The sequence below is a fragment of the Marmota monax genome, unplaced genomic scaffold, assembly GCF_021218885.2.
Source record: "Marmota monax isolate L192 unplaced genomic scaffold, Marmota_monax_Labrador192_F-V1.1 WCK01_AAM20220418_F8-fsc00040, whole genome shotgun sequence".
NCBI classification, from domain to species: Eukaryota; Metazoa; Chordata; class Mammalia; order Rodentia; family Sciuridae; genus Marmota; species Marmota monax.
Window position 1 is genome coordinate 13,574,225 of NW_026692782.1, and position 72,089 is coordinate 13,646,313.

The following is a 72,089-nucleotide window of genomic DNA, read 5'->3' on the forward strand; positions in this document are numbered from 1 at the left end:
CCCTGGGCTCAGATCACCTGTGATCCACCCCAAACAGGTCTGGAGACCATACCTCCAGGTCCCATCTGTCACTAGGCTCCTGGGACAGTGTGTCCTGTTCACTTCCTCCCCTGAGCAAATCGCTATGGGCTGCTGCCCTTTAAGGAAACTGCAGCCATAACCTTCCCCCCCCCCCATCCCCCGGGGAGGCAGCAGACAAGCAGGAAGCTGGGAAGCACAGGACAGATTGCATTCAGAGGCAGAGGGAGGGGCAGCCACTCTGGGGTTTCAGCCCCTGAGATGCCAGCTCCTTGACCTTTCCCTCTGTCCTTTATTCTCTGCTGCCCCTGTTCAACCTGGTTCTTTTCATGCAGGAGGGTAGGATGTGTGTAGTATGTGCTAAACCAATGGATATGTAAAGTCTCCCCAAGCCCCATTAGAATTATTAAAAGGAAGGACACACAGGAGCAAGCCGGTCTTTGGTCACCTTTCTTATTCCCTTATGGAAAAGTCAAGTTCCTAACAGCTGCAGAGAGCTCCTTCAATGAATTGCACATATGCGCAGAGGGCATGTGGATGGGCCCTCTCCCTACAGGCCTGTCTGTTCACCTGGACCACCTGTCAGGAGGGCAGCAGGTGCACTTTCCAAGAACAGAAGATTCTTGCAGGAACAGCAAGGTGGCTTTGTCAAACCCTTATCTTGTAAACCACTCTGCTCCTGGTAGGGCTTCTCAATTTCTCATCCGGTCTCTGGTTTCAGGAAAAAGGAGAGGAGGGGATGTTATTTCTGCAAATCTAAAAGCTTTTAAAAACTTATTGTAGCACTGACTTCTAGTAGGGTGCTGGGAGTTTCTGATAAGTTGGTGGGGGGCACAGCGGCAGGTGGTTGGATGCTTAGAAAGACAGCCGACTCTGCCTCCTGACTCCCAACAGCAGCAGTCACCAACATTTTAGATTTAAAACTTCTGGAGGAGTTTATACTTCCTTTCAGCAGAAGAAATACCTCTGAGCACTCCACCCTGCCCATACACACAATGTGAAGACCATCCCCACCAGCACTCTGAGTAAGCCACAGGGGTGACGTTAGATGCGGTTCTGTTTCAATGAACCAGAGATGAATTTTGTGCCCATTCGAAAAATTAAATAAACTGCATGAATTATTCATTTTTCACCTCCTCTTAAAACTTACGGATGTGATAATATCTTAAGCATCATTCCTTCCTCAATCCAAAGCTCTTCAATCAGGACCTCTGTAGGAGGAATTTCTACTTATTTCTCTGGCCTCTGTGATGGGCCGCTGCCCTAGGTGTGGTCCCCGCTGTCTGCAGCCCCTATGAGCACAAACACCCTCAGGCAGTTGCGGTGCCTGATTACCCCTGGAAATGAGGATACAAACCCCAGGCCCAGAGTTCATTTATCTCTGAGTCAGACTCACACCAGGAGCCTGAACCCACTCAGCTCTTCTGCCCTGGGACTGAAAAGGCATAACTGGGAGACACTGAAAACCGGCTTTGCAAGCTGAGCTGCTCAATTCAAATCCCGTCTAAAAGCATCAGGGGCAGAAAGAGCATTTATCTTCATCAGTGCTAAAGGTTAATGCTCAGGCGTAGTGAGCCCCATGGACAGGAGAAAAGAAGTTCTCATTTCTTCCTGGCTCTTTGCTATGAAAAAATAATCCATCAGCAGAAGCCCAGAGAAGATAATTAAAAAGCGAATGTCGGTCTGTTTCCAAAGCATCTATTTTCTGTTCCCAGCCACATGCCATTGCCCTTCCTGCAGTGTCCTTGGTCAGAGGATCACCTGAGAGATGACAGGAAGGGACAATGCTGACTCAGAGCCCTGCAGTGGTGGCCTGAACTGCGGGCTGCCTTGTAGGTGGATCTTCCTGCGACCCATTTGCTCTATCAGACAATGGCAAGTTCCCTGGTGCTATCCACCCTGTGGATGCTGCACCCACCTCTGAGCAGCTAAAACTCTGCACCCAAGCCTCTGGGGGTGGGGGGTGGGGGCTGGACAGGGAGGGACCATCAGGCAGCTCTGCTGGGTGATTCTGGAGCCCAGAGCTGCCCAGCCCTTCTGCTGAGTCAAGTACAATGAACAGGAGCAGAGCCCCCGCCTCTCCGCGGAACAGGTAACCTGCATGTGTCAGCTCTGTAGAAATAACCAGGACCAGAGGGCCAAACGGCTGCTCTGCGGTACACACTCACAGGAGGAGGGCGTGTTTTTTTCCACCCTCCTGCAGGGGATATGCGTTGGAGACAGCAGACACAGTGGAAGGGAAGAGACAAGATGTTCCGATTGGTCCCAGGTGGGGCACGGAGCCAGCCTCGCAGGGCTGTGCCGGTCAGCAGCCTCCGGGCACCCAGCAGCAGCACCTGCAGAGCTGGGCGAGGAGAAGGAGGCCACTGTTTCTTTTTTCCCACAGGAAAGTGCTTCTGAAACAGACTTTCCTTTTGGATTATCAGTCAACACGTACCACCCTCCACTCACCACCTGAATCCTTTTTATAGAAGGTGCAGGAGGAAAATCACGATGCTGAGGGTGCAGGAGGCTAGAGTTCTAGATCTAACTGCCACTAACCTCCCCGTAATCAAAATAAACCAGGTTGCTTCTTGGTGGCTCTATTCTGAGGCAGGAATTATTGGTTGCCAAGAGCAGATCAGCTCTTCCACATCCATCTGGCTGGCAGAACCCCAAATTTGCTGGTTGGTCAACCTCCCCTGAGTTCAAGAAAGATGACTACTTCCACCCCTAGGGGATGAGTGTTGATTATGGTGCTTCCCTTGCCCCTCCTTGCCTTTGGATCTTCTCCATAAGGATAGAATTCATGTCTGGAGCTATGGCAGCCATGCTGTGACCATGTGGGGAAAGATCATCCATATACCAAAAATGGCAAGGCAGGACAGTGGAAAGCATGTTTGCTATGTGAGTTTCCAAACATGCATATTTGAATTCATGGTTATGCCACCAAATTTCCCTTAGGAAGGTCCAGTGATTAACCCTTCCTGACTCAGGCATTCTCAGTTGGGTATTGTGTAACACACACTAAAATAGCATTCTGAACCATGGCCCCTCCCTCCCTCCGTCCCTCCACATCCCTTTCTTACCCTCTCCTATTCTGACCATTTGGGCAGCAGCAGTGAAGCAAAGGAAGGAAGGACCCTGTCAATCAGTCAGTGTGCCTCATCCTGTGCTAGGTTATTGTCAGGGGCAAATCAGGGACTTTTGAAAAAAGGTAAGAAGGTCCGAGAAAAAGTCGCAAAATGTCACAAATCCTAAGAGGACAAAGAAACTTGGTGTATTATGTGAAAAAAGTTATCACAAATCCAAGGCTTCGTTGAAAGGAAATTAGGGTGCCATACAGAGTAAACACAGCACCTCTCTGGGTGCCGTGGACCTGAAGGTCAAGCAAGGTCTCGGGAAGAGAGAGCTCATATCACAGCAAGGGCCATGAGGAGCCACCAGCATCCTGACCCAACAAGGGACACACCGTTGTGCAAGGAGGATGCTGCAGGCAAGAGGGGCTTCCAGGAGGAGGTGCCTCCTCCGCGGCCTCCTCAACAGGCACGTCACTGACCACAGACACCAGGAAGAATAAACGGTGTTTGGCCTCCAGTTTTTATATTCCTCACCTGGGGGGAAGTAAAGAGAGTGGATGTGGGTTTGGAAGCTGTTTAGGGAACCAGTCTAGATCTCAGGACTCTGAACGACCCTTGGAGTGTTTACTTTCCCTCTTTCACCTGCTGGGAATGAATGTTCCAGAACAAACACATCTGTGACCCCCCTCAAAAGTTTTCCTGAATGCTCAGGGTTGTATTAGTTTTCAGTTGCTGTGTGACAATTGCCACAGACTCAGCAGAATAACATCCCATAGTTTTATTATATCACAGTGTCTGTGGTCAGGAGTCTCGATACAGCTCAGCTGTGTCCTCTGCACACGGTCTCACAAGCCTTCAGAGAATTCCCATCTGAAGGCTCTGCTAGGGAGACACCTGCTTCCCTGTTCTCATGGTTGTTTGCAGCAGTTGGGTTCCTGCAGGTGCAGAATTCATGGCATCTAGCTTCTTCAAAACTAGCAAGGGCCTGGTGTGGTGGAGCACACCTGTAATCCCAGCGGCTGGGGAGGCTGAGGCAGGAGGATCTAAAGTTCAAAGCCAGCCTCAGCAATTTAGTGAGGCCCTAAGCAACTCAGTAAGACCCTGTCTCTGAATAAAATAGAAAAAAAGGGCTGAGGATGTGGCTCAGTGGTTGACGCCCCTGAGTTCAATCCCAGGTACCAAAAAACAAAGCTAGCAAGGGTAGGGAGAGACTAGCTCAAATCTGCTAACCAGCCAAAGAATGATGTCAGGAAACAATCATGGAGGGTCATCCCAACCCTTAGCCATGCTCTCTTGGTTATAAGCTAGCTACGAGTCTGGCGCACACACAGAAATTGGTTACGCGGGCCAGGAACACGAGGAGGCCAGAATTGTGGGTGTCTTTGTAGAGTTTCTCTCTCTCAGGGACCCAGCCTGGTAAATCTGGTGAGTCAAACTGATCATGTTTTCAACTCCTCTTAGGACATAGACATTTGTGATATTTCCCTCCACTCCTGTTTTTCATTAGCTTAACAAGTGGAAGGGCTGTCAGGGAATGTCAAAAATAAGAGATTAAGCAGAATCAGGAGCAAATCACGAAGCAGAGTCCAATAGATCAAAGAGTAAAATTTAAATAATTCACAAAATTGGACTTAACCCAAGTGTCAAAAGGAAATGCTCCGCTTCTTTGACCCCAGGGGGTGGGGATTCCTACGAAAGATGGGATTCAGGATGTTTCTATTGACTGCAGCCTAGATTGTAGGTGAAAAAGGATTTTTGGTTGGTGTCATTATGCTTGGGTTTGTATTTTCCTCCCTGTTGTTCTAATAAAGTGAGACAATTCAAGGTGTATTCATAAGGAAAATGACCACATAGTCCCTCAGCCTCCCTCTGATGAACGTATTATGCTAGAGGCTCAAAATAAAAGTTTTTGTAGCTTATACATGATCCAGTCCAACTAAGGAACCATAAGGGAATCCGGATCCAAGACAGAAGTGCACATTTCCCCTCTGTCTTATCCTCCTGGTGCAACTGAGAACAACAGTAGAAGCTGAATCAATCACCATGGGACAACAGATGGCATCCTGACATAGAAAGGATGGCATCATTTCCCAGTAACTGCTCTTTCCCCTCCCAGAGCAGACCATGGAAGGGTCTTCCACCACCAAAGAGCATGGAATATTCTTCCACAGCAGGACAGCATTCCTGCACACTCTTGGCTTGGCAGAGGTCTTGTGACCACGTTTGAACTATGGGGGTCATTTCTCCTGGAAGCATTAGGAGCCCACACATGAGACACCACCGTGCTCTTGTCCCTGGGACACATGGAGCCTTATTCAAGATGTTGGCTGCAGGTCATTCTGGATCCCTGAAACACCACAAGGAGCCCAGCTGCTGACCTGAGGGCCATGCACCATCAACAAGAAACAAGCTGCATTATTGTATGCCGTGGACCTTCCTTTTTGTTCACACAGGATGACCTGGTGTATTCTAACCGATGCAGACCTCACGGCACATAGCCTCTAAGACTGTAAGTGGCAGAGTTTCAGAATCTTCATAAAAATCGTGACCCAGGGCTTCCATTTCCTGTCTGAAACTTGGCACATGCAAAGCTTTCACCCCATGAAAAAGAGGCTGTTGGCCAGTTTGGTGACACTGCAGGCTAATACAGGCAATAACCAATGACTACATGAAAAACTGGCCCCTGTTTATACATTGCTTACAGGAAAATTCCCCCAGATTTTCATTTTTTTAGCTAACATATGGAGAATGACTATTTAGAAGAGAAAAGAAAAAAAAAGTAGTGAGAGGGGAAGACAAAGAAGGGAGCTTTGGCAAAGATAATTTTTCAAAGGTTATAGATTATAGGCCAAGTATGAGGCAAAGTTTTGCTGATGTCCTGCATTAGTAAATCAGAAAACATTATGACATTTATATTAGAAATAAGGATAAGAAAAAAATATGCACCATCACGTCATATTTATTGCCTGAGGCAGTAAAAATATAAGCACTTTTGAAATTTTTGATTAAAGAGCATAACTGCTGGGAGCCATTAGCCAAGTAGGTATGACAATTTCCTTGCCAGCGTACCCCATGTTGCTTAGTGGAAGGACTCGTGGAAATAGGACATTTTGCAGTGACATTGCAGTTAGGTGACCTTGCTCAAGGACCAGGGCGGATCCGGGATTAGGGTGTTCCCGGTTTAGGATAATCGGGTTTAGGGCGTTCCAGGTTTAAGATTATTCCTGCTGGGAATAGGACGTATCCTGCTGCCTGAGTTCCCCTTGAGTTCTCACGGGATTCAGACAGTATTTTTAGGGAGAGAGAAGCCCAGTGGTGGTGGATTTGGGCAGAGAACGTGGATTTCCCCAGAACGTGTTTGTAGAGTGCCGGTGTGAGTTCGGGAATAAAGAGTTGCTGTTTGAATCTACAAGCTGTGTGGTGGCTCGTGATTGTGTGCCCAGCCAGACTGCGGCACATAACAAAATGATACAACGTATCAAAGGGAGATGTCCTTCATATCGCCATTAAATTAAATGTAGGATGAGAAAGAATCATAAGAATAAGAAGAACGTTCATAAAAAGAGCTGTGCATGGTATTGAGATGATAATGCCTGAATGGGAATATTACTCAAAGGACACTTTTAAATTAAGAGTAAGTAATGGCAAGATAAAATGCTCTTCTGAATGGGAATGTGGCTCGTAAAGGCAATTAAAAATAAAGGAAAACAGAGTTTCAGTTTTTGAATGGGTTGGATTTGGGACAGTCCAAAGAAAAATATAATAAATTACTAAAAGAAATAAAATACTAAGTACCAAAGAGGCACATGAAAACCCCGGGACCCTAACGCTGTGTGAAAGGTAGGAAGAGGTGACCTTCTAACTGCAGAGAGCTTTGAAACAAGTCCCACAGATCAGGAAGCAGGACCTCTGACCACGCAGAGAGAAGACCTCTCCTGGTCCACGTTCCGTGAGCACAGAAGTTCCAGGTGACTGAGTTAAAATCCGCTCACTGTCCACAGATGGAGACTTGGAAGACTCTATGCCCTTGACAATCAGGACAAAGGAAGATCACCAACACCAAAACTGATACAAGGAAATCCCGTCCACGGCAAACCCCTCTCCTCATCCTAGGTGAAGGGAGTGTGTTGCACAGGTTGAGGAACATTGAGAAACAGTGTCTGGGTCTCCCGAGAAATCTTGATTGAAAGCTGAAGGGGCTACAGAGATCTTCCTTAGCCGGGTGCTTAACCAGCATTTCAGGCAGAAGATGGATTAAGTTCTCCCAGAATTATTTTATATTCAGGCCTGTTAAAGGTACTGATATCAGTACCTGTTAAAGGTACTGATAGACCTAAGTTTCGGTCTGAGAGTGGCTGAACTCTTTTTGTGAAAAGAGGCCAGAAAAGAGGCCAAGTCAAAAGGAACTCACTCCACATTCCAGGAGGAAACACAGTACAGTGGTCATGAGCCTAGAGTTCAGCCACTCTCAGACCTAAACTCAGTCCTGCTCCTGACTTCTCATCGACCTTGCCTGACCCTATGCAATAGTGCCTCTTGATCTCAATTTTCTTATCTACAAAATAGAGATAATAATAGAGTTGACCTCCGAGGGACGAGTCTGAGGACTGATCGATATAATGCATGTAAAATGTTTAGTTCCTGGCATTCAGTACAAAATCAATACATACTTGCTATTGTCGGAGTTTCAAGTCCTCCCTTTAGGCCTGAGGAATGCCCCAACCCCTTTCCAACACCAGGTCAACCAACGACAGCATTTGCAGCATTTAGCCAGCTAGCATGGTTGACGTTGTGTCCAGAATGTGGAATCCAACCTAGAAGATCACTTCAAGGACCCAGCCCAGCTGTCAATGGCAATTAGGAATTACGAGAGGTAATGGCATGAAGCATAGGATCAAATCATTCAGACACAGTGGAGGTGGTAAAAAATTGAGACTCAGGACCGACTCCACGATATGTAGATTTCCTGATGAAATGTCTTGGCACACGTACAAATTTGATAAGCAATGAGATCTTCAAGACACTTTGAATTAAAAATCTTTAAAAATGGGGAAGTTTGGCCAGACCAAGTGCTCCCCAGAAGAAGTGCACTAAGAGTGTCATGGCACTGACCACCCAAAAACAAGCCCCATGCAAGCTCCTTCCCCCAAGTCTTATGGGAATTCAAGATGGCAAACTGTATCAGAGAAGCCAAATTTATTTTGTTTGTCTTTGAATTAAATCATCCTTTCATCTCATTGTCTGCCTGAAAGTCATTTATAACTGATACAATTCGCTTCATTAGCTTGAGGTACACGTATAGTACACATCTCTCCTAGAGTTCCAATTCACATTCTCTACATTGAAAATGACTTTATTAATATAAAGATCAGTGTTAACGGCTTGTCCTGAATGGTCTAAAGGAGATGTGTACTGAGCATACAAGATGTTGAGACGGATGATTTCTCTTGTCCTGAAATTATGACCAAGACCTAGAGTGGTTGGAAAAGTGTGGGAAGGACCCTACGTTTTAAAGTCCAGATCTGTCTGTGGTGGAACCCAGTCACTTCCCAGCAGAATTTACTGAAAGTCATCAATACGGAGAGGACTTCCCGTCACCAGTGGAAACAAGACAACTCAGGGGAAGGGACCGTTTGCCAGCCTCTTGGGGAGAACATTGTTCCTGGAGAGTTGCTATTCCCTTCTCTCCCTGTGATGGTCAAGGAAGGTGTCCTCCTGGGGAATTATTTGAGAAGGTAAGAGTGCCAAAAAGAACAGTATCCATGATAATTTAGATTTTAACCATCTTCCAAAAGCCCATGTGCCAAAGATTTGGTTCCCAGGTGGCGGCACTATTAAAAAGTGTCATTAAAAGGTAAGGCTTAGTGGGAGATCTTTAGGTCATTGGGGGTGTTCCCTGAAATGGATTGTGGGACCTTGGCCCTTTCCTCTTCTTTTTTTTCTTCCTGTCCATGATAAAATGAGTAGTTTAGGTCTGTGATGCACTCCCCTCTGCGGCCATCAAGTATCCCTCTCCAGAAGCTGAAAAGCAATGGATCTGCACAATCATGGACTGGAGCCTTTAAAAGAAACCTTTTTGTTTTTACAAGGTGACATTTCTCAAGTATTTTGTTACAGTAATGGAAAGCTGTTAAACACAATTACTTATATTTTGCTCCTTCTTTAGATTTTGAAGTATCTATAAATCCTTTCAATATGCTTCTGTATTACTTAAGCAGATGAATAGGGAATTGGAGAGAGAGTATGGGTGGCAGTAAGGATCAAAGTGAAGCATCCTTCAAGTCCTCTCTATAATGTGGAAATAACATTAGAGTTTCCTGGAGGAGAGGATACCCAGGAAAGTAGCTGGGCTTGAACCCTCTTGCTGATATTTCACTGGGTATTGAGTCTCCTCCAATAAGAGCCTCTTTTGGTGTGTGTGGGGGGGTGGGGATCATGAAGAGGTAGATCCAGAGCTAAATCTCTTGCATTACACAATTGTGCAAGGGAGAGATCAAATGTGTTCTCTGAAGAACCCCACATATGCCCCATGAAAGATCCAACATTTGGAAAATCTCTGACTGTTCGGTCATGTGTCCCACTGGTGATGTTTTTAGGCTTCCAATAGCACTGTTTGGATTTGGGGTGCATATATAGCACCATGTGAATATATCTCTGACTCCTTGATTGGGTGGCTTGGAGGTTTCAGGTTTTGAGAGAAGCTTAGCAAAGGAAGGTTTGCAGAACGTTCCTCACATCAGTCAGTGTGAGCAGACCCCGTGGTTAAAGAACTCGTGACTCTATGGAGTCTCTGACAGCTGGAGACACATGCACAGATGCCTAGCACCCTGCAGCACAGCAGAGACTACTTTCCCTCTGAAAATCAGGTCGGCCATGCTATTGACCCTAGTAGAGTCTACACATCTGACCATGAGGCACAAAATGATTTACCTATAGAAGCTGTCCACAATGGACATTCAATCTACCAAGTCCTACATGAAAGGACATAGAGCAGCAACCCACTATGGAATAAGGTAGTATTTCTGCATCAAGGCTCAGCAGACCCAGAAGACAAAAACAAATCATGAGAACAAGCAGCCTAGACTCCCAGGTCATGTTCTGATGTTGTACAAGTAGTGACCCCTCAACTCACCCCAGCTTCCTCGGGTTTCCTGTGACTAAGGGGTGATGGAGAAGAGACCAGAGGGCCTCGTCCACTGACGATTGTTGGAACTGTCCTTGTGCCAGCAGGAAATGAACTGCTACGACGTTTCCTCTCCAGCCAAGGGTGACTCGTAACTAGTACTGGTGAAGGGACTCATGCCATGCGTCAGAGTCACGATCAGTACACTTGGTAGGTCATTTTACATAGCAGCTCCTTTCACTAGTCTGACTGTGTCCTCCATGTCCCAGAAGCAGCATCCTGAGAACAGTGGAATGACCTGTTAGATGCTCAGCTAACATGTCTATTCAGAACAGCACTTATCAGGGCTGGGGACATCCAGATGCAGTATATGCATTGACCCAACAGCCAGTATGTTGAACTGTGCTCCTGAGATCTAGAGTACACCCAGAAACAAAGCGTGGGAATAAGATCCACCCTATCCCCGTCACTTAGGCTGTCACCAGAGGACACAGCAAGGGGTTCATTGATCTGGAAGACATAACCAACATACGGCCCCTTTGTGCTCCTCGTGACAACGGACCAGGAGGCAAAGAAAGAAACCACAACTGTTCTTCAGAAAATCCATCCTGATTACCATAAGGACCTAGGGATGCTACACAGGGAAGAAACACGGGTCCCTGGGACAACCTCAGTGCACCTGCACCCAACGTAGGTAAACAGCTGTGGAAGCCATTACTCAAGAAGGGCAAGACGAGGAAGGGGCAGAGTCTTCAGATCCTTCCAATTACCAGTTGAGAATAAGGTAAGTGTTAAGGAGGGTGGAGGAGGACAGTGACAAATATAAATGACATCTCAACAGCCACGTAGCCAAGTTGTCTGAGTTTCTTTAAACCTTTTCAAGACTTGGAAACTTGCCGTCACCTCAAAGAACTAAGCTTTCTTTTCGGGAATAATGGGCGGTATCCAGCCCCAGGTGAGACCTGCACATCATAAGGAAATGTGCATTATCCAAGTTGCCTAGGAGTGGTCTGCTCCGGGGAACCACGTGCCTCTCTGGCTTCCTGGCAGCGTGCAATAGCTTGGATCTGGGATGTCCCCTCCGAAGCTCCTGTGTCCAGCAATGCAGTGGAGTTCAGAGGTAAAAGATCAGACCTTGAGAACTGTGGCCTCGTCAGTGGATTCATCCATTTGATGGATTAAGAATTCGAATGGATTACGAGGTGGTGACTGTGGGCAGGTGGTGTGTGGACAGAGAAGCAGCTATCTGGAGGCCTTGGGGACTCTCTCTGACCCTGATACCTTCTTCTCTTCCTCACTCTCTCTTCTTGACTGTCATGAGCTGTGCATCTTCCCTCCACAGGCCCTTCAGCCATGATGTCTCCTCATTCGTGCCAACCAGTCATGGGTTGACACCTCCCAAACTGTGAGCCAAAGTGAACCTTTCCTCCTCTAAGTTATTCTCTCCAAGTGCTTTGATCACAGCAACACAAAGCTGATGGATGCTCTTGCAGTATGGCCAGTGTTGGGAGTCGACCAGGCTCCAAAAACTACTTCCCCCATCCCCCAGACAGCAGCAGGAGGAGTCATCCAATGGTGAGCCCTGCTGACTCTCATGATCCTTACCCACCAATCATACTAGCCCTGCTGACTCACATGATCCTTACCCACCAATCAGAAAGTGCCCAGTGCCAACTGTCAAACCGTTAAACTGTCATAACTGTCAAACCGTCCCCTGCTCTATAAATGTGCAGAGCTGTTCCTCAATAAACGGGCATTTCTCCGATGTCGAGCCTTGTTCATTCTTTCAGCCAGACAAGAAGTTAGATCTCTGCCACTACCACTGCTACCCCCAGATGCAGGAGCCCTGAGTGGAGTTCTAGCCACTGGAAAAGGTCCGTGTACCAGACTGAACAGGCCTGTGGGCCTCCTCAGTAATCAACTGGAGGAGGCCACTGGTGTAGTCTAGAAGCATGAGGAAGAGAGCAGGCTTTGATCAGTGAGAGATGGGCATGGAGGGGAGCTGGCAGACAAACTGTGACCCCTCTGGATGGACCATCCTGAGATACAGCTCACTTGTCCTTTCCTGAAAGCCAGCCAGGAGCGACACGTTTTGTAAAGCTGTAGTCAATTGGATCATGCCTCCCTTCCCCTTTGTTCTCTTTCTTCTCTGCATGATTCATCCTTTTCCCTCCTTTTCCTTCTCTGGCTCTTAACTCCCAATAAGCTGTTGGTACATAAGTTTTGCTCTCTTTTCTGGTAACTTGGACCAAGATAAGAATCAGCAAGAAATTTCTACCTCCCAATGCTTCTACATGGGCTCCAGAAATGGGGAAAAGAGGAGGGTGTGGATAGCGAAGACACCAGTTTGGGCACTTCAAGTCAGGGAGAGAGCGAGCCAGCCTGCCTTGGGTGCAGGGGGCAGGGGTAGAAAAAAACTGAGCTTTGAATCAAGTCTGTGGTTGCATTTTTTCGGGAGAACAGGAGCAAGTCATAAACACTGGCTTGAACGTGTCGGGAAAAATCTAGAATCTGGCTAAATGTTAATAAGGGACTTAGGTGAGAAAACTGATTCCACACAGCACAATGGAGTTTAGTGATCTGGAGACATACTCCATTTTTAAATGTGAGCAGCCTGGGGGCTTTCATCAAGGGTACTGCCTCCCGAAGCACCATTGGCTCACCTCTCCAGGTCCACTAGACATATTTACTCCTGTAGAGATAGCTTCATGTCAAGCTTGGGGGCTAGAGGCTGGGCTCCTAGGCTCATTGCGCTCCACAAATATTCCAAGTAAAATCTGTAGGAAAATAGGTTTTATTGACAGAAAAGAGGAGAAACTTTTTGTTTTAAATTTCCATCTTTGGGGGCTCTGGGGCAAGGAGAGTGCTTAGAGAGAAGAGGGGACAAATGGCGACAAAAGGCAGGAAGTCCCCCAGGCAGGTTTAGTGAACCTGTGCCGGACAGGCTGGGGCAGGGGCCGTCCCCATTCTCAGCTTCCTTGGCATCGTCCCCAGGCCACCGGGGTGGCCTCCAGCCTCCACCCTCAGTAGGAGCGAGCCTGGGGTGCAGAAAAAGAGTCATCAGAAAGTCCCTGTTCATCCCAACCTGTCTCACTTGTACATGTCTCACTTGTGCAGTCATGCTAGCTGCGTTCCTGGAATATTTCATTGATCCCTAAGGAAAGAGTTATCAGTGACAATTTAGCAAGTACACATTGAGCACCCACTATGTCCAGACAATATTCTAGACCCTAGTGATCTATTGTGGAACAGAAGTAGACAGAGTTTTTACTTTTAAAGAACTTACAGCACAGTGGAGGAGATAAATACTAATCAAATAGTCATGCTTTCACACACACACACACACGCACACACAATTCTAAGAAGTAAAGAGGGAAACGTAGGTGTAAATAGCAGAGGACCCGAAAGAATCAACGGAACTTTATAGGAAAGCCAACATCTTGATTGAGAACTGAGGGATACACGGACATTCGGTAAAAGGAGGAAAGAAACAGTCCCCAAGCTAAGGGAAGAATGTGTGCAAAAATCCTGTGGTTACTAAGAATTAGTTGGTACTCATAAGAGTAAGATCGACAGGAATGGAAGATATGAACATAGCCTAAAAACGGAGGGCTAGGAAGAGAAAATGTGTGGCATGTGGACATGCATAGAAGTCAGGCCTCCTCTGGGCTAGAGGAGAGTGGGATAAAGTCATAAGCTAGGCAAGGTGGTGCATGCCTGTAATCCCAGCTACCTGAGAGGCTGAGGGAGGAGGACAGCAAGTTGAAGGGCAGTCTCAGCAACTTAGCAAGGCCCTGAGCAACTTAGCAAGACTCTTGTCTCAAAATAAAAATAAAAAGGGTGAAGACATGGGTGGCTCAGTGATAAAGCACTTCTGGGTTCAATCCCCAGAACCAAAGTGAATAAGTAAGGACTTTGGTTTAGACATATTAAAGTTTACAAAACTTAGCTACATTTAGATGCAAAATAGACACAAAGCCATTTGTTTTTTTTTTAAACAATTTTGTTCATATAATTAATGTGTTTAATTCCGTGCTAAACATAGCATGAAAGAAATTAAGCACAGTTGGAAACTCTTGAGGAATGTACTTAAAGTCATCTTCTCTGAAAATTCAATTACTCCAGGCTTAATAACCTTGAATGCCACAAACTCACTTTTTTCCTCTTCTTTCTTCTTCTTCCAAAAAAAATATTTTTGAACACCTACTATGAGCATGCAACTATCCTAGGTGGTTACAAATGATCATAATGGCATCTTTCTTCAAGGAACACGTAGCTTTAGAAAGATATTGTGGAATATTAACAATTACAGTATAGAATTATAAGTAATTCATAGGGAGAAGTAGAGAGTTCTATGGCAGGACACAACAAGGACACATAAACCAGTGTGTTAATCAGCTTTCTGTGACTGTGACAAAATACCTAAGGCAAACAACTTAAAGAAGGAAAGGTTTACTGTGGTCCACAGTCTCAGGTTTTAGTCACAGTCTGTTCACTTGCTTCTGGGCCTGTGGCAGGCAGAACATCATAACTGCACATGGTGGAGCAAAGCTGCTGGCCTGTGGCATCCAGGAAGGGAAGGGGAGGTGGGGCAGGGGACCCAGGGTGCCTCCACTGGCACACCCCTCCTCCACTAGGGCCCACCTCCCAAAGGCTCCTCCGCCTCCCAACAGGCTGGGCAGCAAGCCTTCAACAGGGGGAGGCTTTGGGGAGCATCAAACTCCAAACCATAGGTCCAGTCTTGCGGGCAGGCCCAGGAAATGCTTCTCAGGAGGTCATAGTCTCTGAGCTAAACCAGGAGGGTAAGAAAGACTCAGCCCAGCAACTGAGAGCCCCAGAAGGGAAGAGAGGCCCAAAGATGAGGAGCTAATGGGAGAAGAACAAGGTGTCAGGGACTCCACCTAAGATCAGGGGCAGAGTTGGCCAAAAGTCACTGCAAGAGATAAGGCCACCGCATGCCATGTTCCAGAGTCTGGGCCTTTTCCTGGGAGGACAGTCACGAGCTGTTCAGACTGGACACCTCTGGGAAATGTGTCATCCATGTGGAAGCATCACAGCGCGGACTCACACAATTCTAAACAGTGTGGGAGGACTACTCCACGCGGCCTCTCCATGTGAGTGAGAAGTGAGATAAACAGAAAATGTGTGAGGCTGCTGCTACAAAACACTCCAATAGTTTTTTAGAGAAAGCTTTATTATAAGTGAGAGCAGCTTTGAAATAATGATAAAAATATAATAAATTCATAATACAGTCACATAGTTATTCATTAACATTATCGAGTGTTACGTACTGTATGTAATTGTGTTGCAATCCTCTCGGGACTGACAACACAATATGCTTATTTATACCAGCATCACCATCTGAGGGGTGCCTTGCTCTGTGGTGTTACCATGACTACAGCATCCTTAGGCCATAAGACTTTGACAGCTCCATGGGACCACTCTTGTGTATGTAGTGCATCGTTGACCAAAACATAGTCCCGCAGCACATGGCTCTTCTTGGAAGTGATAAAAGGTGTGGAAGTAGTGACTGGTGATAAAATAATTAGATTTGCATTTTAAGCAAAGCAATCCAGAGTTTGTACTAGAAGAAAGGTAGATGGGAATCAGACCAGATGAGGTACCGTTGAACGACACAGGTAAGAGATAAAGTTGACGGATGGGTGAAATCAGAGGTGGATGGTCCAAGAACAACATGGGAAGCTAGAAACAACTGGATTGGTTAATTCATTAAACAGATGGGGGGGAAAGTAGTCATAGATTTCCAAGATAAAAACAAGGGTTTAGGAGCGGAGTAAGTGGTAGGATTGGTTTCTTAGGAAAAGTTTATGGTTTTAGACGTCGAGTTTGGGACACCTGAGGAACATAAGGTGCAGAGCTTAGACCTTGTGAGTCTGGAGCGAGAAAGGGTGAGTAGGAGAAGGGGTAGAAATCAAGGGCACAGTAGGACGATAAGGCTGGAGAGCATAAGGTGGAGCAGGAAGCGTGGGGGGCATGTGGAGGGAGAGAGGAGAAGTAGGTGGAGGTGAAACCAGGAAAAGCAGAGGAGCCAAGAGAGCCCAGGAGTGACGCCTGCCAAGACTGAATGAATGAAATGTCTTACTTGGGATGTCACATACCTGCTCACCCATATTGGAGCAGGTAAGGAGGCACTGCCAGGCATCCAAAACCACGTATCGGGTGAGGACCTCCTCCGCTGGGCCACCAGGCTTTCCCTAGTCCTGCCGGCCTGGAGCCCAAACAAGGAACAAGGTTTCCACTCGTTCACATTTTCTAAGGAAATATTTTTATTTTTGTCAACCTCAACAGTGACATTAAAATCGTTACCGTTCCCAGGGAGTCCATCTAATCCCTTTTCTGAGCCATTTGTTAGGGCTCTGTAAAAGATTCAAACCTCCAAGATAACCTTTCTAAGGAAAAAAATCCTTCCCGTGTTTCTTGGGAGTATCCATTCAGGAAGTTTGGTTTAAGTGCTTTTCATTTTCTTCCTTGGTATTGATTGCTTTGCAGGCAGGAGCGGGATTTGGTTGATCTGTTCTCCATCAAGATCAGGCCACAAAGATTAAAATGTTTACCTTACCTCCAGAAATAATGCTGATGGTTTGCATGGGGCAGGGGGGCTCTCTAGAGAAAGCAATGATAAGGAAAACTGGGGTATCAGCCCGTCTACAAAGCAGTAATGTTTTTGCCAGCCCTTTAAGTATCTCCTGAATAATTAGGTCCTCATGCCACTTTTTGCAGCAATACACCTGCAATGGAAAATGAACAAATCCAAATAAAATGTCAGATTGGCCCGATTCTCATTTTCCAGCATGAGGAAATAAAAAGTAAACAAATTCATCGGTGGTCCTCCAATTTTACATCACTGTGTCAGGTCAGAGCTATTTTTGAAACACGAAATTGATCAGGTGTTGCCTTGCTTCAAATGCCTTAATGGTTCCTTTAAACCACAGGGTGGGGGCGTAGTCACTTGTTGAGATAATGACAGCAACAACACCAGCATCAGCAATCGCCAATGATGCACACCGAAGATGATTCTGAATTTGTAACCTGAACTGCCTCCTACTTAAACATTTCAAGGAGCTTGTGAGAATTTATACAGGAAGGATATAAGCTCACTGCTAGGCATATCCCAATAAGCTCAGGAAGGGATGTTCAACATCTCCAATCATGTTTGAGATGTACCTCAAAAACACTGTCATGCCATCTTACATCTCTCAGGATGGCTACTATAAGAAGAAAACTGCACGTCCTGGTGAAGATGGTGAGAAATCGGAACGCTGGTACACCATCGGTGGACAGGTACAATGGTCCTACGAGACAGTTGCTCAGTAACTTAACACTGGATTACCTTTAGATCCAACAAGCTCACTGCTGGGCATATCCACAAAAGAACTGAAGCCAGGGTCTCAAAGAGGACATTTGTGCACCCTTTGTTTGGAGCAGCCTTATTCACAGTAGCTAAAATGTGGATGCAACCACTTGCCACTAATGGAATGGCCAGACAAAACACAGTCTAAACATGCAATGGAAGATCACTCAGCCTTTAAAAAGAAGGAATCCTGACACGTGCTACCCTATGGGTAGACCTCGAGAGAAATAAGCTCTTCTTGTATGAGGTACTTAGAACAGTCATCCCAGAGAGAGAAAGAGAATGGTGGGTCCAGGGGCTATAGAGAGGGGAGAGGGAGGAGCTGTTGGCTCACAGGCAGGGAGTTTGAGTTTTACAGATGAAACAAGTTCTGGAGATGGATGGGAACACGGGTGGGAGCTGTGCTGGATGATCAATGTGTTTGATCCCACTGAGCTACACACCAAAAAGGGGTTAATATGGGACTAAAAAGGGTTAACAGGGGTTAATATAATTTTATGTTACTTAATCAAATTTTATTCTTTGATACCAAAGATTGAACCGAGGGGTTCAATCTTTAACCCCTGAGCCACATCCCCAGACCTTTTTTTTTTTAATATTTTATTTAGAAGCAGGGTCTTGCTGAGCTACTTAGGGTCTCACTGAGTTTCTGAGGCTGGATTTGAACTCGTGATCCTCTTGCCTCAGCATCTCAAGCCACTGGGATTATAGGGTGTAGCACCGCACCCGGCTCTAACCATGATTTTTAAAGTTGAACAGAAACATTCTATAGGGCTTATTAGGAACCCCATCCTAGGAGTCATGAGTCACTCCACCGTTCAGGCCAGAGCACAGAGGCCCACAGTCAGTCTGTCGGAATCTAAGGCTCTCGGATGCTCCAAGAATCCCTCCAGCATCTTCTCCCACTACTGCAGCTGCTGTATTTATAACTGTACCTACACTCCAGTGTGGCTGGGTTCTTCCCTAAAAATAATAATAAATAAAATCAACACCAACCAACCTTACCCTGCTTGCCCCTGTCTATGCCTTGCCCACGCTACCTTTTCTTATGCCAAGGGAGGATTCCCTTCTTCTTTACGTTCATGGAGCAGCCATGGAGACTCAAGCACTCTGATGGCCTTCTCCTCTACTTACCACCAGCCAGCCACCCAGAGTTCCCTCTGCACCCTTAGAACAATTGTCTTTGCAATGTAAGAACCTGCATTGACCTAACATGACAGGCAGAGCCACCGAGGCTTGGTCAAGTCAACTACTCACCTGAAAGGAACAATTGGTGCCTGAGTCCCTATTCTACGCCTGAATTTCCTAGCCTCTTTATCACTGTATTTTGCATAATTATTCTGTCAAAGATGGTGACAAGCATGTTAAAATCTCCAGCTACTCTCGTCTGCCACTTGATGTCTTGGCATATTTCTACATATAGAGGATTTACTTCATATATATCCTGATTATATATTTTTGAAATACACTATTTGACATATTTGTGGATTATATTTATTTTTAAAAAAAAAAGATTTTTTAATATCCAATTTAATGGCCTTTCTTTGGAAATTGTGATGTTGGTATAGCAACCATTGCATTTTTATTACATTGGGTTGATACATTTTTCTATAATCTTTTTACCTTCAGTCCCTGAGTCAATAAATTTTGTCTATATCTGATAAATAATGTACTTGTGTTTTATTTCTGACCTCGTCTAAGGATCTATGAGCTATCTTTCCTTTTCTTTCCTCGCATATGCATCACATATAATTTTGTTAGCATAATATACTAATACTTTTTAAATATAAGCATCTACTTTTGTCTTTGAATGAGGTCAGGTCTAGCCTGTCTGGTGTTTACCCGCAAAGGAACAGGAGAAGTTTCTCTAGTTCTCCATGCTATCCCTTCAGCTGTACTGGAATTCTGCATGCGGTGCCTGGACAGCGGGTGATGTCCACCTGCTTAAATGTTTCTGATCCACGACGGAGCCGTGTGAAAGAGAGAACGGATGCCAGGGACAGTCCCAGCAATTTTGTCTTGTAAGGCTGCTTCTCCATCTTCACTTAAAATACTGTAGCAGGAAGGTTTCGATGTCTTGTTTCTCTTCAACCAAGCCTCCCCCAGAAAGGGATGGAGAGAGACGGGGCGGGGCGGTGATGGGGGGGTGGGGGGTGGCGGGGGAGCGACAGTCAAGTTACTTTCTGTGACTTGACTGGTCCCATCAGCAGGGAGCACTGCAGTGCCCGAAAAGGGTCCCTCCAGCTAGAGCCTGAGCTCTGGAATATTCTGGAAGGAGCTGAGTCAGAAGAAATCCCAGAAGTCCTGTGTAGTTTGGCAGCCTCGCCTAGAACCTGGAAGTGCAGCCCCGCTGGGTAGGAAAGCTGCTGCACCCGGATCAGCTCTTCTCCTCTCTCCCCACCCATCGCCCCCAGCCTTTTCTCTTTCTCCCACGCTCTACCCACAACTCCTCATTTGGAGTCTGTTTTGACTCCAGGCGACTTTCCAGGGCTTCCCATGGAAGGGAGTGTGAGTTTGACCTCCGGCTGCCTTCACCGGGGTCCCACTGGCTGAGAACCTGCAGTCTCTTTTGCACCTTGAGGCAATGAACTGCACCCCTTCTTACTGCATCCCAGGTTCTGGTTGTCTTGCATTTTTACATTTCTTTCCTCATTTCAGACAATTCTGGCAGGAGGAGGGGGAGAGGGTGCTGAGTCTTGTGCTCCCACGGCCAGCCTTTCTGGAACCTGCCAGCATGTCCCTTTGACTTAGAGAGCCAATGCCATATTGAGTAAATCTGAGCTGACCATTCTGCTGAGGGAGACGCTGGTCTTCCTGGCCATTGTGAGGAGGGTGTTATGCTGAAAGACAGGGCTGCTGACATGTATTTTTATTTAATAAGTATTTTTGAACTTGATTTAATTGCCCGCAGCATCACCCCCTCAGAGAGGCAGGGATCAGAGGCCCCTGAGACGGAACATTTATCAAAAGATGTCGGAAATTTGATTAGAATAGAACATAGATTTTTCTCTGGAAACTCTTTTCTGCTTCCCTGGAAGTGGACATCTGTCAGTCTCTTCTGAGGCTTCCTTTTTCTAAGAGCTGTTTATTTTATAGTTTCTTCTGTTTTTCACTTATTAGGATGATCACAACTTCTGAGCTCTTCATGTGCCAAACCAGAAACTAGAAATGTAAACTCACCTTGTGCTAATATCTGCCTCAGAGCTACCTGACATGTGGAAAGTGGGGGCAGGGTAGAATGGAACCACCTCCCAGACCAGCGCTTCTCAAGCTGTGGGTGCTGCGGGACTGTCCCCCGAGTCCACCACAGGGGAAGAATTCTGCAAAACACAATAACATGAAGGATCAGAAAAATTTAGGAACAGATCTGTAAAATGCAACCTCATTCTTTATTAGTACTACATTCAATAGATGTAATATCTACCCTATAATATCTAAAAGTTTCCAAAAGCTTATTTTCAATTTCTGTAATCATCTCCTTGCTTTTTTCAAATCTGTGTCAATTGTGGGATAATAAGATTTTTAAATGTGAGTAGATACAGATGACCTCTCATCTAGTACTTATATCTTCCTGAGCTCAAAAATTCCAAAATATAGGGGGCTGGGGTTGTGGCTCAGTGGAAGAGCACTTGCCTAGCATGTGTGAGGCACTGGGTTCGATTCTCAGCATCACATAAAAATAAATAAATTACAGCAGAATAAAATAGACATTATTATTGCTGTGGGTGTATACATGACTTCGTAACCAATATAATTCTGCAACCTGTACATTCAGAAAAAATGAGAAATTATATCCCATCTGATTCAAATATGATATGTCAAGATCATTGTACTGTCATGAGTAACTAATTAAAACAAATTAAAAAAGAAATAAGACAAAGAATAAAAAAAATAATAAATAAAAGTATTGCACCCATTTATAACTAAAAATATTTTTTTAAAAAAAGAACTCCAGAATATATATAGCTGATTCTCACTATTTGTTGAAATGATGGTCTATAAAGTTGTCACCAATACAGAATTAGCAAACACTCAATTATTGCTTTTAGGGGAAATAGAGTTCTTCTATTTATTTATCTATTTATCTATCTATTTATTTAGTGCACCTCTGGTAATAACATTTGAATTTACTGATAAACAACCTTGCTTTATGTGTTTATTTTAAAAGACGTCTATTTAACATATGTTGTTGACTCGCTAATATTGCGTCCATGGCCGACAGCACTGTATTTCATGCCTGAATGAAAACCCGACAGGTGTCTGCTCCCCAGAAGGCACGTCCCGGCATTAGCACACGAGGAACGCAGAACAGCACTTCAGCACTGCAGCTGGGGACCATTTTAAACAAAGGCATCACCAAGAAAAAGCACGAGCAAGCAAAAAACGAAGCACCGGTTAGGGCTGGAGGAAGAGAAGGGCTTCAGCAGGAGAGCCGGAGGCCAAGGCCAGTGCCTCTGATCTCAGCTGAGAGCACGGGCGCTGGGCAGCCCAAAGCTGCCACCTGTCCACACGTGGCCATGAACGACTGTGAGACTCTGCGTTCATCTGAGGATCAATAAATATCAGTGAAAAAGAAAATTCACAAATGTGGACTCCACCAGGAATGAGAACTGACGTGTGTGTGTGTGTATGTGTGTGTGTGTGTGTGTGTGAGAGAGAGAGAGAGAGAGAGAGAGAGAGAGAGTGTGTGTGTGTGTGTGTGAGTGTGTGTGTGGTGTGCATGCATGTGTGCTACTCGATATCTCCCCTTGGAAGTCTGAGACTCTCAACCATGTCCAAAACAAAGTTCTAACTGTCCCCCACAAAATCTGTTCCTCTCATAGTTTTCTCCATCTCAGTAAATGACGACTTACTGTTGCGGAAACCAAAAACCTTCCAGTTTCTTTTCCTCTCACCTCAAACATCTCCACATCTGGGTCATTTTTCACACACCCTGGACGGCTGAATTGCAAAGGCCTCCCTTGTAGCCTACGCCCGATGAAGCAGACAGAATGCTTTTTAGGGAACATATTACATTTTAGGTTTCCAAAGCACTTTTTTGTTTGTTTTTACGTTTTAACATTTCTTAAATCAAGGTAAGAATCATCAACAAAAAGGAAGCCCCAGTGTCAGACATGAAATGGTAACTTTTGCATAACAGGTCTTAAAATCCAAGGCATCTTAGACCCAAGAAAAGACAGTAGGATGAATGTTGCAATTTCTCTACTCAAAAGCCCCAGTAGCTGCACCCTTGATCAGCGTATGGCTGAGGCCTCCACGTCCTGCCTGACGCCCCGCCCCTGCTTCTCCAAGCTGACCTGCTAACTGACCTGCTAACTCCCTCCTGCCCACTGGACTCCATCCACATGGTCTCTCTTGTCCTCAAACAAGACACTTTTGCTCCTGTTTCCAGGTCTTGGCCCTTGCTGTTCCCCCTTGCTCTCGTGTCCTCTAGCTGTTCCTCACTCCTTGTCTTTCCTCAGGTGCCACCTGGTAGTGACGGCTTCCCTCTGACACTCTTCTCTGCTTTATTTCTCAACCCAGGACTTCAAGCTCATGGACACAACATAGACATCTATTCCTCCAGTGGCTTGACTACATGCAGTTTCAGATCTGAGCAGTGATTTCCAGAGTGATTCAGAAAAGGTGGACATCCACGACTTAAAATTCTATTGTGGATGTAGCTTTTTATGAGCCGAGTGACTCTCTCTCCCAGCTCCTCAAAGCCTATGATTTAGGAAACTGAGTAAATTTGTACAGAGAATACAGAACCACCCCTAGCCCCATAGACAGGCACACTTGAGGATGCATTCCAACAGTGTTGGACTTTACTACACTGGGCATCGTTGTTGTCTGTATGACGAGATATAGTTACTAACTTGGTTCCTCATAGCTTCTCCTCTGTCCCCACACTAAATGAGATGTCTCCTTGTTCATGTTCCTCAACTTGATGCTGAGGGGTCCTCAACTCCTCAGCTACAAGCTTTCTTTCTGTTTCTCCGTTCAGTGGCCTTTAAAGTCATGTGTCCCTCAAGCCATCCTTCCTCTCCACTTTTATTAACAATGGCGCCCTCATTAGCAAGGGTCCTCACTGTCTCCCCCACCTGCACTAAGCCCACCTTTACCCTGTCCCTATAAACATCTCCCAGACGATTTCTGTTGAAGTTGGAGTCATTACACATTTGAGCTTTGTCCTAAATTATTGCTTGGGCAACGCAATGACTACCAAACATTGTGACATTGATTTTGTTGTTGAATTATTCAAATAATTTATCTTTATTTAACTTGCCACCTACTTTAATGTCCTTGGCACACAGGTGGGCCTTACCTGTACTAGGCTTTCATTAAATGTTCATTGCTATAAGAATCCTAGCAACTGTTTGAAAGACAAGTTGATTTGGTTAGAATACTAAATGACATTCCATCACATCAAGTTTGTACCACCTGACTTTTTAACTGCTTACTTTGTCTAGTTTCTCCAAATTGTTAACTGGAGAAGAGGCTCACCCAAGGAAATTTTATGTTAAAGCTAGACTTTGTCAAAAACCAACCATGATAGCTACTCTGTGATGAAGTTCTCTCTCAGAGTCATACTGTGGCTATCACTTCTTTGCCACTTTGACATGAGGTAGGAAAACAGTATCAAAAGGATTAAAGGCTTTTTTTGGAGACTAGTGGTACAAACAATAGGTTTCAGAAACCAAAGGCCAAGTAGTTAAAGCAGATGACTCTAAACAGGAGATGTATGTTTATATTCAGTTTCGAATATATGCAAAAGAGAGTAGTTATACTTGGGAATTGTTATGAGTTAACTAGGTATAAGTCACGTCAAACTAATTGCATTGTGTGTGTGTGTGTGTGTGTGTGTGTGTGGTGCTGGGGATTGAACCGAGGGCCTTGTGCATGTGAGGCAAGCACTCTACCAACTGAGCTATATCCCCAGCCCTGTACCTTATTTTAACTGAACCTCTACACTGTAAAATAATGGAAATTGTATCAGTAAAATAAAAAAATATGTCTTTTAATCTGGGCATTCTGGTACCCACCTATAATCCCAGCTACTCAGGAAGCTGAGGCAGAAGAATTGCAAGTGCCAGCCCAGCTTGGGCAACTGAGGAAGACGCTGGCTCAAATTAAGGTTTTAAAAGGGCTGGTGATGTAGCTCAGGGGTGGAGTGTTTGCCTAACTTTGAAAGGTCCTGGATTCAATCGCTGGTTCTGTGTTTAAAAAAAAAATCAAGCATTGTCATATTCCTTCATGATTTCTTTGTGCAGAAAGCAGAAATACATGCAGTATACTGAAGTTTTATCATATGCATAACTAATTTACTCAGACTCAACACTAGGCAAAAAATAAACAAACAGATTTAATAGTGACAGATAGAAAGGAGCATGCACAACACTTCTTAATGGCCTTACTGTCTATCACATATTTGGCTACCTATTTCTGTTTGCAAGTTTATACACAAATTCACACACATGCACACACACACACACATATACACAGGAATACATACATAGGGATATAATATTCTTATTTTATTTTATTTAAAACTAGTCAAGAATATTTTAATTACATACAAAATACTACTACAGTTCATAAAAGGCTCCCGTGTCTGTCAGAGGACAATTCTCTCTGCAGCTGGCATTTCCGCATGCTCTAAGCCTCCTGAGCCAAGGCATTTGTTTCTTTGCAGTCAATTTAGCGATGGTAGTATAAGGAGACATTTCAGACTCAAAAAGCCTCACTTCTCTCCCTAAAATAGGTTTGTTCGTATCTAGAATAATAAAAACAATATCTCTGAAGAGGGTGATTGGCATATCCACCCAAAGTCCCTCATCAAGTTGGGAGGGTCCTCCGCTGGGTGCTGCCCAGGTATGATGGTCCACTGGGCGCAGCACTGCACCTTGGCCTATTCCACATCAGCCTCAATGAGATCAAAGAGGCAAAGAGGGCTGGGGCACACTTGAAGCTCATGCTGCCCACCGTGCCAGGGACACAGGCCATCCAGGTCTCGAGGGCTCACTGTCTCCTTGCCAACGGAATCTACGGAAATGTTGTGAGCAAGCCTGGCAGCTGCCTGCTGCCTGGGGGTGCCTGGCAGCTCGACAGTCTGTAGTCAGACCAGCTGTGGAGTCTTATTACCCCATCACAGCTACCCAGAACGCCGCTCTTCACTACTCTGCATTTGTCCTGCAATGTTTTAGCAAGAACATGAATTATTATTTTAAAAAAAGAAGAAGAATATTAGAGTTGGTGAGATAAGAAATGAAGATGAGACTCAACATCTGGATAACAAAATCAAAAGAACTTGGCAGATGAGAAGTGTGGTCCAAAATTATAGCAAGGTGAGTATACATAGAATTATAGATAAAGTTCTAAACTTTATTTTAAAACATAGTTTCCAGGAACAGAATAAAAGAAGTTTAAATTAGCAAGTCATATGAATAATAGAAAAATATAAATATCTAGGGGATCTTTATTTCCAAACATAAGAGAATACATTAATCAAGAATTTCCCTCCTGCCAGAAACAATTGGAATATTGGACAAAGCATAGAAAGTGACCATTTTCAGATATTAGACAAAGGACAGTGCATGACCACAACCTGAAAAAAAGAGAAAACATTTCCTGCTTAAGGTAATGATAAATGTGGGGGAGGAGAGGGAAAATAGAGCCCAGTGTCCCTTGGGGAGTTACGAAACTAAAATTTGGGAAGACAGAGACATCTGTAATCATGAGGACGATGCTTAAGAAGAGGTCATTACAGAGAGCTCTAGAAATCTGCATGAGGATCCTCTAGAGCCTTTAGTTGATAATCAGTCCACAAATGTATGAGGAAAACCCAATGAGGATAGACCAGAGTAACTTTCAAGGGAAAAACTATAACCAGAACTAACAGTTTCCAAGATTATGTAAGCTCACTGTAGCAGGACTGGATAGATCTTGTTGAACATACAGCCTTCTCAGTGTAGATCCCAGAAGGTCCAACCTCACATTTTAAAAACTGGAGCTAAATTAGCTCTAGAACAATGACTGTTCCACATTTACCCTAAAAGAGATTTAAAAATAAATCTCAAAAGGATCAAGCTAATGCATGTGTAATTTAACTGCTACAACAAAATAGAAGCCCAATATTATTTAAAGGAGCACAACAAAATCCAGCACTTAACATAAAATATGCAGAAGCCACTCAAAAATTATTATGTACACAGAAAGCAGGAAATGTGCTCCACAGTCAATAAAAACAGACCCAGAAATAACATAGATGATGGAATAGGCAGAAGTGAACATTAAAACTGTAGTTATAGTAATTATAAAGATGTTCCATATACTCAATGGTGTAAAAATTATATATAAATATTGTAAGATAAACATGGGAGATGCAGAAAGTTTCAAGTCAAGTCTATATTGATAAAAATAAAATCTCTAAATGAAAATACACTAGAAAGAGTTTGCAACCAATTAAACACTTCCTCGGCTCATACCCAAAGGACTTAAAATCAGCATTTACAGTGATACAGCCACATCAATGTTCATAGCAGATCAACTCACAATAGCTAAACTATGGAACCGACTTAGGTATCCTGCAGCAGATGAATGGATAAAGAAAATGTGATATCAAATAATAGAAACTATCCAAATGGCATCAAGTCAGAAAAAAGACTTTAAAAATGAATATTTTTGTGATCTGCAGGACAATATCAATTGTTTATATATGTGGGATTACAGTCCTAGAAAAAGGAGACAAAAAATATTGAAAGAATAGTCAAATATTTTTCTGAATTTGATGAAAACTGTAAACCAACAGTTTCAAGAAGCTCAACAAACCCTGAGCAGAAAAAAATGTTAACGAAAACATTTAAAAATCATACCAATAATATGAAACTGTTAAATCCCAGTGATAAAGAATACCTTAGAAGAAGGTAGAGGGGGATAAGTTATGTTAGACATTCAAAAAAGAAAACTTAAAAATGCCACCAAATATTCTGTCAAACACTACATAAACCAGAAGATAGCCAGTAGTTTTAAAGTTCTAAGAGAAAAAAAATGTTACCTAGAAACATAAAATATTGATTAAAATATTGATGAAATTAAGTACCAGCAAACTTGTAATGTAAGAAATGTTAAGGGAAATATCACTCAGTGGAAATTTTATCTCCATGAAGAAATGAGGAGTCCTGAAAATGACATCTATGTGACAAATAGAAAATACATCTTTCTAACTCGAAATTTTACTCAAAAACTGCTTAAAGTAAAATAATAGCTTTGTATTATAAGTTTATAATGAATTGAAGTAAAATGCACAATGTGTTTGGGCTGTTATGTCACCAGGACTTAAAATTACCTAGATTGAAACTTACTCCAAAGAAGGGGAAAAATCAGGATGGGCTCTTAGGATTGTGCTAACTTAAAATCCGAGAGAACTTTCAGTTCTTACTTCACAGAGGTCAGGAGGCAGAGTTTGGAGTTTGAGAAGGTGAAGACATGTAGAAATTGAGAGGCAGAGCACCAGAGGGGAATGGGTGGCTTACAGAGAGAGCTCGGAGGTCAGGGGGACGCTCCCAAGTCTGCGGCTGGGTACAGATCTATGAATGAACAGGCGAGAAACCTCAAGAGTTGAAGAACCACCAGAAGGGAGTTTGGCAGAACAATTCCAGGGAGTCAGAAGCCCCTGAAGTCCTGTCACCCAGCGTGGAGCAACACCTAGGGTGTGAGGTAGAATCTCAGGAGGATTTCCCTGTGCTGCCAGAGTTGAACTATGTCTATGTTAAAGAGCACACCCTCCCGCCCTGGCAAAGCTTCAGAACAAGGTTCAAAAGCCTCCAGTTGCTTCTAAGCAACTTAACTATGCTACCTTACAGGAAAATCAAGAGCTATTAAATGATAAAACCTAGCAACCAATCATGTAAAATCCATAAGGTTCAACAATCAATAAAAAATTAAGAGAAAAGTGAAAATGTATAATCCATAACTAGGAGAAAATACATCCACAGAGAATTCACAATGACACAGATGGATATAGGGAAACAGAGTAAAATATAAAATCATACCACCCAAATCTCAGCAATGTCGGCCTGTAGACATAGACTCAATCATTCCAAGTTTACCTAGAAAGGCAAGGGAATTAGAACAGCTAAAACAATTTTGGAAAAGAAGAACAAAGTACAAGAAAAATAAATCATTCTATTCCATTTTAAGATACCATATAGCTACAGTTATCAAGATTTGTGGTATTTATGAAGCTGTAGACACAAAGAAAAGGAAACACGAAAAGAGAACTCAGACATAGTCCATCCAAATATAACCCAGTGCATTTTGACAAATGAGCAAAAAGCAAGTCAACAAGGAAGGGTGGCACTGTCAACAGATGGTACTGGAGCAGTTGACTATCCATCGCAAAAATAGTAGCAATCGAAACTTCAAATCTCACCTAGATATTAACTCAAAATGAATCTCAGGCTTAAATATAAAACACCAAACTATAAAAAATTTTAGAAGAAAACATAACAAAAAAAATCTTTGGGAGATACATTTTTATTAAAAATAAATAAATACTTAGGCATGACATCAGAAGCTTGGTCCATGAAAGAGAAACAATCAATAAAACGGACTTCATCCAAATTAACTTTTGCTGTGAGGCAAACCTCGTGAAGATAATGAGGTGACAAGGCGCAGACTCGAAGAGGACCTTTGCAAGCCACGTTTCTGACTAAGGACCCACATCTACAATGTATCCTTGAAATTTTAAAAACTGAACAGGAAGGGGGGAAAAAGCACATTTTGGTTAGAAAATAGGAAGTGGAATTAGACATTTCACTGAGAGAACATGGAGATGGAAAATAAGAACATGAAAGATGTTCAGTTCCATTAATTAGGGAAATGCAAATCAAGTCTACACAAAGATAAGGCAAAGAATGTGTATACGTGTCCTCTGACCCTCCCATGTGCATGGTATAGGCACTCCGCAAAACAACGCGACAGTTTCTTGAAAATAACTGATAGTTATTACCATGTGATCCAGGAAAATGTGCATTTTCAGTAAAACCTGTATGAAACATCCAAAAATGCCCTGCAACAGGCTAAATAAAACATATAAAATGGCAAAAATAGTAAATTTCATGTTATGTATCTTCTACTATAACAAAAAAGAGAAATAGACACTATTTCAGACAAATTCTGAAAAAAAAATCAACAAAATTGTTGCAAGAAAGAAATATTAAAGAAAATCCTTAAGGCAGATGGAAAATGTTAACAGTTGGATATTGGGTCTACACAAAGTCACGAAGAACACTCCCAAAAGTAAACATTTGGATAAACATAAAAGACTCTTGATCATTTTCAATCTCTGTAAAAGATATTTGACTGTTTAAAATAAAAATATTGGCAGTGTGTTTCATGGTTTAGAGCACATGCAGAAGTCAAATATCTGAAAATAGCTCAAAGGACAGGAGGGAAGAATGGGATGTATTCTGTTTTACATTTTGTGATGCAATATGTGAAGGGAAATACTGCGCCTGGAATGTTAAACCCTAACTTTGAAATAAAACTAAAGACAAATGCCAAAAAAAAAAACAACTTGAACAACAAAATGCAGATTATAAAACAATTGTTTGTTTAAAAAAAAAAAAAACTCAATCCAAAAGAAAGAGATGAAGGAACAAACAGTACATGGGGTGGGGAGGTGAAGGGGGGACAGACCAAAAAAAAGGCAAGATGGTAAATTTAAACTAGGACATGTCAATAATTACACGAAACATACCTCATTTCAGCTCAGGTCTTCCCAGAAACAGATGCCAAAGTGGGCCCTGGTGCCTCAGAGATGCAATGGGGGAAATGCTCGCTGTGTAGCGCAGGAAGACAGCCAGAGGAGCCTGGGGGAGTCTCTTGACCACGGTGTAGCTCTAACATCTGTGGAAGCAGAGAAAGAAGAAAGGAGAGTTTAATAAGAACATCTTCCATCTCAGAAGGCCCCAGCCAGCCTATGGAAGCTACTGAGCAAAGGCTGCCTGTTAAAGGCAGGAATTTCCGGCCCTAGTAACCCCATCATGCTGGGAATGGCCAAGGAAGCCTGGTGTCATCTCAAGCACTGTGTTGTGACTGAAGTGGAGGCTTGCTTGAAGACGGACTGAGCAGTGAACCTCCATGACCACCCTGGTCCATCCTCGCTCTGCACAGGTGCACACCTTCATCCACATCCCAGGGTGCCAGGGTGCCACTGACCTCTTCTCCTTAGGGCCACCTCAGGGAGAGAGACCACAGCCCCTGTTGTCACAGCTGGTCTGAGCCACAGTTGGTACTCGTCGTCTCCCTCCTCCTCCATCCCTCTAAATTTCTTTCCCCTCAGCTAATGCCTGTGCAGGTCTTGGGACCGCTCCTGGTGGTGTAGACCAAACTTTCGTTGTTAAAGATGCGAGTCCATGTTCACAACAGCATCCCCTGGACTTGCTGCACATGTCCGTTCACAGTGACGACTGGACAAAGGAGCACTAAGAGGGGACCACCAGGTACCACAAACACTCCTTCCTACTCCCTGTGTGAAAGCAGATCTGCCCCTCCTTGCTTCAGGGTAAGTCCCTCCTGCCAACTGATTGCTCTTCTCCCATGCTGCTCTGCATGTGCCCCAGCAGCACAGATAGGTCACATAATCAAGGAAACCTGTGTCCTCTAGCAAGAGCATGCCTACTTTGAATGCCAACATCTGCAATAGTGTAGATCCCATAGTTGCAGAGGTGAGAAGCACAGATTCTCCCAATAGGACATTATATTCCATTCCACTTCCTGTAAACTGCTAACAATAATAATAAAATAATAATAATAATAATAATAATAATTGAAATCTATTAATTTAAAGAGAGAGAGAGAAAGAATCAGGTTGTGTGGCTCTTCTGGTGGAAATTTTGGTCAATTTCCATGAGATTCGTAATCCCAGCCAAAGATTTCTATGAGGCCAACAAAGCCTTCTCCCCATCATCCGAAGCCAACTGCTACTCCTCTCCCGATCACCACTTTGCTCCAGAGGGCTTCTGGCTTAGGACCTTTGCACTGGCTCTTTCCACTCCCTGACATGCCCTTCCTGTGGGCATCCCCATGGCTAATTCCCCCCATCTTCAGGTCATTGCTCTGAACAATACACAGACCCCCTGCTATGGTTTGGGTGTGAGGCTTCCCCAAAAGCTCACGTGTGAGACAGTGCAAGAAGGTTCAGAGAAGAAATGATTGGGTTGTAAGAGTCTTAACCCAATCAGTGAAGTAATCCCCTAATAATGACTAACTGAGTTGTCACTGAAGGTTGGTAAGATGTGGCTGGAGGAGGTGGGACATTGGAAGCATGGCTTGGGGTATATATTTGTATCTGGTAAGTGGAGTCTCTCTCCACTTTCTGATCATCATGTGAGCTGCTCCCCTTCACCTCACTCCTCCACCATGCTGTTCTGCCTCACCTTGATCCCCAAGGAATGGAGCCAGCCTTCTATGGACCAAGACCTCTGAAACTGTGAGCCCTCAAATAAACTCTTCCTCCTCTACAATTGTTCTGGTTCGGTCTTTTAGTCACAGCAGCAAAAAAGCTGACTAAAACAGCCCTCAAAAAGGAAAACAGCCCAATTATAAAGAAAATGGCAAATGATTTGAATAAGCTTTTCCTAAATTGGAATTCCATATGGCTTCTTAAAAAAAAAAAAAAGATATGATCAACTAATTAGGTAGGCAATGAAATCCAAACTAAGACCACAATGAAAAACCATTATGTAGCCCTTGGGTTTGCAAAAATTACATTATTTCTGACAGCTACAAGTGTTGGTGAGAAATTAGAGAAATTGGAACTCTCCCAGAGTCAAAAATGGTGCAAATACTTTAAAAATGTTTTAGTATTATCCAGTAAAGTTGAAAGCATACAGGCCCTGTGGTTGGATCATTCTCCCCTAAATATATACTCTGTAGGAATGCTAGTATGCAGCCAGAAGAGAGCAGCAGCATTCAAAAATAGCCCCCAAATGGAAATGATCCAAAGGGCATCAGGGTAGAATCAATACAGATATTGTTAAGTATATATATATGATATTAAACTGCATGTCCATAAAAATACATAAACTATAAATACACCAACAACACAGATGTCACAAATACTCTATCAAGTGAAAGCAGCAATCACAAAAGTAAAAGTCTGTGTAATTCCCTTGTGTAAGTTTCAAAAACCAACACCATCCAACTGAACTCCCTAGGGGTCACACTATCAGAAAGATAAATTATGGCAACAGGTAGAGTTGATAAACACATTGCATCTGGTGGGGAGGATTCTGCCCTGGCTAGGGGGACTGGCAATGGCAAGTTTCTCCTTGGTCTGGGTGACTTATGGATGTTTGCTTTGCAATTGTGTTTTAAACTGTACATATGGTTTATACCCTCTTCTGTATGGTATAATATATTCCACAAGGAGAAAAACAAACCATTCCCAAAAAGGCAAATTAATGGTGGCTCTAAATCCATAGCCATTTTTATGAATGTAAGATGCAGTTACAGAATTAATAAAACACCTTGATTACTTTTTTCTTCACATTTCTTGAGGCTTTGGCTTACTTTAAGTACTAATTATCTACTGTTTGTGTTGCTGCCTATGCATTTTAATAGCTGTTCACTGATTTATTCTGACCTTCTGCTTAGTAATTTTGAATAGTCAGCAGGAGGTATTAAATTGCATCAAGACATAATGCATTATGTAATTTTGTAAAAAAAATAGGATGCTAGGGCTTGCAAAGCAAGAAAATGTAAATGAGACCCTTTGGATATAAGACATGCCTTTAATTGGAACAGAAATGTCACACAATTGAAGTACAATGGTCTTGGGAGAGAAAAGATTAAGAACATCTTGCTTTCTTCCCACTTCTATGATTAGCTGAAAACCCTTTCATCATTTTTTCACTGTTGGATTTCAGTTCTGAGCAGGGCTAGTACACAATTTGGCATATTCAATTCAGAAAGAGCGCTGCCAAGGTTATTTCCCAACCACATAGGGTTCAATAACTTGAGAAATCAACTAAGGCTAAGTCAGGATTTGAAAGCAGGCTTCTCTAATTTCAGAATTTTTTTTCTGTCCCCCTACTATTCAGATAATCCCCCCTGAAAAGGCCCTGGAAGCAGCTCTTCAATCTCCTTCTGAGGCCATATCCAAGTTTCAGAAATCTGATTTGTATGTAATTGCAGCCATAGAAGCCGTAATCTTCCAACCATAAGCCAATCAAAAGCACAAGGGGGTGGAGGGGAGCTGAGGCTGTAGCTCAGTGGCAGAGGCCTTGCTTAGCCTGTGTGAGGCACTGGTTTGATCCTCAGCAGCATGTGAAAAATAGGTTAATAAACAAAGATATTTTGTATCCCTCTACAACAAAAATTATTTTTTTTAAAAAAAAAAGCACGATAGGAAAAGTAGAAATGGTATCAACAATAACATTTGTTGAAATATTTCTAAGTATAAATTTTAAAAAAAATCCCAGTGTAGTGTGCCACCAGAGAAAGCCCCCTGGGTTGTGGTTCAAGGCTTTGTAACTTGTGCAACCAAGGACAAGTCATGGGACCTCTACACAGAACGTTCCAATAGGAAAGGTGTGATACTGCCTGTCGAGCGAATCTCACATCCAAGGAACCAAGGGAAATGGAGGATATGGAAATGGTTTGTAAATTTCAAATTATCCTGGAAACAAATACTTTACTCGTTTACAAAACTAGACAGAGAAGATGCTCGGTTTCTGCTCTTCAAAGCCCTCAGACGTTGTACTTCTCCGATGGCAACTCTTCCCAGTTACACACAGCAGCTCGTCTTGCCAGGTTTAATTGTGCCCATCCCTTAATTTCCATGGGTAAAATCTGCAGCTCCACAGAGACCCACTTTATAGAGTGTGACATGGCCAAATGAAGAAAAGGAACAATGGCCCCAAACACTAGACATCTTTGGGTTATTCTGTACGGCCTTCCCAGTGGGAGACAGATGATTGCTTATCTATTCTAAAGCTTAACATAAAGCATGCATTGAGATAAGAGTCCTGCTGACTGTCCACCCAGAACATAGGCTTTGAAGTTTGCTGTAATGATGTTGAGGGGCTGGCTGCAACCCAGCTCTCTCCAGGTCTTCCTGTAGAAGCCCCTTTTCAAGGCGGGCCCACCAGCATTAGCAGTTGCAGGCCACAGCAACGTAATAAAGCTCTTCCTTGAGCAGAGTAAACTGGACCATATGGGGTCTGAAACCATGACCTTGGCCTTGTTAACGAAGCTCTAACTAGGCGAGGTCATGGGCCCAGATGGTCACAAGATGCAGAACACTTTGCAGAAGTCACTGTGTACTCACCCAGATCAGAGATGACTTCTGAAAACCGAATCCTTTGATGACATGTGCCGTTTCACCCCTAGGTACTTAGTCTATGGTTCTACGGAAGCAAAAGGAAGGAGACAGATGGTCAAGCTGGAGGGAAGGAAAAAGGGAACAAACATAAAAGGGAGGGAAAAGTGCTTAAAGGTAAAGGTTAGGGTTCTGGCCAAAGCCCAGGAATGTGAAATACAATGGAAATATAAATCTCAAAGTCTGAGAAAGTTCAGCGTAGACCTGAGTTGTAGCAGTACAAAGCCTAGCAATCAAAATGAAATATCCCTCCTTCAATAGAACACATGATCATCAAAACAAAATACAGTACACAATTGGATTGGTAAATATTCATGAAAGTTCTCCAGCCGTGACGTATGTTTGAAGTACAAGAAAATAATACTAAACCTACAATCACTTGAGAATTCCAAAGTTGAGAGGGATCAGGGGCAAGGCCACCGGCTGGCTGCAGATATTTCCTGCAGCGGGGACAGAGCTCTTTCCAACCCTTGTTACTAAGGAAATTTCAGAGCCCGTCTATAAATAGCTCCCTGCCATTATCCACAACAGAAATGAGGTTCTGTAACAAACACTGCAGCTCCGCATGCTGCTGAAGGAAATTCAATTCTAATCATTTCTATCTATTTGGGGGGAAAGTAAGAAAGAAAAGTAAACACCACCGGAAAGAAAATAGAAGAAAAAATGAGAGTCAGAGACACAGTTCAAGACTGCGGTGTTGTTTCCCGGGAGTGCTGCTCAAACTCCTGCAGCTATGGAACAACCCTCACCCCTTTGCAGAGATTCTTTAGCCCAAGACCTTCTCATAGAATAGATTTTGTCAGTGCTCTTATGTCGCTTCTCCCTGTGCTCACTCCTTCTCCCACACGTCTCCATTTCCCCCTCCTTTTCTTTTGAGCTTGTTCCTGCTGAATAATTGAGTAATTCGAGAACAGTTGTTTAGTTTCAATGAATGTAACTTGGGCACGAGGAAGAAAGTAACTGTGACTCAGCTTCCTGGACCCCATTCCAGCAGGCAGGGCTAGCAGGACCCCTGCACAGAGAACCTTCAGACAGAATCTCAGGAAAATGTGTGGAGAAGGAGAAGCTAACTTCGGTATGATCCCTATGACCTTGCTTCCTTTGGAGTCCTTTGAAACTCTTCCACACGTAGGTTCTAGGTGTAGGTGTCTCCAAAGCTGCAGGCCCAGCTCGCTGGGTGTCTTGTGTTCTGCTCCTCTCTTCCTCCTTGAAAGATTAGTTTTGCTGTTCCTCCAAATTAACCTGTGAATTCAAGTCAAGAAAGGCCCACTGGGATGGGTAAACAGATCCTAAAACTCATCCAGAGGAGTGACTCTGCAAGAACAGCTCACGGAAATTTTCAAGGAAGAATAATAGGAGGCAGCCTGCCCTGCAAAATATCAGATCATAAAGCAGAACTACAGTATTTAAATCAGTACACTGGCCTAGACAAGCAAATCAATGAGACCGACTAAAAAGTTCATGTACAGAACTCTGTGTCCATATTACCTATATGTATACAAATGTAAAATGTGACAAGCTAATATTTTAAAGCAATGGAAAAAGTTATTGGACAATTGACTATCTAACTAGCAAAGTCAGAGTTCAATTCCCTACCATACAGTGTACATAAAAATTAAAAATATAAAAAATTAAAATCTGAAAATTACAATAACAAAACATGGAAGATTGATTTTATAAATATCAGGTGAGGCAGAAGACAAGAGGGTGAAGCAAGTCATATACCCCAAAACTTCCAAAATGTATCATGACTGTGCTTGACTGTACAAACTTTAAAATCCTCCACGCAGTGAAAACATAGTAAATCAAGAATAAATAATAACCCGGGAGAAAATAACGCAGGAACTCAAACAAAGTGGTAGCGTCTGTCATATAAATCATAAAAATTAATACAAAAATAGTGAACACAACAATACAAAAAACATTTTTTTAAAAGCCAATATCAGGGCTAGAGTTGTGGCTCAGGGGTAGAGCACTTGCTTTGCATGTGTGAGGCACTGGGTTCGATCCTCAGCAGTACATAAAAATAAATAAACAAAATAAAGGTATTGTGTCCATCTACAACTAAAAAATATATTTTAAAAAACTAATATCAATTAGTGTACACCCATATGTTTTTTACTGAGGAACCTCACAAGAAACCTAGGAATGGGTGTTACTTTATACAAAATTTATTCCCACTGGCTTAATTAAGGGTTCCCTTTTCCCTCCTCAGTAGATTCTCTTTAATATTCAGACACTTTCACTCATTTACAGTTCCTCTATCTTTGAAAGGTTGCTCAAGGTCATCTTGATTATCCAACCATGGTCATAACAACATTTGTTGAAAAGCACTCCCCCCACAAAAAAAAAAAGTGAACAGAAAAAAAATGAGTGTTACCAGAGTGTGGTTTCTTTGATATTTAAAACAAAACAGAGATAGAGACAAAGACCAAACACTTCTCACAACATAGAGAGAGCTGTGAACACTACTCTAACATCTGGGCTTTAATGGAGACACCCAGAAGAGCATGCCTCAGAAGTACCACCCTTCTGCTAAAGCAAGTGTAGATTTGCCTTAGCAAAATCAAGACCAAGCGCTGCTGTATCCACTGGAAAGTCCAAGTTCAGAGGAGAGCACTGTGGAACAGATCGATCCTCATAAAGTGTAAAACCAAACTTATATGAGTTTGAAGTAATGAGACAGTAAGAATTAGTAAGATTCAGAGGAAAATGGCAACACCCAGATGCTATATGATGTGATATAAATAATATTCCGATTTTTTTAAAATAGTAGATATGTGAAAAATAATTCAAAAATAAATTTTAAAAAGCAGGAAGATCTGATCTGACAAGAAAAATGCTGTCAACAGTCTAACCACATGATAGCCTAGATGTTGGATTTGGAAGGAAAAGATTTTAAAGCAGCTATTTAATATGTGTTCAAAAAATTAAAGAAAGACATTTTTCAAGTGTTAATGAAAAAATAAGTTCTCAATGGGAGAAAACAAGGTATCTCACAAGAGAAATTCCAAAATATTTAAATCTTAGAATTTTAAAGTACAACAGAATTGAGGAGTTCACTGGGAGAATTTAATAATAAATTTGCAATGGCCGGAGAACCAGTGTCCTTTGAGATAGATAAGTAGAAACTACCGAGGCTGAAAAATAAAAGAAGAAACACTGAAGAAAAATATGAGCCTCAGAGACCTCTAGGATAATCTCAAACCAACATACCTCAAACAGGGGTCCAAGAAGGAAATAAGAGCAGTGCTGAATGAGATATAGGAATAACTACTATCTTAAAATTTCCCAGATTTGTGAGAAATATGGGCTTCTACCTCCAGCAAGTTCTGGAACCCCAACCAGGATAAGCATGGGGAAAAACCTTACATGTGGACACAGTGTATCACAAACTTGTAAAATCAAAAAAAAAGAGGGGGGTTGCAGGGGGAATCTTAATAACAAATGGGGTGGGAAAGGGAAAATACATTATAGGTAAGGAAAAGAATATTGTTGAATGTTCACACCAAACACTGAAAACCATGACACATTGGAACAGCATCTTTAAAGTAATAAACACAAAAAATAATCTAGATGGGGTAAAAAAAAAAATTAAAAACAGTGTTTAATATGAAAAGAAATAAAAATGAGCAGAAATCTTATAAAAAGATGCTCAAATCTAAAAGTAATCAAAAATGTCAATGTAGACTACAATGGCAAAAAGTAGGAAGCCTGAACCTTCTAATGAGTAGATAGGACAGACAGAGAGGGCAGGAGTGAGGGCAATGAGCCCCATGAAGGTTTCCCTAAATGTAAAGGCCACTCCATGAGATTAACCTGGAGAACTACTCCAAACGCTCCAGCCGACTCTTGTTCCACAGTGGCAGGAAAAGGGAGGTGGGATGCACCTGAGCGAAGGCTCCAGACTCAAGAGCTAAAAGGGCACGGCCAATTAGAAGGTCGTGAGCCGAACCAATAATCTTGGCACTTTTCTAATATCTGATTAGCATAGGTATTGACCAATTGCCTTGGCATTTTTCCGATACCTGATTAACATAGTTAGAGATCAATATCCCTACCCAGGAGCTACACAAGACCCTAGACTAATACATTTAAGTGATAACCTGCTATCAGGTTACCTCTCACCAATAAGAACTCTTATTTTATTTATTTTTATTCTCACTTGAATAAATCCTACTTTTTCACGCTCATTCTGGTGTCTGTGGCTTTCATTCTTCAAATTCAAAGGCCAGGAGCCTGGAAAGAAGTCCCTGGCAGGCAGCTAGAGTCTGCTACAACACTACGAGGCACAGCCTGCTGCAGAGAGCTACAACACAGCTGGATTCCACTTGCCACCGCCAAAAAATAATCCTTCCTACTGAGATCAGCTGGTAACACCAGTGGACACCTCTTCCTGTGAAGAGCTGCCTTGGCTGCAGAAAGCTGGGACCCCACCAGCAATCACAGCAGCAGAGTCAGAGAACCTGGTTTTGTCTCTAACTCCAGTTTCACTAAGTTGTTGCAAGACGACTGCAAATATATTAATCAACCTTTTAGGGAAGGCCATTTATCATACATAAAATTGAATGTGTGGGAATGCTATCTCCTAGAAATTCCACTCCTATCTGTAAACCCAATCTTGCTCATTAGCAATAAGAGACACAATCAAAACTTTCATTATAACACTGTTTGTAATAGTGAAAGTGGGAAGCCACACACATTCCTATCAAGAGAGGGGAAAATGAGTAAATAGTATAATATTCATATAGTGGAATATTATAAAGCATAGAAAATATATGAACTATAGGTACAGTCATCAATACTACTGAATCTCAGGAATGCACTATGAAATGATTAAAATAAGTCCATGGAAGATTCTATACCTTAATGTTTATAAAATTAAGATTTAATAGCATATAAACAAAAGTTTGTAAAGCTACATATATGGGTCAACATGAATCAAAACTGAGCAGTGTAGGATTTACAGAAATATATGTACCTAATAAAATTAATATTTAATAAGCAAAAAAGTTGTATATGGCCATCATTAGTCAAGAAATTCAGAAAATAAGATATTAAAAAATAATTTGTACAAAGTAGTCCTTAATGATTTAACAGTTTTTTTCTTATTCCCATTTAGGCCATGTAGCCTTGCAAGCATGATGCTAACAGATTGCTGTTTGGCAGAATCTTCAGGGGTTCACTATTAATGCATTAGAATGATGCTTTATCAATCATATTATTATAAGTAAATACTCCTGAAGCCTGTAAAAATTGCTCTTCCTAGAGGAGCCACTTAAGCAAAGTGGCAGACTGGGAGGTCCCCCCCCACCCCCCGCATTATACCTGTCAGAAGCAATAGTTCTGTGGCCATTAGCAGAAAAATGTGTCTTTGTGGCGCCTCAGGAGCCAGGAATGTGGTTGTGAAACCCTGTGGAACCCAAGACCTAGGAGAGCCATTTTGAAAAAGCAGCCGTGCACCCACCTGCCAGCTTCTCTGCCCACGGTCCCAGCCCCACACCTAGAAATGGCCCATCCCACTGGGCACTGGCTACAGTCCTGCTTGACCCTTGACCTGCTAATAAGACCAATAATCTAGGGACCTGGGGTGGGTCACACACACATTGTTCCTCAGTTAATAGACATGACAACCTTGACTCCTTCTGTGGACCCTAAAACAGTCCTAATATTGATTTCAGACCCTCTCAGCTGTGGTCTGAGACCAGTTCTGCCCACACATACCAGTGCAGCAGTCTGAATCCCCAGGGTGGGTTTATGGACCTTAGTCCTGCAGCAGACCCTGAAATGGCCCTGAAACTCAGCTCTCCCTTTTCGGCTGCATTCTGAAAGCACTCCTGCCCACACAGGAACCCAGAGGGAGACATACCTGTAAGCACCACCCCAGGCAGGTCTACTGACCTCCTTCTCACTGTGGACCTTGAAATAGACCAGTACTCCAGGCCCTCTCAGCTGTCCTGCCTTCCCAGAGACCGCCAGGGAGACACAACAGGTAACTACCATGCCAGCAAAGAAAACTAATGATCCCCAAAAGATGGAGATTTACAAATGGCCCCCCAAATTTTTAAATAATCTTAAGCAAAGTTTAAAATCTCCATGAGATGCAAGAAAACACAGATAACTAAAAGAAATTAAGAAAACAACCACTGAACACATTTATAAGATTAAAAAAAGAAATATAAACCATTAAAAAAAGAAGTCCTAGAGCTATAGAACACATTGATAGAACTGAAAAAATTTTAGAACAGTTTCAACATCAGACTTCATCTTGCAGAATAAAAAATTAGCAAACTTGAAGACAAATCATTTGAAAGTAGATCATGAGAAGAACAAAAAAGAAAAATTGAAGAAAGTACAAAAGACCTATGGGACACCATTAAGTATATGAATACATGAACTAGGGAAGTTACAGAGCAGAAGAGAGAGAACGAAGAAAGATAACTGAAAGAAATACTAGCTGAAAACTTCCTAAATCTTGAAAGGAATTTTAGAAAATCCATAAACACGTGGAAATTAAATAGTCCACCAATGGACAACAGTGGAAAAAGAATAAATCACAAGAAAATTTTAAAGTATCTTGACACAAGCAAAAATGGAAACAAAACATCCTAAAATTTGGGATGCATCCAAAGAAGTGCTAAAATGAAAATTAAAAGCAGTTAATGCCTACATTAAGAAAAAAGAAATATCTCCAATGAACAACCTAACTTCACTCCATAAGCTCCAAGACAGCAGAAGGGAGGAAATAATGAAACTTAGAGCACAAATAAATCAAAGAATAAAAAGATAATAGAAAAGATGGACAAAATTAAAGTTTGGGGTTTTTTTAAGAAATAAAAAAAATGGTGAGCTTTAGCTAAATGAACTAAGGGGGAAAAAAGAGTGAGAGCTGAAATAAATAAAATTACAAATCAAAAAGGAGACACTACAAATGGAACTGCTGAAATATTAAGAATCATAAAAGACTACTATGAACAACTGCACAACAACACACTGTCTAACTTAGAAGAAATGGGCAAATTCTTGGAAACATAAGTTGACCAAGACTGAATCAGGAAGAAATAGAAAATCTGAACAGACCCATAACAAGTAAAGAGACTGAATCAGTAATCAAAAACCTCCCAACAAAGAAAAGCCCAAGACCTGGTGACCTCATGCAGGAATCATCCCAAGTACATAAAGAATTAATAAGAATTTACTACTAGGTACGTTTCAAACTCTTCCAAAAAATCGAAGAAGAAAAAATATTTCTGAGATAGAAATTTGGGGATATAGAAAAGGAAAGATTTTTTGGCTCAAAGGAGAAGCTCCTAGGAAGTCCTGTTGGCGTCCCCTGGAAGATCTGTGAAACTGTCTGCTTGGTGTGTGAGAAAACAACCTCCATACATCTAGGGTCAGAATCTTTGTGCTGGCTGCATGACAGCAGGTGAATATTTTTATTTTTTTCTTACATCATAACACCTCTGATGGGCTGAGGTTGTAGCTCAGTGGTAGAGCACTTGCCTCGCACATGTGAGGCACTGGGTTTGATCCCCAGTACCACATAAAAATAAATAAATAAAATAAAGAGATATTGTGTCCATCTACAACTAAAAAAAAAAAAATTTAAAAACACCTCTGATAACCACAAAGGAAATATCTAGAGCATATACACATAAGAAAAGAAAATGAGAAAAGAATCAAAATGTGTGTATGTGTGTATGTGTGTGTGTGTGTGTGTGTGTGAGAGAGAGAGAGAGAGAGAGAGAGAGAGAGAGAGGAGGGGGACTAAAGGCAAAAGAATACAGTAATGGAGGAAATGAGGAACAAAGAAGCTATAAGGCACACAGAAAACAAGTAGAAAAAATGGAAGTCCCTCCTTACCTGCAATTGCATAACTATAACTTTAAATGGATTGAATTCTCCAACCAAAAAACATATTGATGGGTAGATATTTTTTAAATGATCCAACTACATGCTATCCACAAGAGATTGATTTTAGACCTAAGACACAAACAGACTGAAAGCAAAAGGATATAAAAAGATATTAAATGCAAACATTAATGAAAGGACTGCTGGAATGGCCATACTAATATTAGAAACACAGAATATAAGTCTAGAGAACTAAAATCCAGAAGTTTATAACAGACAAAGAAGGATAGATAGATAGATAGAGAGTAGAAATACAATAAGAATATACAAAATTTTACTACTAGGTACATTTCTGCACCTAGAAACAGATCCTCAAAATGTATAAAGAAAAATCAAACAAACTAAAAGGAGAAATAGTTTTCCCACTTTCAATAATGGACAGGTCAAACAGACAAAAGATAAATACGAGAAGTAAGAAGAAAAGAGATTACAAAACAACAAAATTAGCTGACTAGACCTGAGCTATATAGAGAACACTGCATAACAAAAGTAGAATACATTCTTCCCAGGGCACACGGGGCATTCTCTAGGTCAGGCTATATCCTTGACACAAAACAAGTCTCAATGGATTTCAAAAGATAGACACCATAAAAAGTAATAACTTCTCCAAAGCTGGATGGATTTAGAAATAAATGACAGAAAGAAAAATGGAAATTTTATTAAAATGTAGAAATTAAACAACACATTCTTAACCAACCAATAAATCAGAGAAAAAATTCACAAGGGAAATTAGAAAATACTTAAGTGTGAATGAAAATGAAAATACAACTTATCAAAACTTAAGAGATTCAGTGAAAGTAGTACTTAGAGGGATATATATAGCTGTAGTGACACATTAAAAAATAAATATCTCAAATCAGTAACATAACTTTACACTTTAAGAAAATAACAAAAAAAGAGCAAATTAAGCATGAAAATAGCAAAAGAAAATAAAAAGTGGAGTAGACATAAACAAAATAAAGACTAGAAAGACTCATACCAGAGAAAAGCAAAGAAATCAAAAGTTTATTCTTTGAAAAGGTCAAAGATATTGACAAACCATTACTAGGCATATAAAAAAGGAAAGAAAAACCATACAAAAAACTAACATCAGAAATGAAAGTGAGATTTGTATCACCAACTTTACAAAGATAAAAAGTATTACAAGACAATCAGACAAACAGTTATAAAACAACAAATTAGATAATCTAAAGGACAAGGATGAATTCCCTGAAACATGAAACTATCTAAACTGACTTGAGAAGAAATAGAAACTCTCAATAGACCTATAACAAGTTATTTAACCACTTAACAAAATCCTCTGCCAAAAAACAAAAGTTCTGAACCAGATGGCTTCACCAGTGAAATCTGCCAAACATATAATGAACACCAATCCTTCTCAAACTTTTCCAAAATATCAAAGAGAAGGAAATTCTTTCTAATTTATTCAATGAGTTCAGCATTACTCTGACATCTTAAATCTGATAATGAAATCACAAGAAAATTATACATATCTCTTATGAATATTGATGTAAGAATCCTCATCAAAATATTAGCAAATCATATCCAACAGTATATTAAAAGGATTATTCACCACAACCAACTGGAATTTATCCCAAGAATGCAAAATTACAACACTAATGCAACACTAGAAAGTTAATCAATGTAAATATGTCACATTAAAAGAATGAAGGGGAAAAGTCACATCATCATCTCAATTGATGCAGAAAGGCACTGTCAACATTCAATACTCTTTCATGAAAATTCTCAGAAAAACACAAATATGGTGAATATTCCTTAACATGACAAAGAACATTTGTGAAAATCCCACAGCTGATACCATACTCAATGGTGAAAAACTGAAAACTTTCTCTCCAAGATTAGAAATGAGACAAGGAAGTCCACTATCAGAGCCACTATTCAAAATTGCACTGGAAGTTCTAGCCAAAGCTACTAGACAAGAAAAATAAATAAAAGGGATACTAATTGGAAAGGGAAAAAGTAAAACTACATCTATACCTAGATGGCATGATCCTACATATAGAAAATCCCAACATACACAAGAAAGTTGTAAGAGCTAACAACACAGTTAAGTCAAGTTACAGGGAACAAAATCAACACAAACACATCAGTTGTATTTTCACACACCAGCAATGAAAAATCCCAGAAGAATGTTAAGAAACCAATTTCATTTAGAATAGTATCCAAGAAACCAATTTCATTTATGAATAAGTGTAAGTGTGGAGGTGAAAGTCTTGTACATTGAAAATTACAACACATTGCTGAACAAAATTAAAGACCTAAGTTGATGAAAACCCATTCCATCTACTTAACAACATGTTAACGTGTCAGTGCCAACAAAATGATATACAGACACAGCAATATTCCAGGAGCCCTTTTAGATGATCAATGGGGCTTGAGTAGCAAAGCCATCTTGAAAAGGAAGATGAAGTTGGAGGACTCACTGTCCCTAAATTTGAAACTAACTATGAAATTATAGTAATCAAAACATATAGAACTAGCATAAAGATAGACATAGGGACTGATGGACAGACATACAGATTAATGGAATACAATAGAGGTTCCAGAAATATACCATTACATACATAATCAATGGATTTTCAACAAGGGTTCCAAGGCCTCAATGGAAAAGGGACAATCTTTAACAAGTGATGCTGTGACAACTGGACATTCACATTCAAATAATGAACTGAACCATTAATTTATGGTGTATATAAAAAAGAGTCAAAGACCTAACCAGAGCTAAAACAACAAACCTTCCAGAAGAAAGACTTGGAAATATTCTTCATGACCTTTGATTTCATGGACATTATCCCAAAGGCGCAAGCAACAAAAGAAAAAAATAATAAGTAAATTGGATTTTATCAAAATTAAGAACTTTTGTGCATCAAAATACATTATCAAGAAAGTGCAAAGGCAACCTATTGAAGGGGTGAAAATAATCACATATCAAGTCTCTAATAAGGAATTCATATCTAGACTATATTAAAAAAAAAACTTCTCAAACTCATCGACAAAAACCCAATTCAAAAATAGGCAGAGGATTTAAGTAGACATTTTCTTCAAAGAAGATATGCAAATGGTAATAAGTGTATGAAAAGATGCTTAACTTCATGAGTCATTAGGGAAAGGCAAATCAAACTCACAGTAAGATTCCACTTCACACCTATACCAAGTGTTGTAATATGAATTTAAGAAACAAACAGGAAATAATAAGTGTTAAAAATTGGAACACTCATGCTTTGCTGATGGGCAAGTCAAATGGTGCATCCACTGTGGAAAACAACTTGGGAGTTTCTCAAAATATTAAACAGCAGGGCCAGGGTTGTAGCTCAGCGGTAGAGTTCTCACCTAGCATGTGTGAGGCCCTGGGTTCAATCCTCAGCACCACATAAAAATAAATTAATAAAAAATAGGTATTGTGTCCAACTACAACAAAAAGTAGAATATGTTTTTTAAAAGGATTAAATAGCACTTCCAAATGCCCCAACAAACCTGCTGGGAGCCATTAGCCAAGTAGGTATGACAATTTCCTTGCCAGCGTACCCCATGTTGCTTAGTGGAAGGACTCGTGGAAATAGGACATTTTGCAGTGACATTGCAGTTAGGTGACCTTGCTCAAGGACCAGGGCGGATCCGGGATTAGGGTGTTCCCGGTTTAGGATAATCGGGTTTAGGGCGTTCCAGGTTTAAGATTATTCCTGCTGGGAATAGGACGTATCCTGCTGCCTGAGTTCCCCTTGAGTTCTCACGGGATTCAGACAGTATTTTTAGGGAGAGAGAAGCCCAGTGGTGGTGGATTTGGGCAGAGAACGTGGATTTCCCCAGAACGTGATTGTAGACGGCTGGTGTGAGTTCGGGAATAAAGAGTTGCTGTTTGAATCTACAAGCTGTGTGGTGGATCGTGATTGTGTGCCCAGCCAGACTGCGGCAAAACCCACTAAGCATAAATCTAAAAGAACTGAAAGCAAGACCATGAACAAATATTTCTATACCAATGTTTATGACAGCATCATTCACAATAACCAAAAGGGAAGATCAACCCAAGGATTCATCAGCACATGAATGCACAAACAATATGTGGTGTGTAAATACAATGGAATATTGTAGAAAGGGATGGAATTTTGATATATGCTGAAAACATTATGCTTAGTGAAATAAGTTAGATACAGGGGAGCAAACATTTGTGTGGATCTGTTCATAGGAGGTACCTAGAGTTGGAAAATTTATAGAGAAAGGAAATAGAAAGGAGATGTCCGTCTCTGTGACCAAGAACAGAAGTAATCAACTTCTAAGGACGAGAGTCTGATTCTGGCTCTCAGTTTGGGATTCTCCATCCCGTGGTCAGTTGGTTCTGTGGCTTTTGCCCATGTGATAAGGCAGCACGTCATGATAGGAGCATGTGGCAGAGGAACCTCATGGCAGCCAAGAAGTAAGAGAGATAGGCATGTTTCAAGGTCCAACAGCCCTTTTAAAGACACATCCCCAGCTTCACCTCCTAAAAGGTCCACCACCTCCCAAGAGTGTCAAAGGAAGTGACCAGTCTTTCAACACATGGGCCTTTGACGGAAATTCAAATCCAAACTGTAGCAGGAGGCTACCAGTGACCAGGGAAAGGAGGAGAGGGGAAATTTATTGTTTTAGGAAGGTGCCTTGGACCAGGATTATAAATACCAGGGCTTATGAAAAGTTTTGGGTACAGGTGGTGTTGACGGTCACATAGCATAGTGAATGTGCTTGGTGTCCCGAATTAGACACCCATGGATGATAAAATGACCAACATGATAGTAGGTATACATTACTCAGCTTTCATGTCACTGTGACCAACGTGCCTGTAAAGAACAACCTAGAAGAAGGAGTTTATTTAGGGCTCACACTTTCAGAGGTCTCAGTCCGCAGACAGCCCTCCCTCTCCACTGCTCTGAGATCAGGTGAGGCAGAGCAGCTGGCAGAGGAGCCCAGCAGAGGAGACCTGCTCGGCTCAGGGAGAGGTCAGGCAGCATAGGGAAAGAAGGGGCCTCGGGGCCCATGCACCCTTTAAGGTCACATCCCCAGTGACCCACTTCCTCCAGCCACACCCCAGCTGCCTACAGTTACCACCCAGCCAATCCATTCAATATAGGATGGACGGACGAGGTGACAGCTCTCACAAGCCAGTCAGTTCACCCCTGAACACTCCTGCATTTACCCAGGAGGCTTCTGGGGACACTTCACACATAAACCATAGCAGGATATTTTACCACACTTTTTAAAAACTGAGTAGGAAGGAAGACGTGCAGTAGAAATGACACTAGAAGCAACTTGTTGAGAAGGCTGATAAATTCCACCAGGCCCCATCCTCCTAAACCAACAGCGCAGTATCTTAACAAGGCAGGGATTCAAAGAAATTCAAGGGTCATTTGGGTTACAGCTCTATTTGTTTGAACTGTCACAAACATAATGGGCTTCAATAGTTTGTCTCTACCGAATATTTATAATCCTGGCCCAAGGCAGCTTCATAAAACAAAGACTGAGTCATAGGCTATTTGACAGATAACACCAAGAATAATAACAGGAGTAGTGGTCATAATAATGAAATTCAAGGGATACAAATATACAATGATGTAATTTTAAACTTGAAAAACTGACCTTGGCATTTATATTTAGTCTAGACATTTTTCCAGTGGTAAAACTGAGTCAAAAATTTCCATGCTCTGTTGAAGGTCATATAGCTATTGTTTTTATGAGAGCTATGTTCCCTGACTCCTAATTCAAAGGCTTCTCCACACGAATGTATTTTTTTAATTTATCCAGATGTGATAAATATGACCGTTTTGAGAATTAAGCACCATATGGTCATTTGATAATTTAAAATACTTAAACTAAAAGTGTCAGATGACAAGTGAAAATTAGTTGAAATTAAACTGTACTAAATTTCAAAGAGCCCAGCTCATCCATGCAGGCATATTGGGATCAGATAAAAAGCTTCAACAGACATAAACGCCCTGTTCCAGGAACTCATTTGCCCACCCACTTTCTGGTCATCTCTGACTCCTGCTGTTCCTTGTTTTCCAATTTCCTGATTCATCAGTTGACCTCTCCCCATTTTGACTATATAGATTGCTTTTCTAGCCCCTATGATTAGAAACTAAATATTGGCTTGCCTCAACATACCTTTCTCCACCCACCCATGTCAGATAATGAGATTTTATTGCTTGTTCTAATTTATGTGCCACCTGTTATCTATGTGGCTGGTGGACAAATAAACCAAACAACGAAATCACATTGTGATCATCAATATTGGGTAGAGTTGAACTGTGAAGCTACCTGGGACTAATCATCCCCTTCTTAAGACTTACCATAATAACTTGTTTAGTGTTGGGAGAGACCCTAATGAACACCTAATTTTAAAAGACAATCAATGTTCAAATCTGCTATGCATCTTCCATAATAATGCAATAGCCCAGTCCTACCTTCCTACCTTTATCTTGTAACTAGGTTGGCTATTTCTGGGGGTTAGAAAATACTCTTATATTTAATGATCCATATCTCCTTCTAACATCTGTCCATTGGTGTTAATTGTGCCCTGGGATCAAACCAATGTTCCTGTTCCATCTTGCACATGACATCTAATGTTTTCCAAGACTTCTATGAATCCCCCTCTGTGTCTGCTATGCCCCATTCTAAGATAAGGGGCAAAGGAAATGCCTTCAGTAGTTGAGTAAATGACTTTCTTGAATTCCTTACTGCCCCGGTCACTCTCTCAAAACAACCAGTTTCTCCATGTTCCTTCTCAAAAGTCAGGTACAGAAACAGATACGGACCTCCCGGGTGTTGCCTGACGCTGCGGTGGGGAGCAGGCTGAGGTTGCCTGAGTCTTGAGATCTAACTCCCTGATCCCACTTGCAATTCTCTGTCTGCATGAGGCTGCCCCAGCAGCTCACTGGCTTTATGCCTTCATCCTTCTCCAGGGCCAGTGGTGTGTCCTATTCCCTGCAGATGCAGTTTGCCCTCCAGGGAAGGGCTTCTCCTTCCTTTCATGGAACTCCAGTGTTCCAGTGGGTGCCCCTAACCTTTCTTCTTTGTGGAAGGAAGAGGCTAACTCAGTTCTTCCAAGAAACCCAATTGAGACATGGTTTTCACGCCTTCAGGGCGATGGAACTAACTCACAAAAAGCATACACACAGCTCTGTTATTATCTACCACAAAAACACCAGCATACCTTACTTCTTGGAGATCTCTGGAAGTTTCACTGTTTTATGATTGCCAGTCATACTCCAGGGTTTTTCCAAAGCTGGAGCCTGCTTAGAATGCCCACACTGATCCTCATCCACACCTGTCAGTCCTGGCTACCCACCAAGATTGCCTGTGGAGTTTCTTGAACATACAGATGGCACCTCTCCCAAGCACGACTCTATAGGTCTTTGCTGTTGCTATTGCTATGGTTGAGGTAGTCGCTTCCAAGCTCACAGGTGAATTAATCTGCAGCCAGAACTAAGAACACTGTTCAAGGTTCTGAAGTCTTGGGCAATCTTTCATTTGTCCTGTGATAGGAGCACGTTAGTTAAGGAATGTGAGCTTCGTTTTCTCATCTACAAAATCAAATAACACCTGTCCTACAGGGCTGCTAATACATTATCAGAAGAACATTCTTCACAATATTTGACATAAAATTAGTATTTAATTGGTAGCTACTTTTTCGCAAATCCTACCACACGAATAAATGCCCACTTGCCCTATCTAGTCTGCCTTAAACACCATCCTCACTTAAACATGGAGTGAAGGGCTGCAAACTCCAGGTATTAATAATACCTCATATCCTCTCAATTATAGTGTTTTCATATATTTGGATTACAAAGATTTTGTTTTAAAAAAAAAATCCCATGAGACTTTCAAGTCCAAAAAGTATTCCTGAAATTTTTAGGCCTGACAAATATTTCTAAGAAACATTCAAACATATTTATCTGTAATCATTACAGAGAAACGTTATGAGAGATCATGTAAAGTGAGCAACATAAAAATCATTACCTACAATATCCTTCACTTAGGGAACCAAACAATAGCTACAGGATAAAATTCTATTAAAATGAAACCTGCAAGTTCTGCTTAACATTGCTAATATTTTGGATGTTTTTTCTTTTTGTTTCTTTGCCAGAAAGACTCAAAGAAGAGGGGGTAAATCTCAATATTCTAATTGCAAATCCATCACATAAATTATTGGCAGATTCGCCTTTGTTGAATGAGATCATGTAATTTTCAAAACTCCCAAATGAGCTAATGTGATTATACTCGGTTCCCATTAACCAGGGGTCACTCAGGGCCAAGCCCCTGCCCCTGACCTGCCACAGGCTAGGATCGATAATGGTGGAAGGGATGTCAGCTGCTCAATTATGAAAGTATCCTCGTCATCAGATTGTGCACAGAAAGGCAAAGCTGTGTCCACGCTGCTTTCTCATCATTTACAGAATGTCCACAGGGATGAACATTAACATCCAAAGACAGCAAAACTCTACCACCCATGCTAGAAAAACCTCCAAGTCCAACTCCCTTTTGTACACATGAGAAAGCTGGGTTTCTGCAAGGGAGACCACCAAGCTTAGGTTTCCAAGTGAGCATGGGGCAGGTCCAGACTGTGGCAGGATCTCTCCACCCTCCGTGCCACTTCAGATGACCTTCTAGCAAGAATGCAGCTGAGTCCAGTCATGAGGGAGGTGGTAGGGGCATTTGAAGACACACCCGACACACTGAATGTAAATGAGTATGGCCATTATGGAAAGCAGTGTGGAGACGTCTCAGAATGTTACAAACAGAACTAGGGTATGATCCAGAAATCTCACTCACTACTGGACATATGTCCAAAGAAAATTTAATCCAAAAGCTGAAGCAACATCTGAAGTCTCCCAATCACCACGGCACTCTTCACAGAAGCCAAGACATGGCATCAAACTAAGACCATCAGTGGACGAATGCACAATAAGACACGGCATATGCACACAGTGGAGTACAGCTCATAGAAAATGAGATCCTGTCATTTGTGACAGCATGGATGAATGAGGAGGGCGTTATGTTAAGTGAAGCCAGCCAGGTGCCAAAAAACAAGTACTGCATGTTCTCAGTCATGTGAAATCCAAAACCCAACCTTGTAGGGAGGAGAATGGCAGTTACTTGAGGCCAGCGTGGTTACGGGAGGAGAGGGGGAATGGGGGGTGTTGGTAAAAAGGATATATAATTATAATTTGATAGGAGTTGATAAGAGGAACAAGTTCAAGAGATCTATTGTACAGCATGGTGACCAGCCTGGTGACTATAGTTAACAATGATCTGTTGTTTTTGTTTTTTGTTTTTTGTTTTTTTTTTTTTTTTGGTTTATGAGACAGGGTCTTGCTAAGTGGCTGAGGCTGCTCTCAGACTTGTGATCCTCCTACCTTGGCCTCCCAAATAGCTGGAATTACAGGCATTAGCCACCACACTTGGCCTGATACATTATATTCTTGAAAAATGCAAAGAGAGTAGATGTTTAGTATTCTCATCACAAAAATGATGACGATGTGAGAGAGCACAATTGTTAAATCAGCTAGCCTTTACCATTCCATGATGCACATGTACTTCAAAGCTTCATTTTGTACTAATAAATACATACAATATTATCTGTCAGTTTACAGAACTTTGACAATTATAATGCGCCAATAAAAGCAAGGAAGAGGAAGTGGCTTTGAAATACACTGTGGATCTTAAAGATGATTTTCTTCTGTCTCCTTCACTCATCCATCAAAAAGTAGAATTATAAGCAACTTCAAATTAAAATTTATTTGCAACTGTTTTCTAGTAATTAGTATGCACCTCTCTCCTCTCTTTCTCTCTCCCCCACCGCCTCTCCCTGAATTACTTAAACACTCTGAAATATTGTTCTTTCTCAGGTCTCTTCTAAACCAAGATGGACCAGCATCTCCTTCCTTGATTCCCAGGACTGTGAATTAAAGGAGTCTGCCCAAATATGAAGGTTACAAATGCGTTTGCATTGACAGGTTACACAGGGACAAGCCCACCTCCCTGTGTGTGCTGAACACCTCACCTGCGCACACAGCCATGGACTAGCACTCCCAACACCAAACTACTTCTTTCATGTGTCCTCTCTCTCTTCCTCTCCCACCACCTACGCTGTCCTCCTCCCATGGTCCTCCCTCTCTTAGTCCCTCCATATCTCTTTGTGTGAGTGTTTCTCTACCTCTTTGTCACAGAATTGCTCCTGGGTTTAGCCAATACTCATGCCTCTAAGTCAATTTCATATCTAATTCATGGTGAACTTTACTTGAAAAATAAATACAGAATTAATGTGTTAAAACTTGAATTTTTAGAAACTGAGTAAAAATTGATCAAAGAATCATATATTCTGGATGAATTACTATCCACCAAAGTTGTTCAAAGTTATTGGACTTTTAGAGGAAGTAACGGCCACTAAAGAAAATCCCCAGTGGCAGTAAGCCAGGGAGAGTGACATCTGATTGATGGGTCAAATACTGGTACTAAGTCTTAAATCTAAAGGAATTGATTCTGATTAAATTAATCTAATGAAATGAAAATGAAAGTGGAAAAATGGAAATGGTTCAACTTCTTTTTTTAAAAACCATTACTCAAAGCATGAAGTTGATTTAATAAAATTTGCTCTGGAAACCAATGTCTTAAATGTCATCTATGGCATAATGGTAATTACGATGTTTGCATTAAAATGTTTGCATCAAAATATTCTGTACTTCATGAGCAGTACTGGTGATAATAAAGTTCAAACTTGTCTAGTAGTAACTCCACAGCATCGGTTGGGTAGATAATATCATTATCTTCGGTAGTAAGGATATTCAACTCTTTAAAGTACTGCAAACATGACACGTTCAAGAACTGGGTGCCCCAACTCTGAATAAAGGACTTGTCGTAACCAAAACATACAGGTAGGTCCAAGGTTTGTAATGTGTAACTTAGTCCCAAGAATCTCCTGTGGCTCTTGAAAAGTAAAACATAGAACTGGATATTGGTCAAAGGGTGCACAATCTCAGGAATAAGTTTGAGAGCTCTGTTGTGCAGCATGGTGACTACCATTCATGACAAAGACTTATATTCATAAAAATTGCTGCAAGAGAAAAATTTAGGTTTTCTCACCACAAAAACAAACTTTAAGTACATGTGGCACTATATACGTTAATTAGTTCAATTGGCTGTTCCACAATATGTACATATTTCAAAACATCATGTTATATGTACATGATAAGTATATACCATATTCTTCTGTTGACTAAGTAAATAAAGTGTTTTAAATTTTTAAAAAAAACATCAAGCAAAATTTATAATTATTCCACTAAATTGTGGCTAAGTTATAAAGGTAGTATGCCAGTATCTCAGAATCCCCCGGGCTTTTCACTAAGTTATTGAGAAGGCATCATCCCAAATCCTTGATGACAGCAAGGAAGCTAAACACTGACCTGCATCCACGAGGAGCTGTGGAGAGAACAGTTAGTTCACTGTGGTCTGCCTCTAACTGAGGCTGCTGTGGAAAATGGCAATCTCGAGTAGATTGAGAGGTGATTCACATGGGAGTGGGAGTGTGTGTGTGCGTGTGTGTGTGTGTATGTGAGATGCATAGTGTATGCAGCTGGCCTACACACAGTTCTGTATAAACACCCAATGGGAGCAAGCCCACCAAGGTGATTCCCAGCAGGGGCTGCAGCACACACGAGTCAGGTTCCTCGATGAAAAGCTCTAAGCAGAAGGAAGGGAGGGAGCTCCGGTGACACTTGAGTGACTAGAAAACGGAAGGCAAAGCGGTGACTTGCTCCAGACCGAAGGGAACAGGATGAGTCTCAGAGAGCAATTTGCTGAAGATGATCTTTCCCTCCCTCGATACAAACTTGAAGCCTAACGTAGAAGCAGATGCTTTATCCTAAGTTAAACGTGCGTCTGGAGAACTTCCCACTCCATTGTACAAGGGATCCGGTAGCCACCAAGTCAGAGATAATGGAAACCCTGTACATCTGCAGATAAATGGCTTAGATTGGGGAGCAGAGGGGACCTGCAGCCATGAATGGCCCCAGGCGACTGTCAAGGTTAGGAGGTTCGTCTCTGGCTGCCCTTGTCCCTGCCTTTATCAGAGTTCCCTTCATTTGCTGCCCAGCTTGTTCCTGCTCTCAGCCTGTTCCTACGGCCACCCTTGTGTTTAATTTCTGGTTTTGTGTGTTAAAAGTGGACATTTTCCTGTCCGTGCATTCAGGAGGAAGTGCACCAATGCCTGCAATTTACTCTGAAATGCGTCAAACAAAACAAGATTCCTGGGGGGAGACTGGACAGTGTGGGAAAAAGCCAGACCAGCAACGTGTTCGTGGTGGTTTCTGGGGCGGGCGACGGGCGCGCACACTTGGCCCTGGGCATGGAGCCTTTTATAACAAGAAGCTGAAAGAACGGTGGGCATGTGGCTCAGCGCCAGCCAGCGGAAACCTCCTCACTTTTGCTCCCTTTTGACATGGATCTTGCAGTCTTTGGCAGCCTGGCTGCCCTTGGTAGTGACAAGATGTTATGGGCTCATTTTATATATTTCCTGTCCTGACCTAGAAATAGATTAATACAATGGAAAACGGGATTCCAAGACAACAATCTTGATGCCAGGAGATACTCATTGGGACTAGTCTGGTCATGTTTTATGACCTTTTACAGGACAGAGCAAAGATAGAGATAGGTAGAGACAGGCAGAGGCAGAAACATTGTTGAGAGCCACAGCCCAAGGGGCCCCAGCAAACTTCCAGCTGCCAGCAAACTTCCAGCTGCCGGCTGATGATTGGCTCACAGCGGCCCCAGCAACATCTAGCTGATTGGCTCCTCGGCCCCAGCAACATCTAGCTGATTGGCTCCTCTGCGGTGATGCTCATTGAACTGTTTCCCTGCCCTTACAGACCACGGAGCTGCTCATTGGGGGACTTTTTTGGCTCTGCCCACGTGACCCAGCCAATCGGCCTCAAGAGCAGGAGGATTGTGGGAGGTGGAGAGAAGCTTGTGGGGGAGAGAGAGGCTTGTGGAAAGCCGGTGGTGGCAGTTGAGGCTCTGAGGGTTTTTTTCTGAGAGGCTGTTTTGTTTGGCGTGTGTGGTTCTAAAAATAAAGTTAGTTTCTTTTGATAAGTGGCTCCTGATTGTGCCCAGCCAGGCTGCGGCAAAACATGGCGGCAAAAAGGTAGAAATAATGTTTAGGGAAAAGTGCTCTATCCCTCCAGACTAATATTGCTTTTTCAAATTTATACTTCAGGTATTTTCCTTACCCTTTCCTACCTTGCTTCTGTATTTTCCTTCTCCCACAGAAACAGTCTTGGTTCTCAAGGCACAAAAGATGACAGAATTCGAGAACCCCTTTGTTCTATCCCAGCTGATACAAACCAGTTTCAGGAAAAATGATGCTAACACAATGAATTCTGGTCGCCAAAACCAATTAAAAGTTTTGCAGATGCCCTTCCCATTATCCCCCCATTTTTTTAACATTGTACTTGACCAGCCTCACCAGAGCAGACCTCTTTATTTCAACCCCATGTACGCTTAGTTCTTTCTAAAGGTGTCGATAAGTTGTGTGCTCATCACCTGTCTTAATGTTGATGTCTCCCTAGTCCTTTTATCTGGAACATTCTCTAGTAGATTTTTTAGGGAAAAGTTCATGGAGACAACATCTCTTTGTTTCTCATCTGTTAATTACAGATGGTGCTCTTCATAATTGAAGGTTAGTCTTGCTGGATATGGAATCCTTAGCTCCCATTTTTTATTCCTTGAATGAATGTATTCTGGCTTAAGACTGAAAAGCCTAGCAATAATCTAATTTTCCCCTTAATTATCACATATCCTTCTGCCTAAATCTCCAAAGGATTTTGTTGTTGTTGTTGTTGTTTTCCTTTAAAGGGCTGTAATCTTACTAGAGTCCGTCTTGGTGTCGGTCATTCCCCATCTGTTTTGAAATATGTGACCTTTCTTTCAGGGGTGACACGAATAAAAACCCAGTGGATTGAGGTCCCTAAAGGTGTTTTCAAAATCAGGGACTTATGATGGCATTTGAAAATAAATGTTTTACCTTTGAAAAAAATCAGAAAAGCAGATCTTAAAGGGAAACAGTTAAGTATTTTATTCTCATTTTTTATATGAACCCTAAGCAACCGAATAGTAGGTGAAGGAAAGATTTATTCATAAAAGTATTTCCAGCTCATAAATGGAAGAAGTTTGAAGTAGAACATCACCATTTTGCATGTGAGGAGGCTTATTATGGATTTTACCTGAATCTTTTGGTTGCCCTTGAGGATGACTGCATATAATTTAATAAGTGTCGTCACCGGCTGTCTTGAGTGATTTGTTATTGATGTGAGTGAGGCCAGACAAGATGATTGTGGATGATAGAATATATTAGCTTCCTTGGTGGAGGCTGTGCTGTCCAAAATAACCTTCCAATCTTTCTGAAATCCCATGCAGAGGGCATTTGAACTTAGAGATGGTCCCACAAAGGCAGGGCTCCATCATGTCAAACAAGCATCTTGAATTCGGATTTCCTACAATGGTGTCAAGATGAACAGACAAAAGAAACAAAAATGGCATAAACATTTTTTAAAAAATCAAGCACACTGTGGATGATGAGGGCTAGAATTTCCAAGCTACTATGTGCAGCTCTGGGCTAATCTCCTTTGATTCTCCTAACAAAACTTGGAGGCATATACAGTAATTTTCCCAATTTAAAAATCAATTGTGAATTTCTCCTGCATTATGACCTGTCCTTGAGACTTTCACACTTTCTAGAGGATGACAATTTATTGATAGAGTTATACTGAGAATCAGAGGAGTTTAGACACGTTTTCCATGTTACACGAGCAACAGACTTGGCAATAAGGGAAACAGGTAGGTGTAGAGGAATCACCTTCCACTTCCACCATGTCTGATGGGTGTCAGGGGGCAGTTCACAATTCTCCTTCCTGAGAAACACCTGAGTGTCACAGAGAGGACGGGGAGATCCCCACCTGCCTCCCCCCTCCAGATTGAAGAGAGATGAGGAAAACGAATCAACTCATAGAATCAACTCCCTTGGAAATAAGGTGGACCCAGAAACAGTCTCAACACCCCGGAGGAGAAGACTGTTGGCAACAGGGAGTTGACTGCGGGCATTGCCTGTGGCCCAGGTCCTCCAGCAAAACCCACCCCCTCGTCCTTAAGAGAAGCTACCGCTCTCCAGCAAAGGGTAGCACAGCACAAATAATAACAATGTCCAAAAGCTCTGGAACCCAAAGAGAAGCCAACCTGATTAGAACAGATACCAGAAAAGAATGCACCTTTTCTCATGTAAAGATGAAGAGGTGAAGGACAGTGAAGCCTGAGAAATAAAGAAACCTGGGAGGTAAAGAGGAAGACCCAGCCGAGAGGCAGAGAACACCTCGGTGTGCCTCCAGGGAGCAAACCAGGACCCGAGGAAAAGCAGAGAGGAAAGATGATGGGCCCCCGGGAGACCAGTGAACCCGAGAAGCCCTATACAGAAGGGGAAGCAGGCGGCACTGAGAGCAGCAAAGACCAGAATCTGTTTTCTGCTGTAGATGACAAATGTGAGAAATTCTACCAAGAGCAGAGGAAGAAAGATGTGTTTTAGAAGCCATCGGAAAGAAGACAGGTGGGAGGAACGGCCTGTAATTTCAAATAGGGTCCTCAGCGTTTCACTAGAGACGAGAATCCACATTACAGAACAAAAAGCAGCTGTGAAAGAAACGTTTTTGTGTGCTGAAGACCTGTACCTGCCAAGTAATGGGACAACATTAAGAAAAGAACGTTGACGTTTAGATTCACCTCGGTGACCTTTTTTTTTTTTCCACTTCAAGGATAAAGAAAAAAATAATGGTACAAACACCATCATCCAAGCAGCTAGAGAAAAAAAATAAGGCAGGCCTCTCATTTTCCTCTAATTGCCAAAGTGCAGGTTACTAATGTCTTTAGGGCTGTGGGTGAAAAATAATACCATGACCCAGGAATTGGAACGCCAGCCACTTTGTCCTTTAGACATAAAAGCATCGGAAGAGCACCGTCTACGCAAGGACTCGGGAAATCACCTCCAAATATGATTTTTCCGGAAAGAGAAAAAAGAACAATCCACAAAAGAATGGAGAAAACTCAACATAAATAACTAAAGCCCAGGAAATATAGACTATCATGAGGACTGACAGTGAGCACTAGAAACGGCAAAATGTAGAATTAAATTAAAAACATATGAATGAGTTTCATTGTGTGTACCATCAAAAGTATTTGAAGCAAATATTTGACCTTGTGTGACACTGTTTTTAAAAGTATTTTTAAAGTAATAATAAGAAATCAATCAAAATTCCCAAATTTTTCTGACATGAACAAAATGAGAGGGGGAAAAAAGGAGGTAGTAAAAGCTTATTGACTTTTATAATCCAAAAAAAAAAATTCTTCTATTAATATAGCTTATATTATTCTTCACAAAAAGTAACTACAAAATAGATACAGCTATTTATGAAACAGCTCTTTGAAATTTAAAATTCAGTACCTAAAATAGAAAACTCGATATTAAGACTGGAAAATATCTTATCTTAGTCCATTTATGTTGCTATCATTGAATACCACAGGCTGGATAATTTATAAAGAATAGAGGTTTATTTAGCTCATGACTCTGGAGACTGGGAAGTTCAAGAGCATAGTGCTTGGCTCCCGGTGAGGGTCTCCTTGCCACATGATAACATGGCAGAGAGCATCACATGGTGAGAAGGAGCAAGTGTGCCAGAGAGCTCACTCTAGTAACTACGGCATTCCTGGGGTATACATAGCATATTAGTCCATAGACGCACCCCTCCATTCCCAAGGGCAAAGCCCTCCTGGACCACTCCTCTCGGAAAGGTCTTCTGCATTCAGCCCAAAGGAAGAATCAAGAAGATCCACGGAACCCAGAGTGGAGACACACAGATGTAGAAGGTGAGAGAAGCGTTAAGGGACACAGAGGCCAAACTTCTAGGAAGGCAACACGTATCTGAAGAGACAGAGAAGAGGTAGGAATTGAATTTCCTGGTTCTGAAGAAAGACATGAAACTGAGAAAGACAGAAAAGAAGACCTTGAGAACTTCAGAGGAGACCTGAGAACCGCAGAGCTGAACCAATTATTCTAAAGCTGAGAGAGAAAAGAAGTTTACCTACAAAGAATGGCAAATCCAGCTAAATTTAAGTCGAACCGCCAGGCAACCAGGGGGCGATGCTCACATCAGGCTGGAAAAAAAAGCCTGTTGAATTTAATGTATTCTATATGCCCTACAAATCAAGAAACTGAACAGGAGAGTCTTTTCAAAAATTAAGTAACTAAAACACGGCATGATGGTGAAATGGGAGGAAATATCCATGACCGTGGCACTGGAATCATTTAAAGATTTCATATATTGTATGTTGGCTTTAAACTTTTAGAACCAAGTATAGATAAAATGCAGAGGTACTCACTGGGACTTGTTATGGACTGAATTGTGCCCTGCCCGTCCCCCCACCCCAATTCATGTTAAATCCCCAACCCCCTGGGACCTCCGAACGTGACTGCACTTGGACATCAGGTCTTTTAAAAGGTAGCTAAGTTAAAATGAGGCTTTCAGGCAGATCCTCCACCAATCTGGCTGACATCCATGTAAAAAGAGTAAAGTTGGACACATAACAGAGACACCAGGGATATGGGTGCTCAGAAAAATAGTCCCTAGGAAAAGGCAGTCATCTGCTAGCCACCAAGGGACACACCCAAGATGTCCAGCACATGCAACAAACAAGGGCACAGTGGAGGGATTCAAGGTGACGCATGTTCTCAAGGGAGACAGATGTGGAATGATCAAGCAGCCAGATTTCTATGTAGAAAGGGGCTTGCAATTTTAAATAAAGGTGCTCAGGTATGGCTCATTGAGAATGTATTGAAGCAAATATTTGAAAAGATGGTATTTAGGACCAAAATATTCCGAGGAGCTGGGCGTGGCAGTGCATGCCTGTAATCACAGCAGCTTGGGAGGCTGAGGTAGGAGGATCACAAGTTCAAAGACAGCCTTAACAACTTAGCAAGCCCCTAAGCAACTCAGCAAGATAACAAAATAAAAATAATAAATGAATCTCAAATAAAAAATAAAAAGCCTGGTGATGTGGCTCAGTGGTTAAGCACCCCTGGGTTCAATTCCCCAGTATCAAATAAATAAATAAATAAATATTCTGAAGAACAGAAACAGCCAGTGCAAATGTCCAGAGGCAAGAAATATATAGTACAGGGAATTCCAAAACTAGCAAAAACTGTCCTTCAACCTCAGCATGTTAGAGTTTCATTTTGTTCACTCAACAGGTGTTCAGGGAGTACCAGTGATGTGGCTGCTATTCTTCTAGGTGTGGAGGTCCCCAGATGTTATCACGAGAAATCAGGTGAGTTTCCTTGCAGACTACATTCTGGACAGACATCAAAGAGCCAAGTTATCAGGGAGGTCGTGATTTCAGAACAAGACACGTTCTGTAAGGACAAGAAAGTGAGGCCGCGTGAGAAAGGGAAGTGGGAAGGCAGAGGCTGATTCACATGGAGAGGCCCAAGGTGATTTTTTTAAATAAATGACACTGACCTGCCCCTAAATGAAGAGGCAACCAAAGGAAGACCTAAGGAAGAACATTCTAGACACATAAACATACAGATCTGGAGTGAACACTTTCAAATTACAAAAAAAGATTGGTTCCGGTCTTTTTAGTTTAAACCAGAAGAAATAATAGAAGTGGCTGTCATGAGAAGCTGCACTATTGAGAAGGAGCAGTGATGGAAGAAACATTTTCTTTTTTTTTTTTTACTGTTTTTCATGACTCTATTTGATGAAAACAAAAACTCCTGGAATATTTTAACCTGAATAACACCATCAAAACATGCAAAGCAAAAACAAGGTAGAATTAAACAGTACCAGGGCATTGGGAGTCTTTCCCACCTCTCTGTCCTTAAATTGAATTAGGAGGTGCCCTTATGAGAAAATAAGCCCTTCATTGTCTCTCAACAGGTGTTCCCGACATAGAAACATAGTCAAGTTATTTGATTATTTATGTTGAGAAAATAAAAATGATATGATTCCCTAGCCTTGAATCATAGAATTTTGAAACATTCGTAAGCTTATATAATTTTCGACGCATCAATTTCTAAATCCTATTGAATGGCCCACATAATATTTTCTAATGATTGTACGTGAGGACACAAGGATTATTCATGGTGACACGGAAACTATTAAGTTCCATGAATTCTTTTCTCAACTAAGTGGTTTGGAGTTGGGTGTCTGTCTCTTGCCAACTCATTGTGCTATTCCTCTCTCTCCACTCAAACATCCTCCGCCCTCCGCGCCCTTCCTTCCAGTAGCCTCACACTTCATACCAACCAGGCTGACCTGCTCAGCCTCCAGCCCTTCATCGCCTCTCACCAGGTGTTTCCAACATAGAGACATAGTCAAGTTATTTGATTATTTAAAAGATCAAGGGATCCCTCTGAATGGTCGACAGGATTCTTCCTGAGTGAGACTCTTTGTCTGTTTGTTGGGTTTCGTTTGTTTTTTGGATTGGGTGGGGGTTTGTTTTGCTTGTTTGGTTTGGGTTTGATCTGGGTTGGGGTTGGGGTTATTTCCGGGGATGGAGGGGGTTCGTTATTAGCTCTGTTTTGTGGTGGGGCTGGGGATGGAACCCAGGCCCCTGGGCAAGCTCAGCAGGTGCTCTCCCACTGACCCACACACCCCAGGCCCACAGGGCCCTTTGGAGTCCGACTACCACCCAAATTCACTGCTGTGCTGCAGCCCCACCCAAAAGTTTTCCACGCTGTGCTGTTCCCCTCTACTGTGCCCTTGTCCCTGCTACTCTTTCAGGCTGAGATGTCCTTTTATCCCCTTGACACTGAGCCTCGTGGCATGAAGGAACCCAGGTTAGAAGAAATGTTCAGTCACTAAAGAGGGAAGAAAATCTGGAATCCATGATGCAGATATATGTCCCCAATGCTAACCAGGGACAAGCCCCACAGCCTCCTTGAGAGCTATCATTATTTAGACTCTGCATCATAAGCTACAAGAACAGAGAAGTCCATGAGATTGCTTTCCAGTGTCAGGAAATTGAGGGACACTCTTCGTGGTCATGCAAGAAAGCATCATGTGTGGGGAAGGTAGACATGGTGGGAAAGGTCTGGAGCAAGTGGCTAGGGACGAGGACGTGGGCTGGGAACCATATAAGGAACTAAGATAAGAGGGAGGGCAAGGAAGCTGGAGTGAGACAGGGAAGGCAGGGTTATGACAAGAGTTACCTTCATTTAAAGAAAAACTAGGCCAGTGATTGCTTCCGAGATCTGCACAGTAGGCCCACACCTCTGAAACGGAGAAAGAGCTTAAAAACAGAGACGTCGCCCAAGAGTCAAGGGCCTTGTTAGGCTGCTGTTCACATGACATAATGACCTCAGAACTAGGAAGTGCTCAAGTTTCATGTAACACATTCAGTTATGGGTTAATAATTAATGGAAAGATACTATCTGAATACACATCTTAAAAGGCAGCAGATGCTTTAAAAGGGTATTATTTTCTGCATGGAAGATAAAGTCTGACTTAAAAATTGATGTATTAAATGTCACCTTGAAAGAGTAAGGACAGATGCCCAGGCGAATAAATTCGGTCATGATCCAAACAATTGGCGACAGAAATGAACAGAGACCACAAACAAAAACCAGAATTGACGGGAGGGTGGGAGGGGGCACAGGCAACAGTAATTGACTGAAATGTAAAAATAATTCATTCCCAAGAACTTTTAAAAATAACATTGCTCCTAGAATAGAGGTAATTTGTGGTCATTAAAAGAAAAAAAAGCAAATTAACAAAGGTAGGAAATTAGAGTCACAAATAATCATGAGTCAACAATTATACCTATTAACATTTTGATAATTCTCTTCTTCCACACATATTTCTGTGCATATATATGCCCCAAAGTATATTATGTACTAAAATTAGAACTTGATAGTCTGATTTTCACATTAGAAAATGTCATGAACATTTCCTCTGCATTAATTATTTTTCTAAAGTGTGTATTGTGACTACAGTATTCAATTAAATTGATATAGCATGCATTGTTTAAACATTACCAATTCTTAGGCATTTAGAGTATCGACTGAGTCTTGCTATATTGTTCAGCGTCATAACAAATGTACTCCTAGCTAAGTTTTGCATATTTCCACAGTAATGTCACTAAGCCAATGTCTCTCAAGTCATACTGTGTATAATTAAATCCCCTGCACTACTCCTCCCCCTGAAAATGATTTTATAATCAAATAAACTCAAAGAACTTTTATTATAATCTTCCTGAGGTTTACAATGTATACTAGGACATTTAAAATTGTTCTGTCACTTAAAAGCTTTATTTAAGCCAGAATTTTGCAAGTTGTTTAAATCGTAGAAAGTTCTCCGTAGTCGTGTGCAACCACTGACATGTGTCAGAAACATATCTCCTGGAATTCCTAAGAAATAAAATGGCTAGGTCAAAGTGCAAGGAGCTTTCAAGGCTCATGATACGTATCACTAAAGAATCTTCTAAAATGGATGTTGGTGTAAAAGACCACCTCTTCCCCTAATGACAGCAATGAGGATTAGTGGTCTGCCTTTTCCAAGTTGATAGGTATCAAAGTGTAACGTTCAGATTCACATTTTCTGTTTATTAGTGAGTGAACCTTTGTCCCACATTTATTGAAGACGTATTTCTTTTTGTTTGTGTAAGCTGTTTATTCATGACTTTTGCCTATTTTTTCTATTATGGTGATCATCTTTCTCATTATTATAAAGAAAGATCTGAATCCCAGAGGCTCAGGAGGCTGAGGCAGGAGGATCATGAGTTCAAAGCCAGCCTCAGCAAAAGCAAGGCTCTAAGGAACTCATGAGACATTCTCTGTAAATAAAATAAAAAAATAGGGCTGGGGGAATGTAGTTCCATGCCTCTGAGTTCAATCCCCAATACCCACCCCCCAAAAAAGAAATATCTGCCTATAGATAATATTAATAACTTTTTATTATGTATTTCAAATATTGCTTCATATTGCTATCTTTCAATGCTTTTATGATGTTTTTCATTTTTAGTTATTTATTTTTCTGCAAAAAAAAAACTAGCGAAATTTTATGTGTAATTTCTGCCTTACTATCCTAGTTGAAGATTTTTCCCACTTAAAAATCACATAAACTTTAACTAGTGCAAACTAGAAATATTTCGGCAAGGAAATCAGGTGCAAGAGCAATATTCCCCAATCAATATATTACCTGTAAAAAGATCCTATTTACCATAAAAGAAGCAAACAGTGGAAGGCTTTTAGGAATAAAGCTTATATTCAAGAACTTTTTGGAAAAATGCTATAAAACTTTATAGAAGGAATAAAATGAGGCCAGAATGAGTGGAGAGACATGTGATGTTATTGGATAGAATGACTCAATATCATAAAGATATCAAACTTTCCAAGTTAATCTATAAAGTTAATTCAATTACAAGAAAAATCTCAAGAATTTTTAATAGAATTTGACAAGCTAATTCTAAAAGTACTATGGAAAAGTAAATGTGTAAGAACAGCCAAGATAATTATGAAAAAGGAGAACAAGATAAAATGATTCATCCTACCAAATAATAAGATGAATTATAATATTATGGAAATTAATTCATGAAACTAGACAAATAAATCCTTGACATAAAATAAAGAGCCCAGAAACAAGCTTATATATTTATGTACATTAGCATGTTATAAATGTGGCATTTCAAGTTCTAGAGAAGAATTAGCTATTAACTAAGTGTGTTGATACAAGTGATTATCTATTTAATGAAGGTAGGTCCCAACTCATATCTTTTGCACAAAACAAAAAACTGAAAGCATTAGAAAAGCAATATGTTTTCCAACTAAGATAGGAAAGGTCTTCTTAAACTAGAGACAACAGACAGGGTTTATCAATTAAAATTGCTAAATTTGGCCACATCAAAATCCAAATATGTCCAACAAACGACTTCATGAAAAAGACAAAAATTATATGTTATGATTTAAATACAAGGTGTTCCCCCAAGAGTTGATGTGTGAGACAAGGCAAGATGTTCAAGGGTGGACTGATTAGATTATGAAAGTCGTAACTTAGTGGATTAATTCACTGATATGGATTAATTTGGTGGTAAATGTGGGCAGAGTGTGGTTGGGTAAGTGGGCAGAAGGGCATAGCAGAGAAAAGCTACTCACGTCATAGCAGCTTGAAATCAGAGAGAGAGAGAAGAGCCAGGGGAATAAGATACAATCCCCCAGGATAATCCTCCCCCCCTGACCCACTCCTCCAGCCCCACCCCATCTGCCTACAGTTACCACCACCACAGCAACCCTTTCAAATCATTAACCCACCAAATAGATGAACCCACTGATCCAGTTATAGCTCTCGTAAGCCAATCGTTTCACCTCTGAGCATTAACACAAGAGCTTTTAGGGTGCACTTCATGCCCAAACCATAACAGTGGGGTTTGATCCACAGCCTCACTACCACTAGTGTTTACATCCTTATGAGATTTGGAAGAAAATAGCAAGGCACTGACAGGATTCCTTCTGCTTCCACTGTTTCTTCTGCAAAGCTCAGTTGTGGGAGAAACTCAGTTTTACTATAGTGTTGGTCACTAAGGTCCCAGTGTCAAGGCCCTGGACTCATGCATGTTGAGAGCCAGTCTGCAGGCCCCTTGAATGAATTATAGCAAACTCGGTGTGCTCAGGAGCCCATCATGGTAGAGATGGCTTCCCCTCTCTCCTGGAGACAGCAATGGCTTCCTTATCCTCCAGCTTGCTAACCTTTCTGGTACCCTGACCATGAAAGAGGCAGCAGCCACCTTACCCACTTTTTCAATGTTGTTCCTGGAACAATTTCTCCTGAAAGCCATCCCCCCAGCCCCTCCTGTGATTTTAAGAGTACCTCACCTACTAAGTGCCCTCAGGGTAAAAATGGCTATAGTGGTTTCTGTTATCTGCAAGAGAACTCAGCATTAAAAATAATTCGGCAGGAGGGAAGTTTCCAGGGAACAGATCAATAAGGATAGGAACCTGAAACTATCTCCTGCTTCTTGGGTGTGAAGGCTCTGAAGCCTGGGCTACAAACAGTGCCATTTTCTGAGCTTCTTGAAGTCAGGATGCAGGCAAACCAAATCAGATACCAGAGCGCAGTAAGACTGCTTCCCAGGACATTGGGATCGGAGGGGTGAGCTAACTATTTCTAATGTGCTGAGAAATGAGAGGTCCTGGGGTTGAAATTCTCTACTTAAGGCTCAGCGAGAAACCAGGCGCTTCCTGTGGTTCCTTTAACATAGACAACATTTAGCTCTATACATAGAGCTAAGGTCACGTTGGCTACATAACTAAAGCAAGTCTGTACCTGCAGTTGTGAGTAGCAGCACAGGGAGGATCACAGCCTCTGGGCTGTGAGAATGGAGACTGTTATGGGAAAGAGGACTGCTGAGACCTGAAGGCATGATGCTGGGAGACGGGTCCCCAAACCTGCAGCCCCAACCTCCTTGTCAGCAGGACTCAACCATCGCTCCTCTTTCTAATGAGAATGACCCTGACTTGCTTCCAGCAGCAAAATAATGTCACCTGAAAGACTTACCATTTCAGAAAATGACAATTCTGGTTATGCCTCAGCCCTACCACCCCTCAGTACTTCCTCCTCTGTTGTAAGAATTGATCTTAGTTTTCCTTAGGATCCTAATTACAAGGTCAAACCAGAAAGAAGAAGGCTGATTCACTAAAATAACTACAAATTTCTGCAAATTTGTGTTGGAAAACAATTCAAGGAACTCACGTGGGAATGGATTCTGCCTATTTGAGCTCAGGAACAGAGGAAGCACAATTTGCTTCAGGAATTTATCATCATGGATGACATGCAATGTTTTGGCTTTCATAGCTGAGAATAATTCTAGGTGTCTCATCACTTTCAATGGGACTGACTGTAATTAGTGACCCACACCAAATAAAGGTGAAGTACCAGAAGCTAGTTCAATATTTAGGAAGATAAGTGTAAACAATCAGCACACCCTCCACTAGCAACTCTCCCCAGTGAATATTCCTTCACCAAGACATTGAACAATATCCTGTTGAAGGAAAGGTAAGCCCAGGCCATCAGTGGAGATAGCAGATACTGCCATTGGCGTGGGATGCTTGACTTCAATGATGATAATGGGAACACAGCTGTAAGAGACAGCATTTCCTCATGAGGACAAAGTGGGAACCATTGTTATAGCCACCAAAATATCAGAAGGGTTAAACTAGTAATAAAAATATTTTTGACTCATAGGAATCTTTACAGATAGCTAATGAATTCAAAGACCTTGGAACTGAAATAGATACATACATGCATCCTCAAGGTCTTACTTGATCCATAAAACCAAAGGACCTTAGGTTAGTTGGTGAGAGGCCTGTCCTACTCATGGTAGGGAGTCATAGCCAAACCCTAATTGCTCCACCAGATTTGATTCACGAAGCACACCATCCTGAACAAAGATATCTTGGTACTGTTCTGGAGAGGCTCTAACACAGTTCACTGAGGCCAAGTCAACTAGCTCAACGACCTGAAGAACTAGGTTTAAGGAAAGCAGTTAATAGAGCAAGTGAAATAATATTTTTAATAAATGTAATGGACAGTTTCATATTTGAGAGAATAGGAAACCCATGAAAGTCACAGGAGATCTTGGAAATTTAAAATATGGTTTTCAAACTTTTAAAACTGCATAAATTTAAAAAAAGAAAAATTATATAATTGGACTGAACTACATAATGGACACAAGTAGAGAGTAAATGGGTCAGGTGATTGAACTGAGGACTACTCTCAGAAGAAAACAAAAATAGCCACTATAGATTAAATGTGAAGAAAAGATCAAATGACACAGAAGAGAGACCTGGAATTACCAGAGTTCATCTAAACAAAAGTCCAAAATAGAAAAATAGATATATTCGAAGAGATCAGACAATTAAATATCTACTACAAGAAAAATTCTCAGCACTGAAAAAGAAGACTCTTTATTTCAAAGAATGAGAAGTTAAAAAAAAAGACCCACACCTTATAATTAGATAAATAATAATAACATTTCAAGTCCCCAAAATAAAGGAAAAATTAAAACCTTTCCAAAGGTGGGAAAGACAAACAGATGAGTTAACCACTGAGAAACAAGAAACTTCATGAACTAATTGGCAGAATTGAATGCCAGAAAGCATGAAGGAATTGTGTCATTGCTTAAGGAAAACTCTGTGCTACTAGAATCTTAGCCTCAAACTAAGTCAAGTAGGAAAGAATAATAAGGGTTATTGCAGATTTCAGTAGACTCAAAAAGTTGATCACTTACTGACCATCCCTGAAATAAGTATGTAGGATACACTCCAGCAAAAACAAAAAACAGAAAGAATGAAAAGTAAGTCATTTAAAAAAGAAGAGAAGATATACTGGTCTGTTAAAAAGTAATAGCAAATAAACCAGTCAACTCTACAGTTAAGTCAAAATGATTTTGATGCAAAGCCATGACATAAATAATATCCTGAACAAACAATAATACTAATAATCCTGAGAATAGTTTAATCTGGTAGAAATAAATAAGAAAGGCCTGGAGAAGGAGAGATGGCCTTCAAGGAAAGCGAATGCTCAGAGCTTTCCCGAGTGTGGGGGTACACAAGGTCACTCCAGGAGAAGCCAGGCCTGAAGTTGAGTAGGGGATGCACCTGCTAAGGACCTTTGATATTGTATTTGTCCCTGGGGCCTTCGTGTCCATTTATAGTACCTGCAAATTATATTCTTATTGATCCCAGCCTTCGGCAAAACCTTTGGAAGCCATGGTTCTGGTCTCAGTGATAATCCGGGGAGTTGGTACCACATTATGCCCTCTGCATGGCTGAGGGTGAGAAAGTCAGAGGCAGGGAGATGGGGGGAGGGGAGAAGGAGGCAACCAGAGGTTCCGAAGCAGCATGTGGACAAGGCGTGAAGATCAGATGTCTGAGAGATTTGCTGCAGGACACAGAGCTGCAGAAATAACCAGATTTGGGGAGGGACTGATTTCCTGCAAGCGGGTGGGGATTTATACTGAGGGGGAAGAAAGGTACAAATAGGAAGTATCATCTATTTTGTAGACTCAGAGTGGTAATGCAGAGGACGTATGGGCTACAGTGAGAAATTTTATCCTAGCCCCAGCTTAATTATTCAGGAAGCCACAATGCCACTGAGATGAGAAGATGCTCTCAGAAAAGTGACACTATCATTTCTGCACTCTGTGGCTCAATTAGGGACACCATTAAGCCAGGTGAAAGCAGGTTCTCATCAATACGAGTCTGCCGATGAGACCCCAAGCATCTTGGACCCATATAAATCTAATTATATGCAGACAACATGGGTAGCACCAGACTCTCTGCTGCCCACTGAAGAAAGGGCATGTTGAAATGCTGCTGAGGCACCAAACCAAACCAGAGAGCAAATGGCCAAAAGCTAGAGAAAGGAAGAGTCATAAGGCTCCATAGTCTAGGCACTTGTTCCTTGGCAAAATAGAAGCCCAGAAAATTAGACTCGTTTTCCTAAAGACTGACAGCTAGCAAGTAAGAAACAATCAATAGTAAGTAAAATGTTTACTCTATTGTTAGACCTATAAAGAGAATGGGTGATTCTGTCACCAAAGTGAACAAAAATCTAATAGATTCACCATCCTCCCTCCCTCCCTCTCTCTCTCTCTCTCTCTCTCTCTCTCTCTCTCTCTCTCTCTCTCTCTCTTTCCCTCTTCCTCTTCCTCTCCCTCTTCTCTCTCTTTCTCCCTCTCCCTCTCCTCTGTCTCTCCCCTCCATCTGTCTCTCTCTGTCTCTCTCTGGATAGATAGATATTAGATTTTTATCTTATGTTCTTTGCTGGAATTTTTAGATATGAGGCTTTCTACAGTTACTTGGTGATTGTTCTAGGAATTTACAGAATGCTCTTAATTTTACAGTCTCGTGTACCATATGATGACTTGGAGACAGTGAATTCACATTTCCCACTTTGTACCTTTACTGTCATATATTTTACTTTCCATAAGTTAAAAACACCACCATCAATTGTTGATTCCCATTCTCTGCTCTAAATTGTCAATTCTATCATAATTAAATTAAGAAACAAGAACATTCATGTATATGCACCCACATATTTACCACTTTGGTTGCTCTTTCTCCCTTCATGTCGGTCCAAGTATCCTCTGGTATCATTTTCCCTTTTTTTTTTTTTTTTTTAACATTTCTTTGGTGAAATCCTCTGGTAACAAATTCCCTCAGGTTTTATTTATTTGAAAATGTCTTTATTTTACCTTCAATTTGCAAAAAAAAAATTTTTGAATATAAAATATAAAAGCAGCTTTTTCTGTCTTCCAGCACTTTGAAGTGCTATCTCATAGCTTTCTGGCTTGCACTGTTTGTAATAAGGATTTAATGGGAAATTTTACCACTGTCCCTCTAGAAAAACATATTTAATTATTTCCTCCAGTTGCTTTTAAGGTCTTCTCATTATCTTTGGTTTTCAGATTACTGTGCTGTACCTTGTTTTGGATATTTTGTTTGCTCTCCTTTGTCTTAAAATACAGAAGTTTTAAGTCATTATTTCTTTTTTTTTTTTCCCTGAATCATCTCTCCTGCTGAGATAGAATTCTGTTTTATCTTGATGTTGTCTCCCTTGATCTTGGTTACTTGTTTCCTTGTCTTTCAGAGTAACGTTCTCCATTTAATATAAATGAAAAGATCTCTGTGGTGATCTCAGGAAATGTTTCACGAGGATCCACTGGCCGTTGGGGCGATGTCCGTGGTGCTGAAGATGCTGAGGACGAAATCTGAAAAGGTTGCTTTGCTCATGGATAAAATTAAGATAATAATAAATCAATAAATTAAAAACAAAAATGCTAATTCATAATAAATACTGTGGTGAAGAATGAAAGAGAAGATGAGGTAGATAGTAACTTGTTGGCTACTTTATATGGGATGATTGAAGAAAACCACTCTGAAGAAACAGCAATTGAGCTAAAACCTAACAAGGTAACCATTGGGCAGCCAAGGAAAGAACATCCTGAGGAGAGTATTGTGTATTCAGAGATATTAAAGCAGGAAAAATAAACTTACTCCCATCAAATAACTCAAAATCCCACTGGTTACTGGGACCAACCCAGTGGGGATTTGAACTAGCATGATAGCACCAGAGATTGCAGAGATGGAATGGGATCAGG

The 72,089-nt window shown here is 41.6% G+C and overlaps 1 long non-coding RNA gene across 1 annotated transcript; it reads right to left on the reverse strand.

The window, feature by feature from the left end:
- Window positions 1-19,731: 19,731 nt before the first annotated feature.
- Window positions 19,732-35,150, reverse strand: LOC124094839 (uncharacterized). Its single transcript, XR_006852347.2, has 3 exons — window positions 34,890-35,150; window positions 30,315-30,463; window positions 19,732-20,892 (listed from the first exon to the last, which is right to left on the reverse strand). It is a non-coding gene; the product is annotated as an uncharacterized LOC124094839 (long non-coding RNA).
- Between the last annotated feature and the right edge of the window lie 36,939 nt (window positions 35,151-72,089).